The sequence below is a fragment of the Cryptomeria japonica genome, chromosome 7 (genome assembly GCF_030272615.1).
Source record: "Cryptomeria japonica chromosome 7, Sugi_1.0, whole genome shotgun sequence".
Lineage (NCBI taxonomy): Eukaryota > Viridiplantae > Streptophyta > Pinopsida > Cupressales > Cupressaceae > Cryptomeria > Cryptomeria japonica.
The window spans coordinates 153,697,840-153,769,928 of record NC_081411.1 but is presented as its reverse complement, the minus strand read 5'-3'; the positions used below and the strand labels follow the sequence as shown (position 1 = coordinate 153,769,928).

General features: G+C 37.3%; 2 protein-coding genes across 2 annotated transcripts; one reads left to right on the top strand and one right to left on the bottom strand.

Moving 5' to 3' along the window:
• The first annotated feature begins 5,951 nt into the window (after positions 1 to 5,951).
• On the top strand, positions 5,952 to 8,141 carry LOC131078236 (leucine-rich repeat extensin-like protein 3). The gene is made up of 4 exons (XM_058015895.2): positions 5,952 to 7,173; positions 7,365 to 7,446; positions 7,719 to 7,781; positions 7,979 to 8,141. The coding sequence occupies exons 1-4, from the start codon at positions 5,952 to 5,954 to the stop codon at positions 8,139 to 8,141; spliced, it is 1,530 nt and encodes a 509-aa protein (XP_057871878.2).
• Positions 8,142 to 28,826: 20,685 nt separating this feature from the next.
• LOC131078267 (leucine-rich repeat extensin-like protein 4) lies at positions 28,827 to 31,923 on the bottom strand. Its single transcript, XM_058015932.2, has one exon. It carries the CDS (start codon positions 31,555 to 31,557, stop codon positions 29,392 to 29,394), a length of 2,166 nt encoding a protein of 721 aa, XP_057871915.1. The 5' UTR covers positions 31,558 to 31,923; the 3' UTR covers positions 28,827 to 29,391.
• Between the last annotated feature and the right edge of the window lie 40,166 nt (positions 31,924 to 72,089).

Sequence of the window (72,089 nt, the reverse complement as noted above, 5' to 3'; positions counted from 1 at the left end):
CGACCTAGATCAGAAATAACAATCCTAGCTAATCGAGAAGCTATTCCATCTTCAGCATATGTGGATCCAGAATCATTGAAAGCTTCTACATCAAAACAAACAGAGCTCAAAGAAAAATTCAAGGTTAAAGACCTACGATGTGTTGAGTATATATTTCATGTTGACCAACTCCCACTATCTCCTAAGACATTCAGTCGACAAGAACAATCTATAAACAATTTACAAGGAATTGGGTGTGAACCACCTAGTGTTGTGGCTACTGAGTCTGAATGCAAATCTCCTCCAGTGGTGCAAGCAACTCTTGATATCAATAGTCCTAAGAGTGGTTCCAGCGAAGAATCTATTGAGCATATCGCTAGCCCTCTTGATAACTCACATAGCCTTACCATATCATCTACTCATTCCATTTCCACTCCACTTCCAGACTTGGATCAACAAGAATTAGAAAAGCCCTTACTCATTGGGGATCAAAAATCAAGCTTTGAAAAGAAAAATCTAATAGTCAATAATAAAGAAAAGTCCTTTAGTCCAAATCAAAATCAAAAGCTATTGGACTCTACAAAAATCAAGGTCAAGGATAAAAATCCAATGAAAGAAAAAGAGCAAGAGTTGATCTCCCCTAATATCAAAATAACTGGGGGCAAAAATTCTACAATTGCAAGTCAAAAAGATTACTTGTTGATCCTAAGTCTCCATCATGCTATCCTACTTTCACTTCTTTTCGCAATCATAAGCCTTCATCACTCATCTACTTGTTCCACACATCCTCTCCCTTCTGGTGATACATCATGGACCTTTAATAGAGCTTCCTTGAAGGACTTTGTTATCAGGGATGCCCAAACTTCTTCAGGTGACATGCATACGGGCCTGTGTAGTCCACACACTAGTAATTCTATCTTAGTTCCTTCATCGAGGAAGACATTCAATCAAGCTACACATCATTCAGTCAAGGAACAATGCAACTACAATCACAAGGTAAAGCCTCACACATTTGAGGTAGGTGACTTGGTTCTCAAAGAAAATCCCAAAAATCAGCAAGACAGAGAGAAGAAGGGCAAGTTCAAACCAAATTGGCTTGGTCCTTACATCATTATAGCAGCATATGGATCTGGGGCATATCAGCTCTCAACTACATAAGGTGAACCTTTGGAGGATCCTATCAACAACATGCATCTTCGCAGGTTTTACACATAGCCCTTCAGAGTATCCTAATTCAAAAAATACAAAAAAATTCAAAAATTTAAAAAATACAACAAAAAAATTATAAAACAAAAAAAATCGTTACTTGGTGAAAACCTGGCAAACAGGCGCCTTGTGACACAAAAAACATTGAAAAATCAAAAAAGTAAAGAGAAATAATTTCGTCCAATGGTGAAAACCACTTCGGTGGCTCCCTGGGCAAGTACCATGGTGAAAACTGGGTCACCAACGCCATGCGTAGAGACATTGCTCCTCCCTCCTTCAGGATTCTCTTTCACTTCACTTTGCACACACTCACAACCTATCCATCCATAATAAACTTACCCATTCCCATCATGGCTTGTTATTGATCTACCCAAGATTGGTTAGCCATTCATAATAAACCTCCCTTTTCATCCCTTTCCATCCATAATAAATCAGATCTTATCTGTGGCTAAGGCAAATCCTACATCTAGTGATGGGTGTGGAACTAAGAACATCACATGTTTCGAGGAGTACAGTTTCTTCCAGCTTCCTTTAGTCTATCCGCGCATGATCCGCAATAAAGCAACATTTGCATCACAGATCCGCAATAAAGTTTCATCTTCTCCGCAATAAAGTATCAGTTTCATGGATTCAGTCAGTTTCAGATGAGACACAGCAGCAACAATGGGCTTCAACAAATCAAATCTTTCAACAGACTCAGGCAACATTATGGTTCAATGCTATCTATCCATTTTGTGAAAGTAAACATTGTGACCACAATCAAATAAAACTTATACAAGTGACAAGAGACACTAAACTTGAGGGCTACAGTGGATGTTGGTGTCGAGTCTTGGTTTTCTTTTGATTTCATCTTTTTTGGTGACATGTCTTTTAGCTTTTCCAAGATGTCTCTGACTAGAGATTCTATCTCCAGGATGTCTTTGACTAGAAAGGTGAGGATGGGGTATCATCGCCTATTTGTATTTGCTGTCTGTGGATTGTCTCTTAGTAATGCTATGAATTGTCCAAGGATATGAGGACACTGAGAGTCTAGTGTGAACTGGGGCATTCCTTGTTTGTGACTGTCTTATCTCCATGCAAACAGGTACAATGACTTTTTGGGTCGAACATATGCCTCGATTGTCATAACCTACTTGTCATAATAAAGCTCGATGATGATAACGCACAAGAAGCTCTTTCACTTCCATATCTTCTATCTTCCATCCTCCTTTCTTGATTGACTTCCATCGTCCTTCTCGAGTCCGCGTAGCCTGCTATCACATGACTGAGTATAATGACACACCAAAAACATTTGCATTTCATATAGTTGCACCTGCATTACCGCATATAAGCATTTCATACATACATATAGATATCACAACTACATCACATCCTGCACACAACACCTGTTAGCACAATTTACATTTGCATTATCATATTCATCTGCATTACATACATTCACATTTGCATCATGCATACACATATAAAACATAAAAGAACAAAAAAAAAAAATATTGCATTGCATCATATACATATTTGCATCCATATCATAAGCATCACATAAGCACATCTCATCACATAGGTACACATGCATATAGCTGCCGCAAAGATGAATCATCTCATATATATATATATATAAAGTGTCATGATGCAATGATGTCAAAATACATATGGCTACAAAATCACCCGCAGGTGTCTACATCATCATACAAAATGGTACAAAATTGATACAGAGGAACCCACTGATCACTCCTACCAATACTACTGGTAGTGCTAATCCTATCTGTGTCATCGTGTCCCATGCCACGTGTCCAGCCCTCATCTCCAGTCCTGGATCCTGAAACACTCGTCTCAATGCCTCCCTGTCTCCATCTTGATCATAGGGTATTAGCTCCCCATCAATCGGTATCCGCATAATCCTGTATACATCCTCCAGGGTGACTATCATCTCCCCCACCGACAAATGAAAAGTGCAAGTCTCAGAGTGCCACCTCTCCGCCAGTGCAGTTAGCAGTCCCATGTTCGCCCGAAACTCAGGCACATACATAATATGTCTCAATCCCATAGCCTCAATCGCAGCTCAGTCCTCGGCTGTCAACTCAGGTCGTAACCTCTGAGTCGATGGGAATCTCTCCCGTGACTCTAGCATAGGCAAATACTCTTGCAGTCACACAAATCAATCATCTCAGTCGTAGTGACACTCACTGTTCATCACAAAGTGTTGCTTCTATCCTAGTGTTACTGTCTGTTCATCACAAAGTACTACGTGTTTGGCACTCCCTGTTCATCACAAAGTGCTGCTCACATTTGCACTCACTGTTCATCACAAAGTGCTGCTCTTTTTTTTAGTACTCCCTGTTCATCACAAAGTATTTTGTCTTGGTACTCCCTATTCATCACAAAGTGCCTTGATCTATCCTATCCTAGGGCCTTTGCTTGAGTGTATCCTCTTGAGTAGTTTCCTAATTGGCACCGTATGTTCTATCACAGAATTGTCAATCCTAGCCCTATCTGCTATTCTAGTCTTCCCTAGAGGACCTACTTGAGTGTATCCTCTCAATAGCTTATCCAATCGACAACATATGTTCATCACAGAACTGCTGATTCAGCCTAGAAGACATAAACACGTATTTATTGCACTACCTAAGATGCATTAATGACAACAATAAATGCATCAAAGTACAAGGAGGTTTTGTGGTACTTACTGGCTCTCCTGCCTCTGCTGGCCTCTTGAATCGGCGAACGCGGTCGAATCTATGAGCCATTGCCATCGCTGCTAACTGCTGCTGCTCTATCTCGCTCTGCACTTTGATCTCTTGGATGTGTAGATGACAATGAGGATGTATTTCCCTTGTGGTCTATCTTATAGACTGCCCTAGCCCTCGTTTCCCAAGTCAGTCTTCATTATCCCGTGACTCTGTCACTTTATCCGGTCAGTCCATTCTAGCCTCTCTTTCTTATCGAGAGATTGTCTGCAATCTTTTCAGACATTTTCATCCAATCTCTCGAGGGGGTATATCATTCCTATCTTGGGGCAACTTTGTATCAGTTCATCTTATCTTCTTTGAAACAACGCGACAAGCCGCATTGTCTCAAAGAGGGGCAAAATGTAGACACCCAAAATTGTCCAGTCTAATTAAATAAATATTTTATTTATTTAATTATCTAAGCTTAATTCTTCTATTAATTAAATAAATCTTTATTTAATTAATTAATTCATTTATCCTCTTTTAGCCTTATTTCTCATTTAAATAAATACATTTATTTATTTAAATTATCATTTTCCTTAATTAAATAAATATTTTATTTATTTAATTATCCCACTTCCTCTATTAATTAAATAAATCTTTATTTATTTAATTAATTTATTAGCCTTTTCTACCCATGACACATGTCATTCATCTCTTAATTCCTATCCTACCTACCCCTTCCATTATTTTATTATTTCTTTTACCTACCCTCTAATCATAGCCGACCTCCTTTTACACCTCTCAATCTTATCTCTCCATTTCATATAGTGTCTTCTATATAAGGAGATGATTCCTTCATTATCAAACCCTAATCGTTCTATGCATTCTAATCATCTTTTATGCACTTGACTACACTACGATCCTACTAGCAACCACATTCCGTTCTTTGTTGAGCTCTTGTGCACATAAAATCTGAGAGCAAATATATCAAGCAAGATCAATGGAGATAAGAAGAATGGAGATCCAAACCCTATTGGACATGTGATGGTATAATCTTTGTGATTTCATTTGATTTGCATTGTCTTAGGTAATCTTCATATGTTATGGTGGATCTTTGTTGTTGTTAGGCTAGGGTTTTGTGGTTGAATTCATTTAGCCTTTCAATATCGTTATTATTGTTATCCATTTTCACCATATACAAGAGTCACTTATTTTTATGTAGTTATATTAAGACATTCTATAAGAATAAGTATATATGTAGTAACATTATAATATTTATATAGAGATGTTAAATTTTCCTAAAAAATGGAGATTTTTTTACATTTTTATTCGCATAAAATAAAAAAAGAAGTCGAACACTTATTATCTATCCAGCATTCAAGATGCACATTTAATCATATTTATTACTTAATTGTAATCCAGAGTATAACATAATTTTAAATATCAATTAATCAATAAGCAAATCAAACTAAGTAACGTTATGCAGAGTTTTGTTTTGGGGGGTTGGGTAAAAGCAATAAAGTTGTAAGCTCAAAATACAGACTATGGCTCAAATTTTGATGTTGCAAGGTGATTGCAACCAGTACAACATTATCTGTCATTCGTATCAACTCAAAATCTTCTTACTCTCTCACAGATTCGCTAACTTGTTTGCTTCTAAGTGATAGAATTTTATTACCAATTCGTTCTTCACATGCATTCAGTTTGTTTATCTTGAAACCATTTTTTTCGCAACTTTTGGTTTTTCTTTTCAATGTTGTTAAAAACTGATTCAGGTTCCAATTTGTCTCAGATATTTTGATGCTTTTTTTGTTTATTTTCTGTATCTAAACAAATAACGGCAATTTTCTTTCAGTTACACATTCAATCTTACCGTTTGTTCCATTGTTGCACATGTCAAGGAAAGCTTCTAGAGATACCTGTTGGCATTCATTTTTTGGATCAGAATGGAAACAAAACATTTGTAGAGGTCGATTCCTAACTTGTTCATTTTGAGATAGTCCTAGTCGGCTCTGTATCTCTATAAGTTTTAGGCTTGCGCAATTACTCATACCCACTTAGGTTTTTAGGTCCTTTCTTCCCAAAGTGATAATTAACATGAGCAGCAACAGAGGAAATTATGCAGATCTTAGAATGCAGGAAGTGGGTTTCACTATCCTGCTTGGATTTTTTATTGCACTTTCAGCACAATGTGATTTTGCAGAGTCTAGGAAATGGCTGTCCGATGCAGATGTCAAGTACATTAGTCACAGGCAGTCGATGAACTACGAGAATGGATATGGGGACAGAGGAGAAAAAGTGGTTGTTGATCCCTACTTGAATTTCTCAAATCCAAGGCTTAAAAATGCCTACATTGCTCTTCAGGCATGGAAAAAGGCAATCAATTCAGACCCACTGAACATAACGGGCAACTGGTTTGGTGCTGATGTCTGTAATTACACTCGTGTGTTTTGTTCCCCTGCATTGGATGATCCAAACATTATTGTTGTGGCAGGCATTGATCTGAACCATGCACAGATTGCAGGGTATCTACCAGTGGAGCTTGGGCTTCTCACAGATATTGCATTATTCCATATCAATTCCAACTTTTTCTGTGGATTTGTGCCTTATAGCTTCATTAATATGACTGAAATGTTTGAATTTGATATCAGCAATAACAGGTTTGCTGGATCATTCCCAATGGTTGTGCTCTCAATGCCCAAATTGAAGTATTTGGACGTCAGGTTCAATGAGTTTGAGGGGTGCCTTCCGGAGAAGCTGTTTGAGAAGAATCTGGATGCCATCTTTATCAATAACAACAAATTCACTTTGGAAATTCCTTCTAACCTTGGAAATTCGCCTGTTTCTGTTATTGTTTTGGCCAACAATAATCTTCAGGGATGCCTGCCTGATGGTTTAGGTCAAATGGCTCCTACTCTCAATGAGATCGTTCTATCCAACAACAGTTTGACATCCTTTAATCCATCTGATATTGGGAAGCTGAGAAACTTGACTGTATTCGACATGAGCTTCAATAACCTCGCTGGCTTTCTGCCAGACAGCATTGGAGGGATGATCAGCTTGGAAATTATGGATATCAGTCACAATAAGCTATCTGGAATGATTCCAGAGAGCATATGTGCTCTTCCCAATTTGAAGAATTTTACAGTTTCCTACAATTTCTTTAGTGGAGAGGCAAATAATTGTATGGCCCTACCATCCAGAGGGGACATCTTGGATGACAAATATAACTGTTTCCCTGACAGGCCTTCACAGAGATCATTCTTGAAATATGGTCCAGCACTTTCTCCATCTATGGGTCGTTCTGCATCTGATTTATGTAAGCCTATCAAGATTTCTACATCATCTCTAATCAAAATCCCACCTTCTCCTTCATCACTCCCTCCATCTCAACCCCCGCCTGTCTAATATGTTCATCCTACACCATCTCTATCTCCACCTCCACCTTCACCTATCTACCATGTTCATTCAATTCCGCACGCAGCTCCACAGATGCACTCTTTTCCACAGCTAAAACTAGTATACTACCGTCCACCATCTCATTCACCTCTGCCTCCACCACATTCTCTTCTTCTTCCCCAACCTTCTCCAGGTCATTATCATTCACGTCTACCTCCACCACATCCTCCATATTACTCATCACCTCCACCGCATTCCCCACCTCGTCCCCCTCAATGAAATGAGTTCTCATCATCACTGTGACCACCTCCACTTCCATCTCTACCATCCCCTCATCATCCATCACACTCCTCACTTCTACTCCTTCCATCCATTGATTCTGCTTCTCCATTCCCTACACCTCCACCTCCTCCTCATTATCCATCATCCCCCCCACCTCTCCCCACTTCATCCATTGATTCTAAGAACTCCATTTCCACCACCTCCTTGCATTTATCCTCCACTTCCATCACATTCTCCTCCTCTGCTGTCCATTATCATATGCTTCCACCTTGACCTCCAGCTCCACCACACTTCCATATTATACATCCCCTTGGCCTTACTCCCATTCCTTCCCCTCTCATGCATTGAGTATCCATCCTCACCTCCACCACCACTTTGCATTGAATCTCCACCTCTAGCTTACTCACATCCTCCACCCTGGATAACTATTATAAATAACTTCAACCACCTCCCCTTTCTCCTCTGCCTCCTGTTTCGCACTCTCCACCATCACCCCCTCCATCGTTTCTTTGCAAGAAAGAAATTCCTCTTCCAGCACTATCATTTGAGGGATCTTCTCTCAACTTTCCTCTTTTCTGTGAGGAGATTAGCATAAATCTAGCCTAATAATGCTAGTAGGGAGGAAGATTGACCCTCATTTATAATTTATCATGATTTAAGTTATTGTAATCTACATAGTCAAATTTATGGTAATTGAGCATGATTTAAGTTATTGTATTCTACATAGTCAAATTTATGGTTTGGTTTACAGTATAGTATTAATGTATGATACATCATTATAGTTATATTAAAAAAAATTGTAATCCTTAACATTTCAATGAACAAAGAAAATTACTGGTAAAAATATATTCTATTTGTGTATCAATCCAAAACAATATATTCACCTGAAATGCCCTATTCGACCTTATAATTCTAATTTGGAGGAAAACCTGCTATCACTTCTTCAGTTCAGCTTCGATTTTCAATTTCTATGAAAAAATAGGGTTGTTTCCCGTCAATTCGGCTGTGCAGTAAACTTACGGCCGTTCTGGCTAAATTGAGCCGCCCGTCTCTAGCTTTACCATAATCTGCGAAAGTTTTTATGTAAATTTAGCAGTCTATTTCAATTTGCAGGACTATCTACGGTTGTTTCATACAAATTCAGCCTATATTTCAATTTTTAGAACCATCTACGGTCGTTTCAAGTAAAATTTACCTTGTATTTAAATTTTCAGTAAAAGTTCGGCCATTTTCTGTAAATTGATCCGTTTTCTGAAAGATAGGAAGGCATACATTAAACAAGGGCACATTAAACAAGGGCTACATTAAACTAAGGCTACATTAAACAAGGGCTGACATTTGCAGTTTAGAAGGTTTTGGTTTAAATAGCACATATTAAGTTTTGATTTGTTTAGGGGTTTCATCTGAAATTGCACTAAGTAATATGTGGGTTTTATCGGAGAAGCTAGTGTGATTTTGAATGGGTCAAGTAAATAAGTCAAAGCTTAGAGTGTGTTGTTTATGCTTGCCCATTTGAAAAAGGTTAGATATGTGTATGGTTGAATGCTTCTCTAGCTAGAATTGTTTTAACAGTGCCAACACAATTTTTGATAGCAATGCTAGATTTTATTTAGTAAAGACATTGGTGGCTTGCTTAATATCCGCTATGTCAAATTTTTATTGGAGGATATGCGGATTATTAATTAGATTGAACTCCTACTCATATAATGAGCAATCATTTTATGAGTTTTTTATCTAGATGTTGATGAATTGGGTCTCTAGTTAATCATAGCTTGACATTTTCCTATAACTCAACTTGTCTTAAATTCTATAGTTTATTACTTTTGTCAAGGGGATCAGTAACACAAAGTCATCTAACAAATAGCTTACATGTTGTAACATTCACCAAATATGAATGAAGGTATAGTTTTGTGAGGTGTCATCTATTTGGTAATACATTAGCTCTCAATATGCATATCTTGTAGAGAAATACATATGGAAAAACAAACTAGGGAATCAAATTGCAAACTCAATTACTATTTATCTAGACCTAGTCGTGAGAACATGTGATAGAAGTTCACATGTCAAAAACACACTATGTTGCACAACAAATTGAGTTTTGAAACTTTTGACACTTTAGTAGAGTGTTTTCCATATCAAAAATATTAACCTAGTAAGTTTTCAATTGGCATTGTAGCAACCATTGCAATTTGTGGTTTCTTGAATTCATTGATTACATTTAATCATAGCAATACTGGCACTAAAAGGACATGAACATTATTTATAGCTTTATACCAAACTCCTCCTATAATGTCAATGCAATATTTGATATTAGCAAAAAAAATTTTAAAAATTGGTATATGCATGAAATTGAGTGGATGTAAAGGTCATTGAAAGAGAAATAACAATGTCCATGGCTTGTTAGTGGCAAGTTGGTTTAGTAGGATATGATAATCATTTATAGCATTATAGCAAGCTTCAAACGCTACTTTTGTAACTTCAATGTTGTTTGATATTATAAGTTTCAATTATTATTTTTTTGTAGAAAGCTATTTTTGGGTATTTGCATGTGAGATGATGATTTGAGAATACTATTTTTATGTTTTAACAAAACATTTCAATGAAATAGAACTTGGATCTATTCTTGTTTTGAATACAATCTACAACTATAATGTCTTTTTTTATGAGAAATACATAAAGGTTGTTACTATCTCTCAATGTGCAATGCTTGTTGAGCAATCAATAGAAGAAGTAAATGGAAAAATGAATGTGCTACTGTAGAGGGGGGAAATGTGAACCACTCTGATAGTTGGATAACAACCTCTTAGGGACTCACTATTCTACCTCTCCACTCAGAATGAGTACAAAGCCTAAGGTTGTCAAGTACCTCATAGATAACACATAATGGGTCACAGAGGCTTCCTAACACCCTTTGCCCACTCTTTGCCCAAGGACGCATGCATGGGTCGTGGACGACAGTGCGACACGTTAGGATCATGTATGGACAAAGTACAGAGTTTCATAGAAAGAGCTCAAAGTGGCAAGTATGTTTTCAAATAGTTCTAAACTTAAATAAATGCATAACAAAAGATGAAAATGACTACAAATGCTAAATAAAAGAGTAAAGTAGGGAAAGAAAGGAGCTCACAAAGGGTCCACAATTCAAGCCTCCAACAAAGCAACTCTTCTCCAACAAAACCTACACACAAACTAGAAAGGAAAAATTTTGCGGTCATGTTTAATGGTCTACCATCGTCAGACCCCCATTTTGGTGTTTCCACCTCCATGGACAATCAGATAGATAGATTTGGATAAACCAATAATGGAATGAAAAGTAAATATGATAACACGTATGCTAATAAAGATAAGAAAGGAAAAGAAGAGAACTCCTCCTCCACACCCAAAGCAAGCAACTTTTCAGATGAAGAAGATGAAGTGTGAAGTCCTCCTCAAAGCGTGACAATGGTATTCAGAATGTGAGAGAGAAAAAAATGTTGAGAGTGCTAGAGATATTACTAGAGAGCTTCAATGGAGTGAATAGTGAGATTAGTTAGAAATCATAGAGTGAATAGCCTACTAGAATGAGTTCCTAGCCCCTCAAAATGAAGCTTCCAAGGCCAAATATGCATGTTGGGAATGAAACTGACGTCAGTGATCGCAGGAAGAGATGTTACAAACTTTGTCATTTGTAGGAATAATGCTCAAATGGCCACCTAAGGAATGTAGATTTGTGGGATGCTAGTGTGCTACATGGTTGTCCATGAGTCATATAGTCAATGAGGTTGGGAAAAAGGGAAAAATAGCAAGTGACGGAGCAAGCCATGCAAAAAAAATGGCAAAAGATGAAGAGGGTCTCCATTCAGCATAAAGAAAAGACACTTGTGTAGCTTGGAATTGCACAAGGTTCAATTTACAACGTTACATTTTGCCCCTACTTTAGCAAGCATATCATTATTATGAGATGCCAAGATAAAGTAGAGATAAAAATTTAAAATAATTTTATCAAGATGCAAAAGGAAAGTAGAATCCTCTAACCATGTGGAGTTGCCCCTAGGGAGGAGACCTGGACCTTTGTCAAATATTACTAAGTTGTTTCATCACAAACATGTTAGACGGAAAAACATTTTTTTTGATAAAATGATACGATCAAACACTAAGATAACAAGATAGTGATCACTCAGATAAAAAGTATAGCATTGTAAATAGTGCACCTTTATTAGTGTGTCCAATTTTACACTCTCCTAGCACTCATTTTAGTATTTTTATTTTCTCTATGCATTATAGGACCTTTATTGTAATTAATTAATATTTAGTTCAATATTATAGGTCTTATTCCACATTATAATATTATCACTCTTATTTGAGCCCTTAATTCTAGGTGTGCCCTTTATTAGTTTATCCTAATTTATCCCTGAAGAAAAGGTATCAATCACAAATTGGTACAACATGGTGATTAAGATAAAGGGAAAAATTCTTCCTGTGGTTGCGAGTTGTCTATACAAATAAGTTGTAGAACATGAGGCAAAGGGATGTCAATTGAAGAGTAAGATTAGGCTAAGGAATTCTAAGATTTTATTATCAAATCTACTTATGTTGAAGTTGACCCCGAGAAGGTGGAAGAAGGCTTTGGAGATGTCTTTTACAATTCGGAGCCCAAGGGAGAACTTAAAAATCATTGATTGGAGTTAGTGTTAGCAAAGGGATATGTCTCCTATTTTTCATGTGAATAATATCTTATATTTGAAATCTGGTCTTGTATGAATTTTTGGGGTTTCAAATGACTGAAAAATCAATTTTCTTAAGGGAGATGTCCAAATTTACCCAAGAAACTCTAATGTAATGTTGCAATTGTATTGCTAATAAATCAACAAGTTTCCCATACATTAATGTGTTTATATTGTATCCAATTTAAGAGAATAGATGAACTCTGACATTTTGTTGTTGAAAACTAGTCATATGATGTACCATATCATATCATCCCTACATCGAAGCAATTTAGCATTCTTCTTGGATGTTGTAGGTTGAACAAGCTCAAACCATATTATCCATATTACAACAATGTTTCAAGTTTCATATTAATGATGATATTGTGAGTATGATATATCATGAATATCAACCTCTTTCCTAAATGGGTAGAGTACCTCCATATGAGCAACACAATACATTTTTTTTTCTACAAATGTTTCAAAGAACAAGAAGCAAGAATTAACAAAGCAAAACCTATATTTAAAAAAATACCTATTGGTATCAACTATCATACAAGGGTGTGTGGTTGTAGAAAGGTCATACAAATTATTTAGGCCTCCTTCCTTACCTAGATCAAATACATTCAAGTGAGGAATCAAACTAAGCATGTGGATAAGAAAGAACAAAAATATGTAACAACACATTTTGAAAAGAAATAAAAAATGTATATAAACAAGCACGGTGAAAAGAACAAAATTATATTACCAAACATGTTGAAAATAAAGAAGAGCATTGTGTAGCAAAGAAAGATTTAAGAAAAAATAAAAGACAGAGCAATAGTCAAAAAGAATATTTTTGTATGCAATATCAAACAAGGCAATGCTAAAGGAAAACAAAATTATTTAAATAGGTTTGGGTACCTAAATCTAACTGTGATATTTTTTCTTACTCAACTTTTTTAAATAGGCCAACTTCACATGGTAATTTAAGTTCATCTCGATACCATGCATAATTACTTATGGATATATTTTGTTGATGATTGTGATGAAGATGATCTTCTAGTGAGCTAAGAAAATCGTGATCTTATTGCATTAAATTTATCTCCTTGAAAGGAAGTTAAGGTAGCTAAAACACTTCCTACAATAATCTTGAGAGGATGGTAATGCAATTTTTTTAAAGATCTTTACAACAATTACAAAAACTAAATAGAAATAACAGAAATAGCATCCATACCATAACACTGGTTTACATGGGGAAAACCCTTTTGGGGGGAAAATCCCACACTCCAAAAGTCACCCAAAATATTATTCAAAAATCAACAATAGAATACAATATACTTGCAGAGGAAGCTTCTCATTGGAGTATCACCAACTAAATATCCATAGGTAACTCAATAGCTTTAAGACTCTTACAAACAACCTCCATCTCATGTAGCTAATATAGGAGATACAATACATGAAATTGTCAAACAGTGCTACAAAATCATGAGCTAAAACCACCCAAAACATGGTGACCAACTTCTATCCAATCTTAGATTCCCTATAATGTGTCATAAAACACATTGACATGTGTAACCCCTTTTACAACTCATTATTGTGTCCAACACGTTTTTACATTTCTTGTTTCAAGAGACCCAACTTCTTAAGGCCATAACTTTTGATTTGATTGATGAACCATTTGAAGTATCAAAAAGCCTTGTGAAATGCTTTATCAGCTATAACTTGCTATGTCAGTTACAACCACTTTCAAGCCCAAAAAACACCTCTAAGACCTTCAAAATTAACTTTGAAACTTTAAAAAATTAAAATTTTAATATCTTTAGATCCGGACATGATTTTGCAACAAAAATTTATTGCCATTGCTTATGTAGCCAATTTGTGGCTTTGGGAAAAAATTTAGACCAATCTATGCTCAAATGTAAACTTACTATAAATAGTAACTTATGTAATTGCAAGGTTGAGACACCATTATCCTAAAAATATCCATTTCAAAAAATTCCATGTTCTTTATTTTTCTTTTGATTACATTTTATGATGATTTTCATATTCTTGGCTAAGATAAAGACACCTTTGATGATGCATGCTAAAACAAGTGGCTACAAACATTTTCTTCTAGGTTCATGCCATTTTTCACTTCACTTTCCATTTTTCTTTTTTATATTTTTCCCATGGATTTGAGATGATAGAAAGTTATGTAGTGCCTTAAAAACATTCTTATATGTTGATCAAAGCATAGCTCCTTTCTGTTTTTTGGTTTATGCCTTTACCATTTTTGTTGGGGCCACAACTATTGTGTTTCTCCTTTATCATACATTTTGTTGGCCTTTTGTTGAATCCTTATTTATTATGCTTATCCTTTGGTAGTTATTTTTTGTTCCATGCTACATTTTATCCTTTTGTGTCATGCTCCTCTTGTTCTCCTTTCACAACTCACTTTCTACATTTTTTACTTCACATTTGTGGTGCTTGTCATTTCTTCTATATTCGAGGGAGAATTTATTCTACGATATTTTCTCTCAAATAAATCCCATTGGTTTCAATTCTAACATTGTGCATATGTTTCTCATGATGACATTTTTATGCCATTATATTATGATATTTACATGATGTTGCTATATTACATTAGTACATTTATGCCTTGGTTTCATGCTTACATCACACATTGAATGTTATACTCTTATGCATCATTTTACTTACATAGCTTATCCTTTGTATGATTTTGCATCATATGTGGGGTAAAATTGGGGCAATTCGTGCCCAATTATCCATCTATTTTCATGCCTTATATTTTTCAAAAACTATGGCCAACACATTGTTATATGTGCCCATTTTACACTCTTCTCTCAAATTGTATACATACAATTTGAAAGGGGGATAAGAGGTGGTTGAGATTATGGCATATTACATCATAATATGCTTTCACTAGTTCTTTCATGCATATATTGAGGGAACCACATTGATTCTGACTCTTCAATAACCTTTTGTGTGGATAAATCATTTTTAAATTTTTCTTTACTTTAGGTTGTGTAGATTAAGAGGGTCAATATGCTTCTACTTAACTCCACAATTATATACAACTGTCAGTATCTCCTTTTGGCTCAAGCTATATAGATTGAGAATGTGACACTAGTTTAAACACCTTTAATAATGATACATATTTGAACATGTGTCAACTACAAAATAGTTTAAAGGCATGCATATGAATAGCTTTGCTATATATTTGAACAATGAAAAGAAAAAGAGTTAGCCACTAGCATGCAATTTTGTTCATCTTTAATAATCATAAAATATTGATGTGACTGTATCTGAACCTTTAAGGGATATAATCTTGTCCTTTTGTGTAAGGTTTACAATATTTGCACTACATTCAAGTACTAATTCACTAAATTTATTGCAATTGTTGGCATTGTGTTGTCATTGATGTCATTGGAGTCATCGATACACAAGTTAGTGTTTGACTTGTGTAGAAGACATGGACAAGAGACCGGAATGATATAACAACCGGTAAATGATGACATCTGTGAGTAGGCAAGATGTTGAGTTGTTGATTGTGATGAAGAGGTGGAGTGTTATCTAAATCACATCAACACAAGAGGAGAAGGATGTACAGGTCGTCGATACACTGTGTGGATGTAGAATAGCAGGACTCCCACCGGATAGAGATGCAGTCACCATATGAAGAGAAGACTGACAGTGAATGTGCCGAACTGGATCACATGTGCATGTTTGAAGATATGTTGCACAAACAGGGAAGCCACATGAGTGCATTGCAAGATGCAGATGACAAGGATCCACTCCCACTGGTAAGTGGAGCTTATCTCGTATTATGCAAAGTATGCATCTTAGTTCTATGAGATAAGACATAAGTAGAAGGTAGGTGATTGAAGGCTCACATTGGATCTACCAGTGAAACAAAAGGATGCCTTAGGTTCATGTAATCAGAGATGTGCACCGGATCAGAAAGGGTTGGCATATTGTGCCACTAGGATAGAAAAGGAAGAGTAAAGAAGTGATGGGTTTGTCACCTTGACAAACTGGATGAGATGATGTTTGGTCTGATGATGAAGAAGGCAAAGTGGAGCAGTTGCAATTAGAGAGTGCAACCGGCATGCAGATGCCTTAGATGGAAACAACTGAAGGTTGATGACATGGTGTCGTCAAGGTGCCTACCGATACGTATGAGAACCGGTAAGAGAGCAAAGAGGCTAAGAGATGTGATCCTACCTGTGAGAATGAGTATGTCATGGATAGGCATGTCTGGCGACCAGTTAAGGTGTTCCACTGATAGTTCAACAAAGTGCATACATGATGGTTAACCGGTAAAGTGTGAGATACCGGCAGGGTTAGAGAACCGATAGAAAAGAAGGACCAGTTGTTTGTTGATTGTCGGTGACTGAGTCTTGCCGACACATAGATATTTGTTGAGGTGGATATCGACAAGGATGCCACGTGGAGTTGAAGTGGCAAGCTCGCAGAGGTCGGTGAGGTGTCGTGTCGGGGAGGTAGCTGGCAGTTGGTCGACATTAAATGTTGATTGCGACAATCACGGAGGAGTTGCAGAGGTTTTGTGGCTCGATGCAAACCGAAGATCTGGGTGATGCCATGATCGATGAAAGACATTCAACTGCAAATCGGATTTGGTAAAAGCAACTGTGAGATCACTAAATGTGATTGATAGAAGTAGGTCGAGGAACAGTGTCATGTTTGCTAAACAGAGAAAATGTGTATTGGAAGCCGCGAGATTGACGGTGTTTGATTGATCTGTTGCAGGTGGTCGATCTCTGGAAGGAGATCTTATTGGATTCGATGTGCCTCATGATTAGTGGAAGAAACCCTAAGGCGCCAAGTTTGAATGTTGCTTTTGGCAGGAATGTAGATAATCATAAATATGCAGGCCGAAGACAAAATTATGATGATGCCTCAAAGAGAGATGTTGCCAAGTAATGCTAGATGAAGAGTGATATCTGTAGAGGATCATATAGATCGAGCAGAAGGAAGACAACCAGTAATAGGTTTTAGCAAAGGTTTAACTAGTAAGGTTAAAGTAACCGGCAAGTTGCAAGAGAGTATCAGTGAAGCCAACTGGAAATGCTATAACCGGTTGGAAGACAGTAGAGATTGTTGAAGTGTAGAGCAAGTGAAGAGGAGATTCGACAAAGCAAAAGCAGAAGAAAGGTAACTAGTAGAATTGATCTGGTAAGGCAGCAATAGAAGAGTATAGCAGAGAGTAGAAGATAGTGATCCAGCAAAAAGCTGAAGAGAGGCAGAGTGACAGGAAGAGTAGAGAATCGGTGAGGTAGAGAAGGGGTGATACTGGTAGAGAGATTATATGCAGTGGTTGCAAGATTCACTTGTAACAGGTTATTACTTTTGTAATTGATGATATATTTTGTAGATCACTGAGTTGTAGCTCAGTGCAGAGGTTGGTGCTCCTTGGGTTTGTGCCCTAAATTAGGGCTTGGTGCTCCTTGGGTTGGTGCCCTAAACTTTGTAATCAGTTTTCATTGTGAGGCTAGATTGGAGCAGTAGACTCCAACAACATTTCTCACCGAGGTTTTTCCCATCTTGGGTTTTCCTCGTATACGATGGTGCTATGTGATGTCTCCTTTGTGTGTGATTGCATTTGTGTTGGTCTCCCCTCTAACCGGTAAGTCTGCATTGAGTTAGATCTGATAACCACTATACTCACATAGGATAGTTAAAGTGAAAATATTGAGAACCACTGATTCACCCCCCTCTCAGTGGTGCATTGTGTCTAACAACAACAACAACCTCTCTAGAGAATTAATTACTCTCATGAATCACTTTTGTACACTCAAATAGATCATATTCCCTCATAGATAAAGAGTTTCTTAGGAATTTTTATGCAAAGTGACTACAAGAACTTAATTTTATAGGTTTTTGGGATTTAGTTATGGCTAGAAGGTTGCTCGTCTATAAGTACTTGGTTCCTTTATTAATTTGTGCAAATGAAATGGGTTTTCTAATCTTGGTTTACCTCATTAACTACCTCCTACATAAATATCATGACTCACAATTAGATTTGCCTCTACATTTCATGATTACACTACAACAATGCCCCTACACAATGGTCTCACCCTCTCAATCTAATATGTAATATAATTGTTCCTTCAACAAATTTCACATACTATCTTATTTTATTTTGAAGGCTGAGATATTACTTAGTTGACAAGTTTGAACTTTGGCCTTCAATCAATAGCCCATGTGAGTAAACCATGTGCTCACCTCTCAACCAATGAATATAAGACACATTAAACCAAATGTACCATGAAAAGCTTCTTACTAACATTTTGGACTTGCAAATTGACTGCTTAAAATGTAACAAAATCCCATGACCCATGTCAATCAACACAAGATCTACAACCAAGGGCAAAACAACATAACTCAAAGTTTTGTGCAACTATGTTTTCCATTTTCCCTAAGTAAAGAGGAACATGACAAGTGGCATTGAAGCTACAATGAAAAAATGTTTTGAACAACTGATGAATTTTCTCTCACACACACATATATCCTACCCTCTATAAGGAGATCACCATACCCATGACATTAGATTATACTTAGCAATATTTGATTGGTTTCAAATGATATGGACCCACGTGAATGCCTATGTGTTCACTTACTCTAGCACAATCTATCACAAACTGCCACTTGTCTTGCTTTCATTAAAAACCTTCAACTTAAATATCCACTTACTCTAGCTCAATCTATCACAAGCTACCATTTGTCTTGCTCCCATTAAAAACTTCCAACTCAAATATCAACTATCTTAATGACCTATACGCCTAAATAGATAAGTTGATGGATATATAATCACATCAAAATCCACTAATAAAATATGCTATTGATTCATCACCACACACACACAACAAAATTACTTAAGTGATAAGTAATCTCCTAGTATATCTCAACATGCAAATAGATGAACAACTGAACATTTACATAAACTAAGTTATTGGAGTCAACCATCCCCATGCTACAAAATGTACATTTATATAAGATATCTAACATTTCAAATCAATCAAACTATAACATTACCAAGACCTAAGCACTTCTTAACTATCCACTTAATTTGTTATTTATTTGACATCACAGTTATACTTATTCCATTCAATTATATTTAAGTGAAAATTAAAATCTCGAAATAGCGAAACTTCATAAAATATAAATCTTTGTGTTATTTTTACAGATTAATATAAACTCAGAAATCAGAATTTAGTTTGATTAGCTGAAAGATTTAGAGATTTCTAGATTTAGGCATGACATAGAAATGAACAAAGAAATAAGAACAACACATGGTTACCTTGGGAAAATCTCCTAGGAGGAAAAACCCAACCAAAAAAGATCCTCAGATCTGATTATGGATTATATTCATATAACAGTTACAACACTTATCTTAGGTCCTTGAAGATGTCTGAAGTGTTTGCTCTTAGGGCTAATGGAATCAACCACAGGTCTGCACTTTCATGTATATCAGGTTTGCTCCTTCAATACACCAATCAACACTCAGACTCAAGCCCTAGATCTGCATTCTTGATGTGTCTTAGATCTGCACTGATTCAGTAACCCTGGTACCTTAATTCTAGAACAGCTCAGCCTTATTTATGACAGCAAGAACTTGATGTTTGCTTCTTTAATTGGCAGGGATGATTCATATAAATTCCTTCACCAACTTTTGCATTAATCAGATTGTATACTTTGCATCATTAGGCATGTGTGAACTCAAATGTATACTTCGCATCCTTAGGCATGTGTGAACTTCGCATCATTAGCAGATATGTATTTCGCTTGAAGGATGTGTATTAATTGTATTTTGAATGAGGCAGATATGTCTTATATATATATATATGATGCAAAATCCTTTGTATGTCGGCCTAATATAAATTAAATTACTTTTAATTTAATTTGAATCTCTTTAATCCGAAATGCCTTGATAGATAGGGTCGGCTCTATTTAAGCAAGCATGTTATTATGCATGTAGCGTGGGGTTTCATTATGTAGCGTGGAGTGAAGTGAGGTATAAGGTCGAGCCCTACACGTTGGAGAAAGGGGCTAGCCCCCTTGGGCAGATTCCAATGTTGCCCAAGGCAATTGGAATCCGCCATTCCCTAATTATAATCAACACTCCCTCTTAATTAGGGAGAAAGATAATCTTACAACCAGGTTAGAAGATTAGGGCCCAGCCCTAAGCAATACATACAATGTTTAAATTGTAATCTGAACTTAGTTGTCAACTTCAAATATTCCTGAGAGAGGATTACAACAAGTGTCCCATAGTATCCATCTTGTACTGCCTGTGGAGGGTGACTTCAAACTTTAACATGCACACTTGCAAGTCATGAATACATACACAATTATTCATGCACATCATGGAGTCTTTCCATGCCATCGATCATACATATCCATCATTCATTGTCTTTACCTCAATCTTCTCCCAAAGAAGAATGTAACATCATAATCTTCCATCTTGCACCCAAGCATAGAGTGGAGATACATAATCATTGCTCTCCATAAGCATAAAATGAAAACATGGTCCTCCATCTTGCACACAAGCAAGAAATGGAATAGACATAATCAGAATATTGTAGTCTTCTATCTTGCACACAAGCATAGAATGGAACTACATAACATAGTCTTCCAGCTCGCACACAAGCATAGATTGGATCCACCTTACATTGCCTGTAAAGGGTGGAGAGAATCTTTTCTACCATCTTACATTGCCCGCAGAGGATACAATTACTCTTCTCCCTGAGAAGATTACACTACCACCTTACATTGCCCACAGAGGGTGGTTGATACAATACAATGTATCACAAAGATTGAAACTCCCTTTCAACCAAGGCGGTGTTCTCCACAGCTCCAAGTCTATCTCAAGCTTTAAGAGACTTGGTGAGAACATTTGCAACATAGGATTGTCCTACCATAAAACACTGAATTGTCAGGTATCTCTATACAACCCTGATAATAAATCAAAACAACATAACAAGAATTTTGAGAAACCACTATGCTTCTCTTGATGCAACACTTGCAACAATGTATTTAGCTACAATAATACTTAATGCAACTGAGGATTGTCCCTATAGGTCGAAGAGATCGCAGCGGGTGAATGCTTGAAGTGTTTTCCTTGTCTGTAACACTTCTTGACCAATCTGAACCTAAGCAGCTTCAGCCCATAATCAATTTTGTCTTGCAAATATCAAAATATGCCGGTCTGCAACAATATGCTTAGTTGAAGCACTCGCCAATCAACCTGCCTCTATTCAAATGAATCTGCAAGATCATAGTTGGTTGCAGACATACTCAACTTCTTCAAGTTAGTTTCCATATAAGTTTATAATCCATAATTCTAACATAACAATAGAAAACTTGATTTAGAAAAATTTCATTAGATCCTTGCCACACTTCTAACCTAGAAGTAATGCATTTTAGGTTTAGATCTTCCATCTCAATTCTAAGCTAATTCTTTCTTATATTAAATCATGAGACTATCTTTATCAGTTAGAGTTTGATCATCAGAATTAGCATTTCAAATACTTTTGAGGAACATGTTAGAATCTTTACAAAAACCCTAGGCTTATCAAATACTCTTTCATACCAAGAGTTTTATTGAAGGTCATAGGGATCCCTCTTAATCCTCAATATCATACTGATAGCCAAGCATCATAGATCATAAGTATTCATAAACAAGGATGAGAAATGCCAACTTCACCTTTTATGAATTGGACCCGTGGTGCAATTATGATCAGGACATATCCTCAAACTTCTTCTAATTGAGTGAGAAGATCCTTATGCCTTATTTCAAAGCTCTCTCTGAAGCCACATCAATCCAAGCTTATGGATTTCTGATGTCAGTAAGGCCTTGGCCCTTGACATACATCACCTACTATATGAGGTTATATAAAAATGACCTTGGGTGAGGATCACAACATTCATGATAAGTTAGATGCGTTCTTTTAACAATATAATCAATGATCCATAGAATGTTGAGACAATACTTATGTGACACAAATTAAAAGAGCCAGCTTGTAACACATAACCTTGAAAACTTGTACATCACCATACTTCACACTTCATGATAGTAAATACTCGACTGAAAAGTCAATTTTATGTAACTATTATAGAATCATTCAATTGATAGTCAAAACTCAATTAGATCATAGGAGTACTGATAGAATGTTTACAAGGAGTGTGAAGTATACTTACCAATGAAGATACTAACCAAGCAATGATAGTGAGAGCCTATACTTCCATGAATCAATAGCAATTAGTAAGCTATAGTATATAATAAAATAATTCTGATAAAGGATTTCAGATCAACCTCTAGATATCCAACAATAAACACAAGCATTGTGAACAATTAATTCCTAACTCACTTATTTATGACATTAATGAATACTTCATTTACTCAATTAGCAGTGATACTTATGTAACTGGCTTATTTTCCCTTACGCAAATAGATAAAGGCACACACAAATTAAATGAAGTTCAAAACAGAGAGGAAATATTCAAGTTCGCAATGTCTTTACAAATATATTTAGTTCAACTTTTCTTCTTTGTTTTGATCTCACTCATTGGAACAATTAAGCTCTAGATATTTAATGTGGGCATACATTCCATATTTAATTTTAGTATTTAATTGGTCAGGTCACAGACAGGCATGTACACAAAATTTCCCCTACTAGGTTTAGGCCTGTTTTAACCATAATTAATCTATTTCAAAATACTTATGACTTCAACTAAATTGATTAGAAGACAAAATCTATCTTAACATGAATCAATTTGTTATATTCCAAAGTTCAATTAATTTATCAATTATTAATAAGTAAATTGTTCATTTACCATACTAGAGAACTAATTATATCATACTAGATAATTAATTTTATCATCCATAATTCTTAATGCAAGTGTCAACCTACGTTACTACTTCAATTCTAAGGAAGAAGAGGATGGCTATGTTACCAAAGCGCTCAGAGACCAAGATACAATAGGCTCCCTCAAGGTTTACGGTTCCAAGCCCTTACCCTATCTTGGGACCATACCCTCAAAGTTTACGGGACGCCGATCCTTACCCTATCTTGGGAATCATCCTATTGATTGGATTTAGACTGCTCTTCTTTGGAAACAACTCCACTCTCAACTTTCTTAAATACTGACAATAGTAACAAGCATTAAGCTATAAGTATACTAACTTGTCATGTATTATGAATATATATGAAATTAAGTATAACTGTCATACATATTGCAGTCCATATTAATATTATTATTAAATTCTGCATAAGAACATTATCAAGTATCATATATTAAGCATACATTAAGCACATCCCCATGCATACCACCTAGAACAAAGATGTTACTGCTTGTAACTTAATAACAGTTCTGATCTGATCCGATCTGAGGTGATATCACTGGATGCTTTGATTTCTTTCCTTTATGTCTCTCAATATGAGGGAGAGGTCACACCTCCTCATCATGTATGTTCTTTGGCAAGAGACACACCCTTTCACAATCAAATTTGCAACTCTTATTTAAATCAGATCTTAACCACTACATAAAGTTGCAACCCAAAAATAATAAGCCCTTAACAACAACCTTAATTAACCAAGCATCCTCTTATAATATTCGGTTTAACAAGGACTAAAATAGAAGATTTGTTCATTTAACTTTTAATGTTTTCATTGTTATCATAGTCGTCTTATTGAGAGATCCTTATATTTACTAACCTGTCACCAAAGAAGGAAAGGACAAGAGACTGAAATTACATGATTAAATCTTATTATTGGTTAGTACGAACCTATCTCTGATATTTCCATCAAGCCTATCTTCAACTTTCAGCCCCATTAACCTGACCTATGAATGAGACAATAATCTGGACATAATGGAGTACTAAATTCTGAAAACTAAAAGTTGATCTAGCCTATAGCTCTGATACCATGTTATTTTTACTACTTTCAGATTAATATAAACTCAGAAATCATAATTTAGTTTGATTAGCTGAAAGATTTAGAGATTTCTAGATTTAGGCATGACATAGAAATGAACAAAGAAATAAGAACAACACATGGTTACTCTGGGAAAACCTCCTAGAAGGAAAAACCCAACCAGAAAAGATCCTCGGATCTGATTATGGATTATATGCATATAACAGTTACAACACTTATCTTAAGTCCTTGAAGATGTCTGAAGTGTTTTCTCTTAGGGCTGATGGAATCAACTACAGGTCTGCACTTTCATGTATATCAGGTATGCTCCTTCAACACACCAATTAGCACTCAGACTCAAGCCCTAGATCTGCATTCTTGATGTGTCTTAGATCTACACTGATTCAATAACCCTAGCACTTTCTGGAACAGCTCAACCTTCTTTATGACAGCAAGAACTTGATGTTTGCTTCTTTAATTGGCAAGGATGATTCACATAAATTCCTTCACCAGCCTTTGCATTAATCAGATTGTATACTTCGCATCATTAGGCATGTGTGAACTCAGATGTATACTTCGCATCCTTAGGCATGTGTGAACTTCGCATCATTAGTAGATATGTATTTCGCTTGAAGGATGTGTATTAATTGTATTTTGAATGAGACAAATATGTCTTATATATATGTGATGCAAAATCCTTTTTATGTCGGCCTAATATAAATTAAATTACTTTTAATTTAATTTGAATCTCTTTAATCCGAAATGCCTTGATCGATAGGGTCGGCCCTATTTAAGCAAGCACGTTATCATGCATGTAGCATGGGGTTTCATTATGTAGCGTGGAGTGAAGTGAGGTATAAGGCCCAACCCTACACGTTGGAGAAAGGGGTTGGCCCCCTTGGGCGGATTCCAATGTTGCCAAAGGCAATTGGAATCCGCCATTCCCTAATTATAATCAATACTTTGTAAGTATTTTTGTTTACATTTTATAAAAATGTAAGTTTATCTGGATATTATTTTTCAAATTAGAAATATTTTAATATTGAACAACAATACTATATTTTTAAGACTTCGTACGATATTTTATATTTGATCAATCTTTAAAATCTCATTTTCTAAAAAAGCAACGATTTTGAATGGCCACATTTTTATCCTTCAACGCATCTTTCATTAAGTATATTTTCTTACAATTATCTTTTACTTACACAAACTTAATAAAATATTTTTAAAGTTATGCTTCCAAAAACAATTATTATTATTTACACAAATAAAAGTAGCACGAATGTTATTTATGTGTAATTTAACACCAAATCTTAGGTCCTATAAGCATTTTTCAACCAAAAGTTACTTAAAATTAGAATAGCCCATATAAATTTATTTAAAAGCATATATTAGAATTTTTCTTATGAATAAATCTTATTTAACTCAATCACTAACTAGAAATATAATATATATTAGTGCAATATTTTTTAAAAAAACACCGTGGTAGAAAGGCAAACATACAAAGTAAAGAGGCACATCTTCAAAGTCTTTTCTCAATGTTGATGGTAGATAAGCATACCCTCAAAGCCTTTTCACAATGAGGGTGGTAGAAAGGCACACCCTCTGTGCTACTTGTGGTGGAAAGGCACACACTAGAAGTCAGTCTATTTGTGATGTTGGTGGTGGAAAGGCACACACTTGAAATCTATTCACAATGTTAGTGGTAGAAAGACACCTTCAAAAGTCTGTTTGCAATGTTGGTGATAGAAAAGCAACCCCTCAATCTATTTGAAGTGTTGTTAGTAGAAAGGCACACCCTCAAAGTCTATTTGTAATGTTGTTGGTAGAAAGGCACGCTCTCAATATCTTTCTGAAAATGTTGGAAGTAAAACACACCCAAAAAAAAAATCACGATGTCGATAGAAATGCACACTTTCTTTTTACAATGTTGCTGGTAGAAAGGTACACCCTCAAAGTCTATTTGTAATGTACGTTGTGAAAAGAAAGGTACACCCTCACTATTTGTAATGTTGGTGATAAAATATAACATCCTCAAAGACTACTGTTGTGATGTTTGTTGTGATGTTGGTAGTAGAAAAGCACATCCTCAAAGTCTATTTGCGATGTTGGCGGTAGAAAGGCACACCCCCAAAGCTATTCACAATGTTGGTAGTAGAAAGGCACACCCCCAAAGCTATTCACAATGTAGGTAGTAGAAAGGCACAACCTCAAAGTCTATTCGCAATGTTGGTGGTAAAAAGACTTCCCCACAAAAGTCTATTTGAGAGGGGATGTTTTCTTCTATGCACGTATTTACTATTAACAAATCCCAATCTTACGAGTCAAAGTATCTGGGTATGGCTAACCTTAATCTAATGGGAAAGCCCCTGGTTAGTCTTTCTTTACATTCATAAAACTACATGAGTACATAAGTTTTAGCCTCAGCATTAAAAGCAGACAACAATGTAAAAGAGACCATTTTAACACGGCTTACATCTGGAAACAAGTTATCCAATGAAATTGAAGTTGCCTCCAGTCTAATCCGATAAGGAAAAAATTGGTCGGTCAACACTGGTGAAAGTTCTTTGGCCCATATAGACAATGCCGAGGTTCCATTGAGTGGATAGCATTATAACCCCAACTTGTAATGAATCTGAAGTGCATATTAAAGAACACCTTTTAAAAAATCTCCTTACAAAAAGATAAAAAGTTCTATGGTCTGAAAGCACCCAAACCCTCTTCCAAGCAGATGTTGATGAAGCTTAACCACTTATGGATATAAGTTAATAACCATGCTTATTGTTCCATGTTATGCCAAACAATATGTGATAGAATTTAAAACTAAAGGCATCAAATAGAGAATAGATACCACTCGGACATCTTTATGAAGCTTTGAGCACTTATTTTTCACTTTTTCTTTTGTGCACTGTCACTGTCAACCTCTTTTTCAATCTTAAGTACTTCCCGTGGTCTTTTTCTTTTTCTCATGCAAAGCCTGCTAAAAGAGGGTTAGGTGAAAGATGACAACAAAATGAGCATGTTATGACAAAGATATGATAACTTTCTGTATTCATGGGCAAAGCTATGAAGCTTCATTCTAATCCACAATTTTGTGGACATCTGAAGGTTCTTGTGGTTTGTTGCAGAGATTAAGGATTCTTTCCCACCCCTACCTGGGTACACACATCTGCATATCGGATGTGGGATACAGTTACAATGCCTTGAGATACGACATAGATACTGTATCCGTATTCATTTTTGGGCCATATTTCATATGCCTTCAATCTTGTGGATATGGCATCACGCTGTCTGTTGCTGTATCCAGTTTACAGTTTATGAAAACACTCGAAATCAAAATATACATTGTTGCATTGTGCTTCTGGATTCAACTGCATCGAATTATATATTTTTATAGCTGTGTAAAATCAAAACATTCTTTTTTTTTTTTTTGATAAAAACATTCAAATTTTTTAATATAAATGTATAAATAAATGAATATAGGTACATTTTGTAACTGCCATATCTGACTGTATCTGTACCAGGGATCTTAAACATTCACCATATCCATCTCCATTTCCACACAATGCTAGTTGGCTGCTAATGCCAAATTAGGCCATTAATGCTCCATTCTATAAAACCATTTAAACACTATTGGTTTAAACAGGTTTTCCTGCCTGTTGACAAAACTTGTGCATTTTTATTGTATACACTTACCTCTCTGAAAATGAAGATGGCAGTATATAGCATTGCATTTGTAAACAAACCATCATAATATCTATAATGAAGCAAAAATGCAGCAAGAACACCATACCAAAACAATTTATGCCTCGTTTTTTGCAGTTGACTACCAAAATTATTTCTAGCTCTCAACGGGAAATACTAGAGATGATACCAACTCAAGCAATGAGAAAAGAATGCAGCGAGAAAACCAAGTTGATTCAAAACTTTAAGTGAACCTCGCTTCTTTCTGACATTAAATGATAAATCTATGTTTAAAGTCGGATCAGTTGTACAATAAAACCCAACAAACAAGAAGGATAGTCCCATGTAAAAAGTTGAGAATACTTAATAAATGATATGAAAAATTAAGTACTACAAACATATCAAAAAAATTAAGTACTCGAACCTTATACAGATTGTCAAAAACTAAGAAGGGCTTCATGCACAAGAAACTTCAAAGAAAATTCGGTTTGTGTCATTTCCAGAAGATGTTAGGTCAGTTAAATGCAATTAGTTTATGTTCTATTGGTTTTCAATGGAATTTTTAAGTCAATGCATCATTGGCAATCCTGTATTTCCACCAGCACATTGATGAGGCTTGGTTCAGGCACTTCTTTTGGTGCTTGACCATAACCAATGCAGGTAATTCGCAGCAAATTCTATATCAGAGTTCAACTTTGGCACTTTAATACCATCTTCTTCATGAAGGATTATCAAAAGTTGTCCTTAAAAAGCTAACATCAATTGTTATTTAATGTAGTAATCAATTCCAGCAAAGCTGAGCAGCAAGATCAAATATTTCAAGCCAAACACACATTTAAATTTAATGCCCATTCACCATTTCATTTGAAAGCAATGAAAGCAATGAATGAAAATCTACTATTCCTTCAAAACATTTAGGTGCTGAAACAATCCATCTAGTAATATTCAACTGATATCATAGCTTCCAGCCCACAAAATATTTCTAAATAGGCATCACATAATTCAAATGAAAGAAAAATGTCTCTTTTACATTAAAGAATTTAATAGTTGAATTTCCATCATTGGGCACAAATACTGAAAGAATGAAATCTGATTTTGCAATCCACAATATCTAAAATGTAAATTAACCTGCTAACTAAAAAAATACCAAAGAGAATGTGGGGCATCCATCATCATGTATCACACAACTCTATACACCTGAAGCTGACTCTTATGCTTGGTGTCTACAGTCGTGCAGACTGGACCATCAATTATGAGAAATCATGTAATAACATCTCTTCTTGAATTGGCTTATTCACATTCTCAATAGCTTCTTTCCAATAAATGTGACTTTATCTGAATCAATACCTTGATCATGGAATACAAATGAAGGTCCCCCTTCCTGCAGGACCATCAGACTAATTGTACTCATACTCGTGGAAAAGAGGCCTCTTGTTACTCAAGTCACAGGTAAGAGATTTCAGCAATTGAAATCTTAAAAGAAAGCTATGGCCATTCAAGGAACCGGAAAGGATACCTTAATACCTGAAAAAATAGTATGTGCACTGAGAGAAATGGAAGTTCTCAAAACAATCAGTAGGCTGATGGGGGAGGGGGAGGAGACTTGTAAGAGAAACCAAGGGTTGGTGGCAGTGCTACAGGTGGTGGAACATATCCCTGAGATGGTGGTGGCATTTCATCGCAAGGAGGCGGTGGTGGTGGAGAAAGAGATGGAGGTGGCGGTGGAGGATGGTAAACAGGAGGTGGTGGTGGAGAGGTGTAAACAGGAGGTGGGGGTGGTGGGGATGGGGAAGGTGGTGGAGGGGGGTTGTAATAGTTATCAGGTGGTGGGGGAGGCTCAATGCAGGGAGGTGGTGGTGGGGGAGGTTCAATGCAGGGAGGTGGTGGTGGGGGTGGGGGTGGGGGTTCAATGCAAGGAGGGGGAGGAGGTGGGGAGTTTGGTGGAGGAGGAGATGGGTAGTACGGAGGAGGGGGTGGAGATGGGGATGGTGGTGGAGGAGAATAATAATGGACTGGGGGAGGAGGGGGAGAATGTGGTGGAGGAGGAGGGGAATGGGGTGGAGGAGGAGGAGAATGGGGTGGAGGAGGAGGTGGGTGAGATGGTGGTGGTGGAGGATAAGATGGTGGCGGCGGGTATGGAGATGGAGGAGGATAGTATACAGGTGGTGGAGGGGATGGTGGGGGAGGAGATGGTGGAGGAGGTGGAGGTGGGCGTACACAGTAAACAGGTGGTGGTGGGGAGGGAGATGGGGGAGGAGGAGATGGTGGAGGAGGAGATGGTGGTGGAGGTGGAGGAGGAGATGGTGGAGGAGGAGATGGTGGTGGAGGTGGAGGAGGTGATGGGGGTGGAGGTGGAGGAGGGGATGGAGGCGGTGGTGAGGGTGAGGGAGGAGGAGGGGACGGGGGAGGAGGAGAGGGGGGAGGTGGCGAAGGGGAAGGTGGAGGCGGGGATGGAGGTGGGGGCGATGGTGGGGGTGGTGATGGTGGTGGAGGGAAAATCCTGACTGGATTGCAGGATGCTCCGGCAAAGCAATCCACGGGGTGAGAAGCAACTGCAGCACATTGCACGAACGATCTCTGAGAAGGCCTGTCAGGGAGACAGTTCTTTTTGTCATCAATGGTGACTCCTCTCGAAGGAAGGGCCAAACAATTGGGTGCCTCTCCAGTGAAGAAATTGTAGGAATATGTGAAGTTATCCAAATTTGGCAATGCACAAATGCTCTCGGGGATCTTCCCAGAGAGCTTATTGTGAGCAACATCCAATTGCTCCAAGCTGACCATGTCACCAATGCTTTCTGGCAGAGACCCAACTAGCTTATTGAAGCTCACATCCAAGACAGTCAAATTTTTCAGCTCCCCAATATCAGATGGCAAGCAAGCTGACAAATTATTATTCAACAATATGATCTCATGGAGAGTAGCAGCCATTTTAGTAAGACTAGGAGGCACGCATCCTTTGAGATTATTGTTGGCAAATACAATAACAGAAACAGGTGAATTTCCTAGGTTAGGAGGGATTTCAAAATGGAACCTGTTGTTATTGATGAAGATGGCATCCAGATCCTTGTCGAACAGCTCCTTCGGCATGGTCCCTTCAAACTCATTGAATCTAATGTCCATATACTTCAATTTGGGCATGGAGAGCACCACAGTTGGAAAAGGCCCAGCAAACCTGTTATTACTAATATCAAACTCATACAACAAAGTCATATTCTTGAAACTCTTCGGCACAATCCCACAGAACCTATTGCTATTGATATGAAACAATGCCAGATCTGTGAGCAGCCCAAGCTCCTCTGGCAGATACCCTGCAATGTCTGCATGGTTCAGATCAATACCTGCCACGACCTTAATGTGAGGATCATCCAATGCATTGTAACAAAACACACCAGTGTAGTTACACACACTAGCACCAACCCAGTTCCCTGTTATGTTCATTGGGTCTGAAAAGATAGCGTGCTTCCATGCCTGTAAGGCAATGTAGGCATCTCTCAGCCTTGGATTAGGGAACCTCAAGCTAGGATCAACAGTCACTTTCTCTCCTCTGTCTCCAAACCCATCCTTGTAGTACAACAGCTGTCTGTGTGTGATAATCCTCGCTTCATCATCCGACAACCTCCTCCTAGACTCAACAAAACCAGATTGTGCCGAAGCAACAAAACCCAAAAGAATCAAAACAACAATACTCATTTCCTGCATTGCAGGAAACCTGAAACTGCTCCTCATGTTAATCCACATTGGCACATTCTAGCTTCAAAAGAGACCCCCCTTCAACACCAACTGGGTTCTCTCAGAAAAAGCAGCTCAAACCTCAGGTGGGTCTAAGCAATTGCTTGGGCCCAAAACTTATAGGCAATGCCTGAACCCTTAGAATCCCCAATGCACCCTCACCCGCCTGAACTTAAGCTCTTGGGAACCGATTTCTTCCCTTCCGTTAGTGCTACAATGCCTTTTATGCCTCTCCCTATATGTAATGTATTCTGTGTCACCACTTGTGAACGGTTACTCATTCTTTGACAAACCCATTCCTTTCCAAGATTGAATTTTTTCCTTTCCACACTGTTGCGTGCGCTATCTTCCCACACACACATCGGTACAGCTAAAACCCAGCTCAAACCCCACTTTTATCCCCGTACAACTGCCCTCCATTCCCCATACCACCTTCAACGAAACCGCCCTCTTTTGGATTCTTCTTTGAAAACGTCTTCGCCTACTCCGCTGCCACCTCTCCTTAACGCGGCTAGCTGGCCCCCTCCATCCCCACTATTCCCCAAGGACCCGCTCCATTACCCACTTTCCCTTACACAGCTGGTTTCTCGGAAAACCGCTTTTAAACAACTTCTCTTAACTGCAGTCAATTAATCAACGACACCTTAAACCCCGGTTATCGCCGTCGGCCGAAAGGAATAATCCATGCTTATTTATAATGCCCATATATATCATATCACATACATCCATGACATACATAATGTAAGTGGGTCCCACCGCTGACGGAACGGCGACGCGGTCCAGCGCCGATTAACGCGCCTGCCTGCTTCCCGTGACTTTTCCGCCGGCCAACACATGGCCAATAATTCCCGGCGAGATTTCTCATTTTTTTAATATTTTTTTAAATTTTGTTTTTTCAAAAGGGAAAGAAGAAAAAATGGAAATTTAAAAAATCAATGATGAGGAATAGGTGTATGATTTGTTTTTTTGTGTGGTCAGTTTGATTGTTAGGAATTTGGAGTCCACACTACATTTCACACAGGTATTGATGCTTTTATGACACATATATAGAGGAGGAATATGAATATATGGGTGTAGATATATAATGAGTATATATACAAACAATAAGTTTGAATGGTATATTTGTTGCTTTGGAAGGATTTATGTTGTCTCCAATAAGAACCCAAAAGAAAAATTGTTTGTTTTTAGTGGGTTTTTTTAAATTAAAGGTATTGAGTGGCCTATTATTGCACATTTTATGAGAAGGGTGCAGATAATATGAAATCTTATGGGAAGTAGTTTTTATTAATGTTCGTAATTAAATAAAAGTTGTTTAACAAGAGGTGGTGTTATAATGGGGGAAAAGTTTAAAAAAAAAAAAGAATATAGGTTATAGGAGAATAGCAAGATATTCTTTATATTTTCAATTGATGTAATTATCATTTTATATTAATAATATAATGAACAAATTATTTGTAGGTAATATTAAGTAAAAGTGCATATAAAGTTTATTATTGATGTCTTAAAGTTTATAATTTTGTAAGTAAATTAATTATTATTGATATTTGCTTTTAGTAATGAGATTTTTATTTTCAATGTTAAAAAATTCAATAAGTTGTATCTTAAAAGTGGAATTAAACTATTCCTCAAAATCATATGAATGAATATCTGACAAAACTTTGGAAAAGGACTTATTTTGTTATGCGGAATGAATATTTGACAAAACTTTGGAAAAGGCCTTATTTTGTTATGTAGAATGAATACCTAACAAAACTTTGGAAAATGCCTTATTTTGTATGCCACATCTATAGTCAATGTAATTCAAAAGGAATAACATGATCCAAGTTGTCCAACTCCTAAAACATAAAATTCATCTAGGTGCTATCATAAGCCGTAAAGAAAAACTCAATGAAGCAAAGATAAAAAAGAAATACAAGGAAGCAATGATGTGGAATACACTTCTTATGGGAAACTTTGATGAAAGGTATGTGCAAAAATAAAAGATTTTATAGTTACCAAAAAAAAATGCACAAAGAGATTGTATCATAACATGTGATTTACATGGGGAAGACCTTTTGGGAGATTCTTATACTAAAATTTGATGAAAGGAATGTGCAACAAGAAAATATTTTATAGTTACAAAAAAAAGGCACAAAGAGATTATACCATAACATGTGATTTACATGGCAAAAACCCTTTTGGGAGAAAGATATCACACTACAAAATAGTATTAGTTGTATTATTCAACAACTATGAGATTAAAATATAAATCTTAGGTTGTCTTTATAAGACTATCACCAACAATTATTCTAGAGAAATTCTACTTACAAATCAATTATATAACTCATACTTAACTCTAATCTAAAATCCAATACAAAGAAACTATAAGTGGAACCATGGACCAAACCATGAACCAAATATGGCATCCAAATCTAGAGCCCAAATTCCACTGGTCACCTCCATTATGAGTCACCATGCTAATGATAGTAGATGCTCTTACATTGTCATAATGCTTAATAAATCCATCACAATTTACCCACCAAGTTAGGAGCTCCATTTTAGCTCCATGATCTCCCTTAAAATGCTCTATGGTGTGTCATAACAATCATCATAAAGATTTTCAAGGTTCCTAGTCAATAATGTAATGCCCCACCATTTTGTTCATGCATATTTTAATATTTTTAACACCAATATCTCTGTCAAAAGTGAATTTATTGCACATCCTTCATGACAAGATATTAAACTTGTACACACCATTATTCATGTCATAATAATGCATACATATGGCATAATAGAAATATGAAATACAACAAATAGAGAATGAAACAACAAAAATGAATTGTAGAATAGTGAAATACAAAAGATAAAGAACCTATAAAATTCTTTGGACAACAATATGGCACAAATGCTAGCACACTCAAATTTTCATCTTATATGTGCATTCCTTTCCTAGTTTCATATTGTCATCTAGAAAAGTCAAAAAACAAAATTCTCATATAGAATATATATAATCTACACAGTGGGAGACAATAACAATAAAAAGAAAATACCAAAAATTGTTAAGAAGAATAGAATAGTAATAAGCTAATCTAATGCTATGTAAATCAAATGGAATAATGCAATAATCAAGTGATTAAAATGAAATGCAAACCTTGAAGTGTTTGAAGATCTATAAGTACTTGTGTTGGGATAAAGAAAATGGTTGTGATTGCAAAGGAGCCTACCAAAGAGGTTAGGCCCCTAATTTAGACTCCTAACCTCCATAGGAATTCAATTTAACAAGGTAAAATGGGAGGTTGTGTGTACTTAAACTTATGTGTATCTAAATTTAAGAATATAATTATAAATATAAATTTATGTATTTAAATTCTAGGTCTACAATGATGAATACCTTGAAAGAAAGGTGGCATCTCCAAACTATCAAAGAATAGAATGAAGCACAAAATGATAAAGAAGAGAGAAATATAAAATAAAAGAATATTATCCTTCAAAAGACAATAGACCTTCACAATAATAATGGAGGATTCTCAAAAGGTCAAGGAGGTAGAATAAAATCTTGGACTATCACAAATTTTTGTAGAGTGCTATAAAAAAATTGTCAAAAGCTAATAAGAGTCTTGTAAATTGTCTTTGAGAGCTCAATCTTGCATGAGATGCTTCACTGGAGTCTGCAATCTGCTGACTGTCATCGATATCATCTGCAACAATAACAAGTTCAGTTGTTTGTTCATCTGGTTTTGCAATTTTCGGTTCATCTCTTAAGGATGGCATCCCAAGGACTTCCGAAACAGACTTTTGAACACTTTCTTGAGATCTCTCAGGAACTAAGTCATGCTCATACTTTTTAAGTATTTCCCTCAAAATTTACCAAGCCTCCTTATGAACATCCTCATTTTTTCCAGTCATTATTTTGTTCACCCTGGTTTTTCTTCTGAATCTTTCTTTATTCTCTTTAAGAATTCTATCAATTTTTGTCTTGGCAATTACCAGAGAGAGTTGCACTAGCTCATATTCCCTAATTCTCTCCTATTCTATCCGAGTAGTTTCCTTTCTCATATCCAAAATATCATACAAACTTTTAGGAATTTCAGAAGCTATTTCTATAAGCGCCTTGCTATACTTATTTAAATATACAATTGTAACTTCTTCTAATGATCTCTTCCCTTTCTCATCCAATCGATCATAAATTTGAGAAAGTAATTTAAGATTACCTTGTTCTGTTATTGCTTCCTTCACTTGCTTAAGAGTTATGTCGAATTGTTTAGCTTCAACTCTGGGCTTTGTGCTAGGATGACCTTATCGAGAGAATTGCATCATGATAACCCTAGCAATAGTAGCACTCTTATTTACCTATATCACTACCTCATCGGATTCAGTCTCTTCTTCTGCAGTGGCTGCCACATAGACTCTTCCTGGTTTCCCTTTCTTCCTCTTCTTAGCTCCATTGGATGGTTTGGATTGAGGCTTTGGTGGAGGGACAGGCTTTTGAGTGCTGGAGGAAGGTGTTGATTTCCTTGTTTGCCTTGGCTTTGGTGAAGGAGTTTTCGGCTTGGTCTTCTTGGGTTTGACCATGTCTTCTTCTTTCAAGATGTTCCTCTCTTGGGCTCTTTGAACTACCTCCTTTTTAATTCCCATATCCTTTACTAGCTGCTCCACTTCCTTCCTCACTCTTCTCTGCATTCCAGGTTTGGTGAATTGGGAGTGCAGGCTCAAGCTTTTCTCCTTATAAGTCCCAAATCTTCCCTTTGTTTTATCTACCGGTTTTCTCAAAAGGAGTTGAGCATATGCATTAAGAGTATCACCATCAACCTCATACCTCTTGGGCATGATCCATGTTGTCCTAGGTTCAACATCCTCCATCAAACATTGATCGATGTCCACCATGAAGCATATGGAGTCTTCATACTTTTCAACAAATTCCTTTGGGATCCTTTCCCTGCTCTATATCATGCTTTGTGAAGTATCCCCATAGAATATCTCTCCTCCTAAACCATCTAGAGTTTCCTTTATTTGCATCACCACTGGCCTGTCATAGGCCCATTGAACTTTTCCTACATCGGGGACCTCATTCATGAAATAGAAATATAAGTAGATAATCAGGGTACCAAACTTAAATACATGCTTTTTGTCCTGCTTTATCTTCTTCATGTTGTTCAAGAGCTCACTCTGGAGCACCCCACACAGATCATACAACTTGTCTTCTTTTAAGAATTTGATAGGCAACATAAATGGTCGTACTGGATACTGAGTTATCTATGTTGGATTGATAGACCTTGTAGCCCATCACCATGGATGCAAACCTAGCATCATATTCAATAATTTCATCAATTGTCATTGTTCTCCCATCATGTTTCGAATCGGTTGCCTCCGTCATGGTCTGGTTCTTTACATTCCTTAGGCCAAGAACTTCATTGGTTGCATTCAAGCATGTTATGGCTTTGATTGCTTGCTTTGTGATCTTGTGTAGCTTGTCAAGCCATATAAATTTGCCATGAATTCTGCTCAAAATGTATCAACCCATTCGAGTTCGTCAAAAATTGGAAAATTTACAAATTGAATGAAACCCTTATCCTAGAAAGATTTGAATTCGGGTTTTAGGTTTACCATACCTTATATCATGTGCTTTGTATAAAGTTTTATCATTTCAACATTCCCAAGCTCTTCAGAATTGCAATGGATGTAAGCCCTAATATCCTCAACATGCAAAACACCATACAGAACGAACGAAAATGTTCCTTTCAGATCATCTTCCATCAATTTATATGGGTGTTTCTTAAACTTTGGCCTTGCCCTATTATTTATTTTAGCAACCAACGAAGTTGCCACACCAGATGATGCCATTGCCAAATTTTAGGTTATGAATAGAGAAGGTTATCAAACTCTGAAAATACCTTTTAATCTTCAACCGAATGCAAGAAATCTTCGTTGAATCTCTTCAAAGCTCAGGGTTCACAACACAATCTTCTGCACCAAACTCTCCTTCTCTTTCGCTTCAAACACAATGTGAGAAATAAGAGTTAAATCACCTTTTTATCTATCACATACCTAACTTTTAGGTATAATAAATTCTCAACCCTAACTATTCAGGATGCTCTATATCTCATGAATATTATTCTGGAGTCTCAAATCAACATTAAGTCTTTCGGAGATCATTCAGTATCGACTGTACAATCATTTACAATCATCTGCAACCTGTCACGACTAGTTACATATCTCAAATAGGGGGTTTTTATAATCTACATGAAAATCTTCCCCCTAAGACCTAGTGCCTTAGTTACCGGATGAGGTTCCAACACTGAAATTAGGTGCGAACTCATTCACTGCGTTTGAATCACCCTTTTTGACCCATTTCTATTTGTACTTCTCTCTGATCTCTTCAACCTTCACTTCTCCCTTATCATCTGATTTATTCTTGTTTGTCGGAGTATTCTTGTTCATATTCTTGCTTCTATAGAATTTTGCAATGTGACCAGATTTGTTGCAAGCATAGCAAACAATGTTGTTTCTCTGATTAGGCCTAGAATTACCTTGATTTCCCCTTGATCTACATTGATTAGAAATATGTCCAAATCTTCCACAATCATAGCATCTCATATTGTTGGCATATGTGTTGAGTATGTTGACATGATGATATTGTATGTTTTCATTGATGTCAATATGATGAAGAGTGAACTGGTATATTGAAGTAAGCACTTGCAAGAGAACCAATATATGTGAAGAAGTGAAGCGGTATGTTTGTCCAAGTGAACTGGTATGTTGAAATGTTAACCGGTTTATGTGAAAATGTGAACCAGACAAGTGAAGCGGTATGTTTGTCCAAGTGAACCGGTATGTTGGAATGTGAACCGGTATATGGAATGTCTTGTATCAAGGTTTCATATGGTATGACTACCGGTTGGTAGTCTTAGCTTCAGGGTTTCCGGTTGAAGTGCTCTATGACTATGTGATTCAACCAATGACATTGTGTGTTGTGCTAGCATTGTAATGAAGAATAGATTGTGTTGCCATGTCAGCTCTGTGCGCGTGAAGGATATTGCATGAAGGAGATTGATCCTATTTACCTCGAGAATATGCGAAGTCTCTACAAACGGTGGAGAACGCGTGATGGGTTATTGCCTCCAAGATGCGGTGAAGAACGAACGATGGAGAATGTCTTGAGATCTGTTCAAGACTGTTGTATTCAAATCAAAGTGTTCAATGGCCAGGATTGAACCGACTGAATTGCTTAAACTAAATGTTTAGGGTTTAGGGTTTATGCTACTGACCTATCTATTTCCTATAAGGTTGATGTTGTTTTTCATGTTGAGATTGTTGGAAAATGTTGTGTGTATCTAAGTGCAAAGATACGTGATTCTTGCCAGACCAAATATGAGAATAGATACCTGCAGAGTGTGAGTGCAGAAGGAAGGAACTGAAGCGGGTCTGCATTGGCATTGAGTGCTATTACCAGATCATTGTAATATCTGTTGACCTCTAACCACTTCAACAGTTGGAAAACCCCTTAACAGGGTAGCTTTATCTGGCTTGTTGTAAATCCTTTAACAGGGTGACTCAAAATCATTGAGTTCTAAAATTCTCTAACAAGGTAACCTTTAACCGAGTATGTTAGCCATCCCTTAACCAGGTGATCCCTAGTAGGATCAGTTCCTAACATAACCTATTGTAAAGTCTTTAACCAGACTAGGCTCCTAACAGAGTGGACTTCAAAAGGGTTCAAAGAACAACTTGTGGGTATTCATCCCCACCATGGTTTTTCCCAGTTGGGTTTCCACGTGAAAAATATGTGTGTTATGTGTGATGCTTTTCATATGATGCTTTGTTATTCTCTCTTAAGCGGTAAAGCATGTTGAACCTGTAAGTCTTTACATTTCTGTTAAAGTATTACTAGTGTATGCATATGGGTGAAGTGGAAATAAGATGTTAGATTGTGTGGAAAGTTGAGTTATCAGTTTATGTCTTTCATTGTGCTTAACCGGTAGTAATCTGGTTTAGACAAGTGTTATTGCTTGCCAGTCAAAGGGTAGAGTTCTCAGTCTAACCGGTTCAAGGAAAATTATTTTTCTCAGTATTGATTCACCCCCCCCCCCTCTCAGTACCAGTTTGGTACTAATTGTTCATCACTGATTCATCAATTGGTATCATAGCATCCTCCAAGTCCTCTGTGTTGTAAGCTTAACCGCTTGAGGTAAAGATCCTACTCTAATGATGAAGAGGGAAGGTCCAAAGTTCAACAGGGACAACTTTAAAATATGGAAGGACAGAATGAAGATATACATCAGAAGCATGGGTGCTCAACATTGGAGCTATGTTGAAAATGCTTATGTTATTCCTACCGGTACTCACCGATGATCAAAAGAGAGAGATTCAGGAGAATGGGCAAGTCATGGAAGCCCTAATTAGCAGTTTTCCTGACATTGAGTTTATTGATGTTTAGGACAAAGAGAATCCCAAAGAAGTATGGGATGCTCTTGAGAATATCTATGGCAGTGATGAGCATGTGAAACAAGCTAAGGAAGAAAGCCTTAGGGGAAAGTTTGAAGACATGCGGATGGTTGAAGGAGAGACCATTCAACAATATGGAATAAGAATCAAAATTGTTGTTGGAGATATCAAGAGTGCAGGTGGTAAAATGGAAGATTCCACTGTTGTTAGCAAATTTTTGTAATCCTTATTACTAGTCTATGCAATAAGGGTTGTTGCTATTCAGGAGTTGAGGTTTGTAGACAAGACAAATTTATCCCTGGACTCCATCATTGCAAAGTTAACAGCTTATGAGCTAAATAATTATGATGGTAGTATTCAGAAGACTGAATCAGCCTTCTGAGCATCTATTGCACCATCCAGAAAAGGCAAAGAAGCTAGTGCCAGTGGTGAACCAAGACAAAGTAGAGAAATGGATGATGAGGAGATCCTGATGGAATTTGAAGCTCTTCTTGCCAAGAGACTTCCCAAGGGAACCAGTAAATATAAAGGTAAGCTTCCTTTGAAATGCTTTTCTTGTAACCGGATAGGACATATATTGTAAACTGCCCTAATGGTGACAACAAGGATAAAACAGAGAGGTTCAAGAAGTTCAAAGGAGGAAACTCGAGAAATTGTTTTGTAGAAGTTGATGAAGGTGTCACTGATGAGGAATCAGAAGATGAAGAAAATGAAGATATTGTGTTTGTAGCAGTCAATGAAGATGTGTCAGACAAGAAGGCTCTTGTCTCCCGCTTTGATAATTCCAATGAGTCGATTATTGACAGTGGTTGTTCTCACCATATGACTGGTGATCAGAGTAAGTTTCTATCTCTAGAAGAGTATGATGGTGGTGTGGTTCATTTTGGTAATGATGCACCATATATGGTAAAAGGCAGAGGGTCCATCTCTCTAAATGGAAGAAGCAGTGCTGACAATGTGTATTAGGTAGAAGGTCTAAGGCACAACCTTTTGAGTGTTGCTCAACTGAATGATAATGGACTCACTCTAGAATTCAAAAATGGAGTGTGCAAAATCAAAGGAAAGAGTGGTGAACTGATGGCTACCGGTATGCAGACCAAAGGTAACCTATTTCAGCAAAATGCTAATGTCAGTACATGTCTTATGGCTAAGTTTGAGGATAGCTGGATATGGCATAGGAGACTCTGCCATGTAAAATTTGACAATATTGCGAAGGCCAGTAAGATCAAGGCAGTTAGAGGATTGCCTATGCTAAGCAAACCGGAAGACCCTTTGTGCAGAGAGTGTCAACTGGGGAAAATGTCTTTCTCAACCTTCGAAGGTAAACCTTTCACTGCAGACAATTTACTTGATCTTGTGCATACTGATTTGTGTGGTACTATGAAAACTAGGAGTGTGCAGGGAGATAGGTATTTTATGATTCTTATTGATGATTGCTTTAGAATGACATGGGTCACATTCTTGAAGGATAAATTTGAAGCTTTTAGGATGTTCAAAGCCTTCAGAGCACTTGTAGAAAAAGAAAGCGGTAAGAGGATTAAGTGCTTAAGAACTAATCAAGGAGGAGAATTCACTTCTGGTGAATTCAACCAATACTATGAAGAGAATGCCATCAAGAGGCAACTGTTTGCCCCCTGGACTCCACAACAGAATGGCCTAGCAGAGAGAAATAATCAGACTGTGGTTGAAGCAGCTAGAACTATGTTGATCCAAGGAAAGGTTGCTCACACCTTTTGGAGAGAAGCGGTGAGCACTGCAGTCTACACAATGAACCGGGTACTCATCAAAAAGGGTAAGGACAAAACACCTTATGAGTATTGGATTGGTAAGACACTAGTGGTAAGCTACTTTAGAGTGTTTGGTAGTAGATGCTATATCAAGAGGAGTGAACATCAGAGCAAGTTTGATGCTAAATGTGATGAGGGAGTATTCCCGGGGTATTCCACAAAGAGCAAAGCTCTCAAATGTTTCAACAATAGGACTTAGAGAATTGTTGAAAGAATCAATGTTAGAGTTGATGAAACCTCTGAGAGATCTCAGGAAACCAATAGTGAGCAAGTAGGAGATGAACCAGTAGTAACCTTCTGGGAACTGGTTGCAAAACAGCCAAGCACCAGTAACATTGCTCCTACACCGGTGGATGCTGATGCTGATGAAGATGAGGATGAAGAAGAAAAGCAAGAGGAAACAACTAAGATCATTCCTAGGTATGTAAAGCCGAATCATGACCCAAAGCAGATCATAGGAGACAAGGATGCAGGAATTCTTACAAGAAGAAAGATCAGAGAAAACTCTTGCATGATCTCTGAATTTGAGCCTAAAACATTCAGAGAGGCACACAAAGATGAAGACTGGATCAAGGCAATGGAAGAGGAACTTGACCAGATAGAAAAGAATGGTACATGGTCTTTGGTACCTAGACTGGAGCATAAAAATGTCATTAGCACCAAATGGGTTTTTAGAAATAAGTTGAGTGAAGATGGCTCAGTGGTTAGAAACAAAGCCATATTTGTGTGTAAAGGATATGCCCAAGAAGAAGGAGAAGACTATGGAGAAACCTTTGCTCCAGTAGCCAGATTGGAAGGAGTTCGTATGCTTCTTGCATATGCAACATTCAAGAGATTCAAGGTATATCAAACGGATGTAAAGTCTGCATTCCTGAATGGAATACTAGAAGAGGATGTGTATATAGAGAAACTAGATGGGTTTTCCCTATCAGAAGACAGTGACATGGCGTGTAGGCTACATAAGGCCTTGTATGGACTAAAGCAGGCACCTAGAGCATGGTATGAATGCTTCCACTCCCATCTTGTGAAGATTGGATTTGAGAGAACAAGTGAGGATAGTAATATCTACTTGAAGTCAGAAGGAGATCAGATTTCGATCTGTGAAGTATTTGTTGATGACATAATCTTTGGAGGAGATGACAAGATGAGTCATGATTTTGCAGATGAGATGAAAAAGGAGTTTGAGATGGCACTTATAGGGGAGATTAAGTTCTTCATTGGACTACAGATTCAACAAATGAAAGATGGAATCTTTATCACTCAGTCCAAATATGTTAAAGAGGTGTTGAAGACCTTTGGCATGGAAGATAGCAAACCGGTTGGTACACCGATGGTGACCGGTTGTAAATTATCCAAAGAGGATGACTCAGGGTTAGTAAATGAGAAGGAATACTGATCAATGATTGGTAAATTGCACTATGTAGTACATAGCAGATCGGACATTGCACATGCAGTGGCCATTGTTGCACGGTTCCATAAAAGCCCAAGAGAGCCCCACTTGGTAGAAGTCAAGCGGATTCTAAGATATCTGAAGGGAACTATTGACTATGGATTATGGTATCCATACAGTAATGATTTCAACCTAAAAGTGTTTACAGATGCTGACTGGGCTGGTAATGTGGATGACTAGAAGAGCACAACCGGTGGTGCATTCTTTCTTGGTGGAAGACTAGTCTCATGGATGAGTAAGAAACAGAGTTGTATCTCTCAGTCTACAACAGAAGCGGAGTATGTTGTAGCATTTATGAACTGCACCCAGACAATTTGGATGAAGCATGTATTAAATGGCTTCAAAGTTCCTGTATCTGAACTGGTAAGTATATTTTGTGACAACACAAGTGCGATTAACATCTCCAAGAATCTGGTTTTACATTCTAGAACCAAGCACTTTGTGCTTAAATATCATTTCTTAAGAGAAAAGGTTCAGAACAAAGAAGTTGTACTGGAACATGTTTCCAGTAAGGAGCAGTTAGCAGACATATTCACCAAGCCTCTACCGAAGGCTACCTTTACCTATTTGAGAGGTGAATTAGGGGTGCTGCCCCTTCAAGAGGTGAACTAAAGGTGTGTGCTCCACATCAGTTAGGACTTACATTGATATATTTTTCTTAGGATTGGTGTGTTGAAGGATGCTACTCCTTAGGGGGAGCAACATAGTAGAACATAGATGGTTATGCCTTCACTTTGGCATTGTTGTCAAAGGGGGAGAAGATGTGAAGTAGAGAAGATACCTGCAGTATTGGGGGAGAAGATGTAAAACTTAGATATATCTTTGTATATTGCCATCAATGCCAAAGGGGGAGATTGTTGGCACATGTGCAGAGTATGTTGACACGATGATATTGTATGTTGTCATTGATGTCAATATGATGAAGAGTGAACCGATATATTGAAGTAAGCACTTGCAAGAGAACCGGTATAGGTGAAGAAGTGAAGCGGTATGTTTGTCCAAGTGAACCGGTATGTTGAAATGTGAACCGGTATATGTGAAAATGTGAATAAGTGAAGCGATATGTTTGTCCAAGTGAATCGATATGTTGGAATGTGAATCGGTATATGGAATGTCTTGTATCAAGGTTTCATATGGTATGACTATCGGTTGGTAGTCTTAGCTTCAGGGTTTCCGGTTGAAGTGTTCTATGACTATGTGATTCAATCGATGACATTGTGTGTTGTGCTAGCATTGTAATGAAGAATAGATTATGTTGCCACGTCAGCTCTGTGCACATGAAGGATCTTGCATGAAGGAGATTGATCCTATCTACCTCAGGAATATGCGAAGTCTATGCAAATAGTGGAGAACGTGTGATGGGTTATTGCCTCCAAGATGCGGTGAAGAACGAACGATGGAGAACGTCTTGAGATCTATTCAAGACCATTGTATTCAAAGCAAAGTGTTCAATGGTCAGGATTGAACCAATCGAATTGCTTAACCTAAATGTTTAGGGTTTAGGGTTTATGTTACCATCCTATATGTTTCCTATAAGGTCGATGTTGTTTTTCATGTTGAGGTTGTTGGCAAATGTTGTGTGTGTATCTAAGTGCAAAGATACATGATTCTTGCCAGACCAGATATGAGAATAGATGCCTGTCGAGTGTGAGTGCAGAAGGAAGGAACTGAAGCGGATCTGCATTGGCATTGATTGTTGTTACCAGATCATTGTAATACCTATTGACCTCTAACCACTTCAATAGTTGGAAAACCCCTTAACAGGGTAGCTTTAACCAACTTGCTGTAAATCCTTTAACAAGGTGACTCAAAATTATTGAGTTCTAAAAATCCTCTAACAAGGTAACCTTTAACCGGGTATGTTAGCCATCCCTTAACCGGGTGATCCCTAGCAAGATCGGTTCCTAACATAACCTATTGTAAAGTCTTTAATCGGACTAGGCTCCTAACAAACTGGACTTCAAAAGGGTTCAAAGAACAACTTGTGGGTATTCATCCCCATCGTGGTTTTTCCCAGTTGGGTTTCCACGTGAAAAATATGTGTGTTACGCATGATGCTTTGTTCTTCTCTGTTAAGCGGTAAAGCATGTTGAACCTGTAAGTCTTTACATTTTTGTTAAAGTATTACTAGTGTATTCATATGGGTGAAGTGGAAATAAGATGTTAGATTGTGTGGAAAGCTAAGTTATCAGTTTATGTCTTTCACTGTGCTTAACTGGTAGTAATCTGGTTTAGACTAGTGTTATTGCTTGCCAGTCAAAGGGCAGGGTTCTTAGCCTAACCGGTTCAAGGAAAACTATTTTTCTCAGTACTGACTCACCCCCCCCCTCCTAGTACCAGTTTGGTACTAATTGTTCATCATTGATTCATCACATATTTCTCCTATTTACCATACTTTTGCATTTATTTGACTTATGACCATAGTTATTGCAATTGAAACATTGTCCAGAGAATGATGAACTATTTTGATTTGCCCTATTTCTGCATTGACTTTCCATATGACCAAATCTATTGCAAACAAACCATTTACCATTGAATTTATAAGCATTAGGTTGTCTTACCAGAGATCTCTTATTCTTTTGATGATGAGGTTTAGTATTACTTTGACCAAATCCGGAGCTTTCTACTTTCTCATATCCAAGTCCTCCCATATCACCTTTATTCTTCTGACTTTGCAACATCTCATCTAGATTAGTTGAGCTAGCATTGAATTTTTCCTTGTACTCAATAACAATGGTAAGTTCGTCTCTTAGAATTATGATCTACTTTTCAAGCTCTTGATCATTATCCTTGGAATATATCAATTCAAGCTTTAGCTAGTCATTTTCATAATTTAGTCTGCAACATTCATAAGATCTATAATGACTGAGTCAAACTTTCCTTATTCTTCTTCTTGTCTTCAATCTCCTTTGTCAGCTTCATCGCAATGGATTGCATTTCATTCTTCAAGACTACATTTTCTTTAGCAAGCTTTTCACATTCATTTGTCTTGTCTTACGGCTTGGTTATTAATTATTTGTTCTTCTTTCTCCTTGAGTTTGTCCATAAGCTCCTTTCTCTTTTCTCTGGATGTGGTCACTTTTTCCTTCAATGATTCAATGAAGTCTTTAGCATTGCCCAGATTCCTTCTTAGGCTATTTTATTCTTTTCTTGTTGTATCTAGATCTTCAAGCACCATAGTGAGTAATTTTTTTAAACCAGAGTCCATTGATTCACTTTCCTGGATCTTCCTCAAGCTATTAGGCTTCCTTCGAGGAACTAGGCTCTAATACCAATTGTTGGAATCAATGAACACTAAGAGGGGGTGGTGGGGGTGAATCAATGTTTTGTAATTTATAACTTTCTTAAAGTGATTCTTAAACCACCAAATGCAAAATGAATAAAAGTAAAGTGCAGAAACTCAATACACACAAGCATAAAACCATAACACCAAAAGTTTTACGTGGAAACTTGGAAAGGGAAAAACCACAGTGGGATTGAGACCCACAATATTATAATATTGTGATCAGGAGTATAATAATATTACAATAGGAATGCACATACATTCAAGCACATTGCCTAGAGCTCACTCCTCAAATACAAAAGAGGGCTACAACCCCCAGAGGACTCACTATCCTAAAAATGATTACAATTGACAGCTTGAATGTCTAAACTAATGAATAGCATCTACAAATGCCAAAGTGCAGTTCCGTTTAAGTACAAAGTGTCTTCTTTCACTGTTTTGGCACATTGCTCTGTCATACACCGAAGCATAAATCCAAAGATAGTGCATGTGAAACTGCACTCAAACGGTCATACAATCTTTGCACACTAACATGGATCACCAAAATTCTCCTATAGATCAGTCCTATATATCCACATCACTTGATTTAAGTCACCAACATGTCGGCTCCAAAAAACTTTACAAAACATGAAATGTGTAACAAGAAGTTGACTCAATCCAATTACAAATACAAATGCAGACCAAAACAAATTGATTAAATATGTTGGCTTAATCACCTTGAAAATGGAACCAATCAACAAAATCATCCTAAAGATTCCACATAACAGGCTACACCACTAATTACACAAGTAACCATGTTCTTCCTGAAATATCGGATACTTGATCATCAATCTCGCATGAGAATCCATACCGAAGGCTAGGATTGTGGACTGAGCTAATCCAAACAACCAATCAACTACCTTTTCCACTGCAAACAAAAATGTGTACCCATAATTGAGTTCTACTCAATGTACTCATATTCTACCGAACATTATGTTCCACCTTTTAGACTTAAGAAAAGTAGACTTCGAGCTTCCGGGGGAATGATTCTGCATATTTTGAATGAACCTTTTGATCCGAGTTGCCATCAATGACAACCCCTAAAAAATCCTTAAGCACTTATCTCTACTGGAACGGTGTCTCTTGCCAACACTAGTCACGCTATCATTTAAATCAATAATGATTTAAATATGCATTACTCCTTCAACAAGCATTGATTTATGTCATTGGGTCACAATTGTAGTCAAGTCCCTGGTGGGCCTGACTAAAAAAAATTCATTTCCAGGCAATTGACCCATGAAGATACTCTTAAACACCAATTGGATAAATCCTAGATTTGAAAATTTGAACAAGTTGTCATTTGAGTTTGTCGTTTCACACTTTGGATTCGTAACCAAAACCACCTGAGTAGCTCCCGAAATTGTCCTCAAAAACTTACCAAATAATGTCCTTAGGCCCTGTGAGCTGGCACACTTGAAGAATGTTATATGAGGAATCTGGAATGCCAAACCATAGCTCATGATGATACCTGAGGCAAAATATTTTAACCCTTGAAGTTGCTTACTCAATTGTTTTGTAAAACTACACCTTTCAAGTCACACTGAGACACATACAATCCTTGAATTAAAAAATATCAAATATTCATTTCAAAACCTGCCACTTGGCAAATTGATACATCTGGATACCATGAGCAAGTGCACAATGTTGTTATATGGAGCTTAATTAGATTCAAAGGTTAAATTTTCCCCACTTCTATCGGTGTAGTTTCCCCCTAAATTATTTAATGGGGTTTTGGGGGTTAGTGCCTCCAAGGTGGGGTTAAGCGGCAACACCCCTTGCAAGGTCTAGGGACAATCGTCCTAGTGCACTCCCTATCGTGGTACAGGGCAGGGTTGAGGGGCAACACCCCGTGGGCCCCCAAATGACTTATTATTTTATAAAGGCGTCGGGAGTTATTTTTCTATTGGTTGGCATATTCTAACCCTATTTTTGTAACCGACATAAGTCTTGATAAAATGGCAAAGGGTTAGGGTTTTTGGTATAGAGAATTTTTTATAGCATTTGTAGTGGTATTGAGTTGTAAGAGATTGTTGGTTGTAATTTGTTCAATTTGTTGGATAATAATATTGGACTCTTTGTTTGGTGGATGTAGCTCGAGTTTAAGTGAAACACGTTAAAAATTGTCTCCACACTATTATTATTTTTATGTTTTTTATTCCTCTATTAATCATTATTTGCATATAATTGATATTTTCTGCATGCAATTCCTAACACACAATAGGGTTTGACTTGATTTGACCACATGTGCAAAATATTAGCTTCCAAACTTGCACTCTCTAAGAATTCTAGAAAAAGTTGATTGTTAAACCTTGAAAAAGTCCATTTGGAATGGGCTTCAAAAAATATTAGATGAGGAGCTCAAGGGCTATAAACTAGCCAAGTGGTAGATAATCATATAGGGAATCATGGGGAACTTTCACTTTTTTATGCAAATTAATAGATTGCGAGATAAAATTTCAAATGTGGGGCCACTTTGTGTAGATTTACACAGCCCAGTTCGCAAATCTGGACAATTTGCAAACATAATTAAACTGGAAAACTTAACAAATGGATTTATGGGGCTATATCAACTAACATGGGGCTTCATCCAGATGTAAAGAATCACTAAAAAATATTAGTTGGGCTTGATATTCAATTGTCACAAAGATACAACATCTCAAAGATGGCTTACTAAAAAAGGTGCAAAATGTGCAAACAACAAACCAACTTCTGGACCTTGAAACCAAGACTTCAAAAACTCATCAAAAATGGCCCAAGGAAGCTGCAAATGGTCACATTCCATCTCTGATAAGTGCTCAACTCTTACCCAAAGTGATTTTTCATGATACTCAATGGGTGCCAAAATATAAGCCCTCAAGTTGGGCTACTTGGATTGATTCTGTAGGGGTATTTTGAGTATCATAAGAATTTTTTTACATGGGCCCTCAAAATTTAGCCAAATTTTGGAGGTCCCAACATAACCCTCGCACAACAGATATCATGATTATAAGCCTACACTTTAATGTAGACAATGTAGTAATATAGTAATAATCAATGTGGATGGAAATGTTGTTAGATCTAGGGGTCATTGTGATAATAATGTTTCCACTAATATAGTTAGCTCATGAAGGTAGCATGATTATGTTTTATGGATGATAGATGGAAAGGGATGCCATCACATCATCTTAATAGATGAGAATTCATGTGATGTTAGAATCCCCTTCCAATGAATTTAATATTATGGTTGTTTTCATGCATATGGATATGCCTAGTTTTAATTTGAAAATGTCTTGATTGTACTAATTAGGAAGTGGTTATTTAATGTTACTTTGTTATTAATGGAATTTATTATTGACAAGTGTATATCTCTAACCATGTTTCTTATATGATCTCCTTTGGGAAATGAATTATGATCTAGGGTAATGACCTCTATGTCTATTTTCCTGATAATGTTTACGTTTAATGAATATATGTTCTAGGATATGTCTATGGGGTGATGATTTATATTTTCAAGGATCTATTGGCAATATTAGGATTTAATGCTTAGGGTTACTTGATGTTCTTATGTTTATGGTGTTACATGTTATGATTCTTTATGATGATATTAGGGTTTCATTTTTATAGTTCTTGATGGTTATATGTTAGATGATGTATTGTGTTTATGATGTACTAGTGTATGTTCAAATAATTTTAGATAAGGAATGTTTATAGTTACTAATTCTATTTGTTAGATGTATATATGGATGTATATGTGGCACAAGTTTTTTGTGCTTTGTTTTGATGCAGGTACTAGGCATAAACTCCACCTGGCTTCATAGGTCTAAGCATGCCTAACAATCCGTGATGGTGGTAATAGAGATAGCATAAAGACCCAAGTTGACTTAGCTTTAGCTAGTTGTCCCAAATTAGGACAGTAGCCTTTGTCTTGAGTCACTTGTTCGGATTTCCATTAAGGCAACATCTGCATCCTTGAGTTAGTTTGCTTTGGTCTTGTGGCATATTATGTTTATGTCTTAGCTATGTCCTTGTTCATTCATGTGTTGTTTTATATTTATGATTGTTATTATTGTTATAAATGTTATTATTGATATCAATATTATATTATTATATGATATAAATTTTCTTATATTAGTATTATAATATTTGTCTTTTATGAGCCTATTATTGTGTGAGACTAATGTCATGATGGAATAATAATAAATATTTTTTAGTGGTGAAAATATATTGGAATGGAGAACGATTTATGTTTGGTTAATGATAATTCATGTTTTATTTGGTTGATGGGAGTTGGTTGCTCATTTTGTGAGTTAATATTTGTTTATGAGTTATTTTATTATGTTTAATTTTGGGGTTGGTTGTGAATTCCCATATATGTTTTTCTGAGGGAAATTTTATGGTTTTTTTTTTATTTTGGTTTTTAGAGAGGAGAGAGTGGTTATTTCTAGAAAAATATGCTGCAACTTTATGGAGAATGATTTGGGATTTTGATGTGAGAATCTGGGAGGGTTTTGGAAGGCATTTTCCCTAATTCTTGTGAAAACTTGGAGATAAATTTTTGGAGATTGTTGCTTTGCTGATTTGAAGATTGGGTTGGAGTTTTGTTGTGGAAATTTTACTTTCTTGATGGTTGGAGATTCTCTTATGTTCTTGTGAGAGGATTCACGCTTCCATTTCTCTTTGTCTTCGCAAGATCTAAGGTAGGGTTTGAATCCCTCTTGAAAGTTATTTATTTTTATTGTTTTTGCAATGGAAAAATGGTGATTTAAGTGTCTTTGTATGACATCTGAAAAGTGTTTAAAATTTTGAATATGTACGTTAAGTTTTTCTTTGAAATTCTATGCTTTTCCTTGAGTTTTTAATGGTTGTTTATTTAAGAAATCTTTGTGTTGTTTTTAGCGATCTTCAAGTATAGTTGTATGGATTTCTTGATATGAAGGGTCTTGCTATTATGCTTCATAATTATGTTTATCTTACTATGGTTGTCATATTATTTATATGTGGTTATTTTTTTTGTAATTCAAACAAAATCAATTTGTGGTGTTTTGGGTGAATCGGACATTGTAGATTTATCACAGTTTTGTGGGTTCGGTGGAGATTTTGGAAATTAAATATATATGATTTTATGTTGTATTAAATTAGATTTCAGACCTTATATTTTATTTTTAAATATCATAAAATACATTTTTTTTTATCGGTAATTTTGGATATATTGATTTTCAAGAAAATAGCTACAATCTACAAGGGCCAAACAGATTTCAACATCGGCCCAAATTCAATTCAAAACTACTATGTAGAGTTCCAACTAAAACAGAAAAAGAAGTAACATAGTACTGTGCATTCATGCATGAAATATTACAGTAATCCATAAAAGTTTTTGTTTTAAAAACCAACAAAGGCAGAAAGCAAAAAAAATAGATTTTTGCACCATGACCGCTCAATCTGAGTCGCTCTAGTTCGGCATCTTCCTCTCCTCATCATCGATATCCGCCAAAGCTTTCCCTTTGGCTGCTTCAGACTTCATCTTTGGAATACAGTCCAAGTTCCCAAACTCTAGGTCACCTTCCAGGCTAGCTAGGAACTGTACTGCTCTCCCCTCCTCAAATCGGTCCTAGAGCTCTCTTCCCACCTCCATGCGCGCCACCACCTTAAGTGCCTTAAGAACCTCATCTGTTTGTATCAACTTGACACAGAGCTTCATGGCTTCCCAGCCAATGTGAGCTTGTTCCCTACATTGCTCCTTTAAATGACTCTCTGGTTCCCTGACAAACGGTAATATCTCCTCCTCTGCTTCTCCTTCCTGGATGCGAATTCCTGTCTGGGGGATCACCCATTCTAGGATGGAATCAAGATTAATTAACTAATCCCCATCAATAAGCTTTTTCATTGTTAGCTTGACTTTCTCCACTTCGAGCTTGAATTCACACACCCAGGCCATTATCAAAGAGTAGACCTCCATATTTGTTCTATACTGGAAATGGATATGCACCAATTCCTCCCCCAACATTAACTGAGCAACACTCCACAACTCATTTTCCTTGTATTTAAAAAGACCTTGCAAATGCTTGTCCGAAACCATTCCCAAGAAAGGGACCAATTTCTTCTTTGTTCAGAGTGTGAAATTAGCCTCCATTGAACCTGCTCGCAACCTGTTAAACCAGAAAAACTAAACTGCAAAGACACTAACAACCTTCATTAATTCGGTTTTTGGCGAATACATTGCACAAATTTCAAATTAGTTATACATTCGCCATCGTTTGCGGCGGGGTATAAATGCATGATCTGTGAAATAAATGGAAAGAGATTTCACGACAGATTTCTTGCCCACCGCCATTGTCTTGAACCAAGACTTTGTGCTTTTGAACTACCACATTAATTATAATGCCAGTGATAGTGATTACTCGTCCTTGTGAGCTGTCTAGCGTGCTTACTAGTTAGGAGCTTCACGAACTACATTAATACCACTTCCATACACTACCATTACCCTTCCACCACTTGGCCACTTGGCATGTCATATCACATCCAACATTTGAGAGGAGGTCCGCCACTGTGTTAGCACTTCTCCTGACATGGGAGACCCAAAAAGCCTCAAAAGAGGTGAGTTTTTCGCGTATTATCTCCACCCAATGAGATAGTTTCCATGAAGGGGTGTTACCTTTCGCTATTGCATTGATAACCACTTGGGAATCCCCTTCCAAATGTAATTTTGACACTTTCATGTTTATGGCCAATTCCGTAGCCATTAGTGCCGCCTGTGCTTCCGCTTTGTTATTTGTCCCATTCTGTAGTCATTGAGCCCCCTTGAATAGGATAACCCCTTTATCATCTCTTGCAACTACTCCCACTCCTGAGATACCCGGATTCCTGCTAGAGGCCCCATCAAAATTAATTTTAATCCACTCCTTTGTTGGCGGTTCCCATTTAATCTCATCTTTTGTTGGTTCCGAAAGGGGACTAACCCTCCAGGACACATTAACAGTTTGGCAGTTCACAAGCGGCCAGTTTGCTTGGATAAAATTGTCTTCACTAGAATAGGGATATTTTGTTAAGTTATGATTTCTAGTTGCTACTGACACTGATTCTGAGATTGCTCTTTCAACCCTTGATAACAAACTCGCCGTTGATTCCTCTTTCTCTTGGAATATCCTTATGTTCCTTTCCTTCCAAATCTCCCATACTACAAGGGACGATGCCACTAACTAGACACTGGAGAAGACTGATCTACGACTCGGTATATTCTAGCTAGAGAGAAGTTCAAAGACTGAATTAGGAAGGGGAGTTTGCCAGCCTAACTTCCCTAACAGGAAATTCCATACCATTTGTGCTTCCTCACATTGTAAGAGCAAGTGGTCCAGGGATTCCTCTGCCTTCTTACACATTACACATCTAAAAGGGCCCAAGAACCCTAACTTGCTCAATCTTTCACCTGTTAGGATGCGCTTTTTTAGAGCAAGTCAGGTAAAGACTCCTGCTTTTGGAAGAACTGGGGAACTCCACATCAGCTTTAGAGGCCACTCCTTTTTTCCTCCATTTTGACAAGGATATTGTATCCAATCTTTACCGAGTACTGTCCCGATTTTGAGCCACACCATCTCATAGTGTCCTCCTTTGCAGATAGCATGGGGGTGTACTCCTGCAAGATTCTCTTTAGAATCTCCTTCTGATTTGCTGGTATAGGGAGATTTTCTACCTCTTTCCATTCACACACATCCACCCCTTGCAATCTCTTCTTCAAGAGAAAATCTCCTACCTTCTCTCCCCATTGATAGTTGGTCACCTATCTAATGTTCTCAATATCTTGCCTATTTGAAAGAGCCGGTCTCCCTTCCCATGAATCTGTCCAGAAATTGGCCTTTAACCCATTACCTATTTCCCATGTGAGATGTTCAGTGATAATATGTCTGCATGAGGAAATAAAATTCTAGATGGCTGAGCCTTTTGGTAAAACTGAACTTGTGAAAATTTGTTCCCTGCTCATCTGGTCTAGATATTTATGCTTTAGGATTTGAACCCATTTCTGGTTTGGCTTAGCATAGATCTGCCAAAGCACTTTTGCCCCAATAGCTTCATTTAACAGTTTCCAGTTTCTCAGTCCTACTCCCCCTGCCCGTTTGTCTTGACAGACTTTGTCCCAAGCTACTAAAGGAATTTTGTCATTTGCCTCTTTGCCATTCCACATAAATTTTCTCATTCCCTTGTTAATAAAATTAATCACTTTCTCTGGAATCTTGAGGGCTGTCATGGAGAAAATGGGAAGAGTAGAAAGAACCGCTTTAAGCAGCAAGATCCGCCCAGATAGCGAAAGCCATTTGCTCTTCCAACCTTCTAATCGGTTTGCACAAGCGTCAATGAGATTGTTCCCAGGCTCGGATTGTTCCTACCACCAAACAGGGGGGTGCCCAAAAATTTTCCCGGAAGGGTCCCCATACTAACCCCTAAGATGTTTGAGATTGCTTGCTATCTGCCTATTTCTGTATTAAAGAATATAGCTTCTGATTTGGACCAATTAACTTGTTGTCCACTTGCTCTGCAGAAAATATCTAGTGTCTTTCTCATCACTTAGGCCTCTTGAAGTAAGGACTGTCCACAAAGTAGAGTATCATCCGCAAATTGCTGATGAGTCACTGGGTACATCCCTTCCACAATTTTGATGCCTTTCCATCTCCCTCGCCATTGCTGTGATCGAATTAATCTTCCCAATACTTCTGCTAGAATAATGAATAGGAAGGGCAATAATGGATCCCCTTGCCTAAGTCCTCGTGAGGTTTGAAAGAATCCTTGAGGGCTACCATTGACCAAAATAGAAGTCCACACCCCCCTATGCAAGCCCTTATCCAACTAATCCATTCTTTGGAGAAGCTGAACCTCTGCAATACCTGGATAAGAAATTCCCTATCCACCATGTCATAAGCTTTTCTAATATCTAATTTAATCATCATTCGATCCACCTTCACTTGGTGGACTGTGTGAATTACCTCATGCAAAATGATTATCCCTTCCATAATCGATTTGCCCAGAACAAAGCCACTCTGTTCTTCTAAGATAATCAAACTTAATAAAGGTTTTAATCTATTTGCCATCACTTTAGAAATGACTTTATAGATGGTGTTACATAAAGAAATTGGTCGAAATTCACTGAAACTGGTAGGGTGCTCTACCTTAGGAATAAGGGCAATGAGTGTGTAGTTAAACTCCTTTGCCACACTCGCCCTATTCTGAGATTCCTCCATTACTTCCCAAACCTCAAAACCCACAACCTCCCAGAAAGTTTGATAGAAAAAGGCTAGGAAACCATCCGGCCCTGGCGCTTTATCCCATTCCATACTGAAAACTACCTTTCTCACCTCCTCAAATTGAATTGGTTTCATCAGTGTCTAATTTTGTGCATCTATTATCAACTCCGGGATAACATTCAGACCTTCTTGCTGCTGCTCCAACTCGGGATCATTATCCTTAGATAATAAAGTTAGAAAGAACTCCATCGCCTCTTTATTGATATCATCCACTTTGTCTAATACTACATTCTCTCTATTGAGGATGGTCGTGATTTTGTTCCTAGATCTTTTCGCCTTAACCGAATTGTGAAAGAATTTTGTATTTCTATCTCCTTCCTTAAGCCAACACTCTTCGATTTTTGCCTCCAAAAAACCTCCTCTCGAGCTAGCACTTCGCTATATTGTCCTTTGAGTTCTCGTTCCTGCAAAAATTTCTCTGATGTTATCCCCATTTGAATGATGTCTTCTTGCAAGCTTGCTAATCTGTCCTCCAGATCCCTTTTGTTAGCAAAAATATTGCCAAACTTCACTCAGTTCCACTCTTTAATTTGCTACTTGATGAACTGCAACTTCTTAACAAAAACAAATGTCTTAGTTCCACTCACCTCTAGAGCCCCTGACCACCATCCATTGATTAAATCCCTCAAACTTTGATCCCTCAACCATATTTTTTCAAATTTAAAGGGGCATCTGATGGGGGGACCTTCGAAGGTTATAGATAGCTCAACGGTTAAGTGGTCAGAAGCAGCCATTGGATGGATATTTAAGGCAAAAAGAAGATTAGTTTCCGCCTAGGGCCCACCTAAGAAGAACCTATCCAGCTTCTTTGCAAAATGTTGTCTAGAGATCCTTCAATTTGACCATGTAAACTGGCCTTCCTTGGACTTGATTTCCCTGAGGCCATTTTCTATCACAAAATTTTGAAAGTGTGCAAGGTTCGCGGGAATTTCACCCTTGCCCCCCAATTTCTCACTTAGTTCCAAAATAGCATTGAAGTCCCCCCCGATGATCAAGAGACCCCCCTCCAAATCCTGAATGAGGGAGGACAAGGATCTCCAAAAACCTTTTTGCAACCCAGATTTACACGGTCCATAGACATTGATTATTGTGAAGTCAACATTTAGAGGGTAAGAGTGTAACTTACATACCTACCACATATTGGAGGCCAAACCTTCCTCCACCTTATGAATATTTGCATTCCAGAGGATACCTAGTCCTCCCAAGGTTCCTTCTGAATCCACAAAGACCCCAAAAGAGACTTCTCTTCCCCATTGTCCATCTTTGTTTCTTGAAGAAAAACAACGTCTGGCCTTAATTGATCCAACCCTCGCTTGATCAATCGACATTTATCAAGGGCATTACAGCCCCTGACATTCTAGGATATGATTTTCATTGTCCTTCAGGAAGGGTGACTCCCTTCCCTACTATCAATTTACTTTGTCCTTTCGCACTACCAGCCATAGCAATTTTGAATTGGTTTGAATTTCTGCCCCTCAATCTCTTTTCTCTGATTCATATCTTAGTACAAGTCGGTTCTGATTGCTCTATGGTTCTTATTTCCACAATGTCCTCCTTGTCCATCCAGCCCCAATCATCATCCTCCTCGGCTCCCTTTAGCTCTCTGTTATCTTTGACTTCCTCACAATCCAACCTCGAGCCCATTTCCTTCTCCAAAGGCTGATTCGGCTCCACATTGGTACCTGCATCCGTAGGAGAGGCGGCCCTGGCATTAACCTCATCCAGAATATTCACTACTTTCTCAACTCTTGTAATGGCCTCTTCCACCCATCCTGCAGCCTCCCTATGCTTGTTGAGTATATCATCTTTTGTAACATTCTCTTCTGCTTCCAGGGTGGTGATGATGGGAGCCTTCAAAACCTCCCCCTACAATACAGGGTTCTAATTGGCTTGGATCTCATCCTCAAAGGGTCTCATTCCCTTGCTTGTGTTGACCTTACTTGCAAAAAAGTTCACCTCATCTTCTATCGTTGTCTCCACCGCTTTCCCTTTTGGGCCTATAAGGCATGTCTCCTCCAAATGTCCTTCTTTTTTACAAAGCTGACAGATTTCGTTAGACTCCATCTCTATTTTTTGAAGCCACTGTCCTACGTTTGTAATGATATCCACTTGTTCAAGAAGTGGGTAGTGGGGTTTCCATCCAATACATATTCATGCATACATGCTAAAGTCTTTGGTCTCAATAGCCTCATCGGCTCGGATGAAGAACCCCAGTTTATTACCCAATGCTTGAAAAAACTCCTCATTCTAGTATTCTCTGGGTAGATTATATAATCTGAGCCAGACAGGTACCATTTCAATCAGGGCTAGCACTGGGTTGAAATTTGGCTCCCAATCCCTAATGTACAAACCCCTTCCACCCATGAAAAAAGGTCTATTATTCAATATTTCATGCTCATCCTTATTATCCTCTATTATTACCAAGAAAAAAACCATTTGGAATGTTTTTAAGCTCGATATTGCATTTCCAGGTTTTAGTGCACCAACTCTTCATCTTTCCCACCGCCGGCCAATCCCCAAAGCATTTGACAAAAAAACCCCTCCCAGAAAAAGGAAACCAAGTCATTCCAGCTTTTGTTATCTATCATCAAAGATATTTTTTCCGTTTTCCTACTTTCATTTCTATCTAGAGACTTTCTCTTCTTCTAAGCATTCCTTTTAAGACGCCATTCTTTCTCTTGACAGTGTTGCCAAATTGTTTTCGGTCCATACTCTATTCTGCAATGTCCTTGGTTTCTGAGTCCCCCATTTCTCAAATATTTAGGACTTCTGTCTACAACTTCATCCCCCCCTTTCGCGTGAGAGTGATAAAACCTATCCTAATCCTCCCAAACCTTTTTTGGGTTTTGCCAATGTCGCTTTCCAGGCCATGACTGCGTGGAATTCTGTAGTGGTCCCCGGTCTGCAAATCTTCAATTCAAAAAACCATCTTCCTGAGATCGAAACCCCTGGAAACCCTGAAAATTTTGAAACTCCCTCGAGCGAAGCCCTAGCCTCCTCTTCCTCCGCTCCATCTTCTTCTTCAGAAAAAAATACATTTTCATTGTGTCCTACAAGATTACATTCAATTTGGTGTTCCTTTGTGCAAGTCTAGCCGATCAATTTGGTTATTTTTGATTGATTTGGCAAGATAGATTATGAATCCATTTTCAGATCTGAAATGAATCATTAATATATTGTTGAGGGAATAATAGGGTCTTAAATAAATCATTGATACTTTCGGTGATATTTTAGTTTGATTCCCATACTTGTTGTTTGACTTTGTTCATTAGTTTGAGTGTTCGGGTGGATTTCAAAGGCTTGCCATGAGGTGGTCCTCTATTGTATCAATGTATGGGTGTCAGTAAGACCTGATTTGATATTGATTCTATCTAATTTTTTTTCCCTATGGTTGGATGTGATAATATATTGTGGTTATGGTATTTGAAAGTAAACTCATTGATGTATCTTATTAGTAAGGACTAGAGAGGCCTTGTGTATGATCAATGATTCTGATTCTTGATTATGACTTCATGTATGATTAATTTGATATATCTATGCTATTTATTATTATCATACCTTGAGATGGAACCCTAGGTTAGAGGTGTGTAGGTGCAAGTTAGGGGGAGTGGCTGTCAAGTGGGTGTTGGGGCCCTAAAGTGGTTGTCAGGATCTCTCATTGAGAGTTGGATTAATCAAGTGATAATATTAAATTAAATGAATTAAGGGGTGGGTTGAACACACTTTAATATAATAATTGTTGGTGCCCCACTCATGTATTGTAGTGCTCATTTAGACTCAAGATGAGATTGGGAAGGCATGTATGGAAGATCGAACTTCCTTGCCTCCATGGAAGGTTTGTTCGGTTCCACATGTGTAGTCAAATGGGTGGTAGGGTCTAGAGTTTGGAGAGGGTTAGACCACTAGGATCACCCATGTTGATTCCATGTGATGAAACTCTTCCCTAGTTGTAGCCTAGTACCCTATCCTATGTGGTGTTGTAGATGCCTCTGGTGAAACCTAGTGATAAGTCATGTTTGCTCATATGTATCCTTGTGTCCTTGTGTATTCTTTGGTGTTGTCTTGTCAACCTAGTTTTCTTGTGTTGTGTGGGGCCTCATGTTTATCTCCTAAGCATGATTACTCAAATCTACCAAACCATGAGAGAAATCATCTTCATCATCTGCAATCTGCTTTCCTTTGTCAAGAATAGTGGCTTTGGTCATGGTCACCGAAGCCTCATGAGTTTTCTCTTCACCCGTCTCCTTCACATCTTCTTTTGAATTTGCATCTTTTTCTTCTTTCTCACTATTACCTTCACCCTTTCCTACATCACCCATCTCCTCATCTATCATCTCAACAATTATTTTTATCTCTAGAGGATACTGCATAGCTTCACCGGAGTTCTCAACTTCTTGATTATCAGTGTTGTCATCTGCAATTTCCTGTTCAATTAGATCAATCTCTATAGATGGCTATTCTATTTTAACATGAACCACTAGAGGAGAAGTGTCTTTACTTGATTGTACTTTCTCTTGGGAGTCATCCTTCTCAGGATTGACCTGATAGTTATTTTATTTCAAAATTTTCCTCAAAATACCTTCTGTATCTTTTACTACTTCATCTACTCTTCCAAAGATTATTTTGTTTACTCTGTGCTTGCTCTAGAAGTTTTCTTTAGCAAGTCCCAAAATTATTGGAATTTCATCTCTTGTTATATTAGGACACAACTTTACTAAGGTAAGTTCTTTTAACCTCTCATCTTCTAGACTAGTTGTGTGTCTTTGAGCATCCAAAATGTCATATAACTCTTTTGGGATCATGGATGATAGTGTTGGCATATGATGAACCGACATGTTGATATGATGATAATGTATGTTTTCATTGATGTCAATAAGTGTAAGTGAACTTGTATGCAAATTGGAAGAAGTTGGTGAACCGGTTTGAAGAAATGCAGTGAACCAGTGTCGGGGTTTCACTGAGTGTGATTACCGATTGGTAGTCTCAGCTCTAGGGTTTTCGGTTTGGCAATCTCGCTTGTGCGATACAACCGATGACATTCTATGTTAAGTTAGCTAAGAGATGAAGATGAGATCATGATGCCACGTCAGGTTTGTGCACGTGAAGGATTTCCTTGAGGATCTTGCATGAGAAGATCGACTGCATTAAATGTCTACCTTAGGATTGAACATTCTTCTTAGCAGTATGAGAAGAAAGCATGATGAGTTACTGATTTCTATGTGCGGTGAAGAATGGACGATGCAAATTGTCTTGTGATCTATTTCAAATTGTATTTCTCTATGCAAAGTGTTTGGACGATCAAGATTGGACCACTTGTAATGTAAACCTAAAATGCTTAGGGTTTAGGGTTTATGCTACCGACCTAATTGCTGTCTATAAGGTCCATGATGTTTGTTATTGTAAGTTGTTGGAAAATGTTGTGAGTGTATCCGAGTGATGAGATACTTTCCAGACTAGTAAGAGAAAAACCGTAGAGTGTGATTGTAGAAGTAGAGGAACTGAAAAGGATTTGCCTTAGCATATAGTGTTGTTATCAGATCAAAGCTTTACCTGTTGTCTTCTAACCATTTCAACAGAAGGAAAATCCCTTTTCCAGGTAGCTTTAACAAGCTTACTGTTAATCCTCTAACCAGGTGACTCAAGTTCATTGAGTTCTTCAAATCCTCTAGCAAGGTAACCTTTAACAGGGTATATAGCCATCCCTTAACCGGGTGATCTTTAACAGGATCAGTTCCTAGCAGAACCTTATTATAAAGTCTTTAACCGGACCAGGCTCCTAACAGAGCGAGCTTCAAAAGAGTTAAAAAACAAGCTTGTGGGTATTCATCCCCACCATGGTTTTTCCCATTTGGGTTTCCACGTGAAAAATCTCTGTGTCATGTGTTGTGCATTTTTCATGTGATGATTAAGTGTTCTTTGTTTAAGTGATTATGCATGCAAAGCTAATGGTTATGGTATTGGTGACACACCACATGCATATGTTTATGGGTAAAGTAGCTATCAAACAATAAATGTATTTGAAGTGTTCAGACTTACCGGTCTATGCTATTTGAAGTCTTACTGTGTTTAATAGATATTGCCATGGTTAAGTTCAGTAATGAAGACAATCGGTTAGTGTTGTTTTAGCTTGAAAAGATTGTCAGAAAGTCTTTGACTGTACTGATTCACCCCCCCTCTCAATACTAGTTAGGGTATCTGCTATTCACCATTATTCATCAATTGGTATTAGAGAAACTCTAGGTCCTCGATGATATAAGCTTAACCGCTTGAGGTAAAAGATCATGCCTTAATGATGAAGAGGGAAGGTCCTAAGTTCAATAGAGATAAATTAAAAATATGGAAGGACAGAATGAAGATCTATATCAAGAGTTTGGGTGCTCAATACTGGAGCTATGTTGAAAATGTCTATGTAATTCCCATTGACACTTTAACTGATGATCAGAAAAGAGAGATTCAAGAAAATGGGCAAGTCATGGAAGCCCTTATTAGCAGTTTGTCTGATATTGAGTTCATTGATGTACAAGATAAGGACACTCCTAAAGATGTATGGGACACATTGGAAACTATTTATGGTGGTGATGAACATGTAAAGCAAGCTAAGGAAGAGAGCCTTAGAGGAAAATTTGAAGACATGAGGATGGTTGAAGGTGAGATAATTTAGCAATATGGCATAAGAATCAAGACTGTTGTTGGAGATATCAAGAGCACTGGTGGAACAATTGATGAGGCCACCGATGTTAGTAAAGTCTTGAGATCATTGTTACCGGTCTATGCAATCAGAGTTACTACTATTCAAGAACTAAGGTCTATTGACAAAACCAAGGTATCCTTAGACTCTATCATTGCAAAGTTAATTGCATATGAGTTGAATAGCTATGATGGTAGTGTTCAAAAGACTGAGTTAGCTTTTAGAGCATCTATTGCACCAACCAAAAAAGGAAAAGAAGCAAGTACCAATTATGAATCCATGAAAAGTAGAGGTATGGATGATGAAGAAATTCTGATGGAGTTTGAAGCTCTTGTTGCCAAGAGACTTCCAAAAGGTACTGGAAAATACAGAGGTAATCTTCCTTTAAAATGTTTTTCCTGCAATAAGATAGGACATATAGTTGTTAACTGTCTTAAAAATGAGAATAAGGATAAACCGGAGGTTTAGAAAGTATAAAGGAGGAAATAGAAGAAATTGTCTTGTTGCAGTGGATGAAGGTGTTACTGATGAAGAATATGAGGATGAAGAAAATGAAGACATAGTATTTGTAGCTGTAAAGGAAGAAGTATCTGACAAGAAAGCACTTGTCTCTCGCATTAACAACTCTAATGAATGGATAATTGATAGTGGTTGTTCCCCCCACATGACTACTGATAGGAGAAAGTTTTTGTCTCTAGAATAATATGATGGAGGTGTTGTCAGATTTGGCAATGATGCACCATGTTTGGTGAAAGGTAAAGGATCCATCTCACTGAATTGAAAGAGCAGTGCAGATGATGTCTACTGGGTAGAAGGTCTTAAGCATAACCTGTTGAGTGTTGCTTAGCTAAATGATAAAGGACTCATTCTGGAGTTCAAAGGTGGAGTCTGCAGTATAAATGGTAAAAGTGGTTAACTTATTGCCACCGGTAAGCAGACTAGAGGTAACCTGTTTTAGTTGAATGCCAAGATAAGTCGGTGTCTGATGGCAAAGTTTGATGATAGTTGGATATGGCATAGGAGACTTTGTCATATGAACTTTGATAATATTGTAAAGGCTATTAAGATCAAGGCAGTAAGAGGATTGCCTTTGCTAAACAAACCAGAGAATTCTTTGTGCAGAGAATGTCAACTTGGGAAGATGTCTTCCTCAACTTTCAAAGGTAAGTCTTTTTCAGTAGAAAACTTACTTGATCTTGTAGATACTGATTTGTGTGGTCCTATGAAAACTATAAGTATTCAGGGAGATAGGTATTTCATGATTCTTACTGATGACCGCTCAAGAATGATGTGGGTGACATTCTTGAAAGACAAGTATGAGGCATTTGGAAAGTTCAAAGCCTTTAGAGCATTAGTAGAGATGGAAAGTGGTCAAAAGATAAAATGCCTAAGAACTAATCAAGGAGGTGAATTCAACAAGTACTATGAAGATAGCGGTATCAAGAGGCAGTTGTCTGCCCCAAGGACACTACAACAGAATGGTATAGAAGAAAGGAATAACAAGACTGTAGTTGAAGCAGCTAGAACAATGTTGATCCAAGGAAAGGCTGCTCACACTTTTTGGAGAGAAGCAGTGAGCACTGCAGTCTATACTATGAACTGGGTACTCATCAAGAAAGGTAGAGTTAAAACCCCTTATGAGTATTGGACCGAGAAAACTCCCACTGTGAGTTATTTTAAAGTGTTTGGTAGTAAGTGTTATATCAAGAGAGGTGAGCATCTGAGCAAGTTTGATGCTAAAAGTGATGAAGGAATATTTCTGGGATATTCCACTAAGAGCAAAGCTCTCAAGTGCTACAATAATATAACACATAAAATTGTTGAGAGTATCAATATCAAGGTTGATGAATCCCCTGAGGAACCTGAGGAAATCTGCAGCGAAGAAGTGGAAGATGAACCGCGTATAGCCTTCTAGGAACTGGTTAAGAAAGAAACAAGTAAAGATCTCGGTGTTCCTATACCGATAGAAGCTGCAGTAGGTGAAGAAGAAGAGAAAAAACTAGCAAAACAAGCTAGAGTCATTCCTAGGTATGTGAAACTACATCATGATCTGAAGCAAATCATAGGAGATAAAGATTTAGGGATACTCACAAGAAGAAAGGTGAAAGAAAACTCTTGCATGATTTCTGAATTAGAGCCCAAGACTTCCAGAGAAGCACTTACAGATGAAGACTGGATTAAAGCAATGGAAGAGGAGCTAGACCAAATAGAAAAGAATGCAACATGGTCCTTGGTACCTGGACCAGAACACAAGAATGTCATAGGTACCAAATGGGTCTTCAGGAATAAGCTAAATGAAAAAGGCACAGTTGTGAGGAACAAGGAAAGACTTGTATGCAAAAGATATGCTCAGGAAGAGGGAGAAGACTATGGAGAAACCTTTGCTCCTATGGCTAGAATAGAAGGTGTCCGAATGCTACTTGCATTTGCAGCATTTAAGGGATTTAAGGTTTATTAGATGGATGTGAACTCTGCGTTTTTGAATGGAATCCTAGAAGAGGAAGTGTATATTGAGCAACCAGAAGGGTTTGCCTTATCAAAAGATAGTAACATGGTGTGTAGATTACACAAAGCCCTGTATGGATTAAAACAAGCACCTAGGGCATGGTATGAATGGTTACACTCTCATCTTGTGAAGATTGGATTTCAGAGAACAAGTGAGGATAGCAACATCTATCTAAAATCTGAAGGTGATCAAATTCTGATCTGTGAAGTATTTGTAGATGACATAATCTTTGGAGGAGATGATAAAATGAGTTATGATATTGTAGATGAAATGAAGAAAGAGTTTGAGATGTCTCTGATTGGAGAGATAAAGTTCTTCATTGGTTTACAGATTCAACAAATGAAAGAGCGTATCTTTATTACCCAATCCAAGTATGTCAAAGAGATATTGAAGACCTTTGGCATGGAGGAGATCAAACCAGTTGGTATGTTGGCAAATGCACACTCCAATGAGAAATTGTAGGTGATTGAAGGTTTTTTCATTGATGGCAACCTTGCAATCATATGATATCGACAAGATAGGATACCAACACCGACAATGACAAACTCTACACCAGCACACAGGATACCAGCACATAGGACACCGACAGTGAAAGGAAGGACACCGGTACCTTGGCCGACCTCAATTTTGTTTGAAATGTATTTTGTAATTAGTTGTAAAATCATTGTAAGCCAACATGGCGAGTTGTAATATGACTCATATATGTATGAGATCATTTTGTAATAGGAAATATATGTGATAGGATGCGAGATAAGAAGACCTAATATGCGAATTATAGGTTAAGGGTTTATGTATGTAGCAGAGCTTAAACTGGTACTGGATCAGGCATAGCAAATGGTAATCTGAAGCAGTACAAGACATTGGATTAATATAATCCATTTTTGTAAGTCAGTGTGACTTCTTTTGTAATTGAGCAGTGAGCTCTAGGCACTTGGCCTTCCTGCATTTGCAGGCCCCTATTGTAAGAGTAATATTCCCTTATTGGCCAGTAAGCAAATATTGTGGGTCACAAATCCCACTGAGGTTTTTCCCACACCGGGTTTCCTCATTAAAATACCGTGTTATGGTGTGCTTCTCATGTGGTTGTTGTTATTCTTGTTTACTGCATTATTTCTAGTTTACCGGTACATAATTTTAATATGTTTTTCATGTTTTAAGTCAAGTAAATTCTTAAACCGGTTAGATACTGATTCACCCCCTCCTCTCAGTATCTTTGGGAATCCTAACAATTGGTATCAGAGCCTGGTCCTCTATTTTCAGAAGCCTGACAGCTTGAGGAAGATCTTGTCACCAGTAGAGATGGAAAACTTGAGAGAACAATTGAAAACAACTCTTTCAGACTATGATGCAGAAAAGGTGAAGAATATCAAACTTGAAGATGATCTAAAGGCTGCTCAGGATATCATTCAAGCACTTTAAGAAAATCTTACCATTGCAAGAAATAAGAGAAGAGAACTTTGTGAAAAGATGCAGAATAAGAATGATGAAAAGGAAACTCTTAATGATTTGGTAAACAAGCTAAGATAAGAGATCGGTACAACAAAGAATGAGATGCAAGATATGACTATGAGATTTTGTAAATAAATTGAAGATAGAAAGAAGAATGAAGAAGACTTGGTTAGAAGACTAAATGATGCTAGAAATGAAAACACAAGACTCAGTCATGAAAATGATATGTTGAAGACAGATCTAATGCACACACAAAATGACAGAACTGAACTCATAAGACAAAAAGGAATCTTGGAAAGTGAACTAATTGCTGCAAATCATCACAAGGAAAAATTCAAGAAAAGTTCAGAAGAACTTGGTGACATGCTGAAGAATCAGATACCTAATGGTGATACAAATGGCCTTGGCTTTGAAGTTGGTAAAAGCTCCGGTACTACAAACAATCATGATCATAACAAACCGGTAAGACAACCTACTGCTAACAAGTTTAATGGAAAATGCTTTAACTGTAACAAGTATGGTCATAGAGCAAATCAGTGTAGATCTAGAAATTATCAGAACACTAATACACCCACCTATCAATATTCTAAATGCAACAAAGTTGGTCATAATTCAGAAAATTGCAGAATGAATGTGAGATGTTATGTTTGTGGGAGATTTGGGTACTTATCTAATCAATGCAGAACACATACCGACATAGGATATGAGAAATCTATTTAGAAGAACAATGTGACTTGTTATGCCTGTAACAAAATTGGACATATTGCAAAATTTTGTAGAAGTAAGGCATCACCGACAAATAACAAAGGTCCTAGTTTGAAAGGTAAAGAAAAAGTTGAAGAGGTAAAGCAAGAATTCTTAAAACAATGGATCAAAAAGTTAGATCAGAATGTTGATGTGATTACTCCTCCACCGACAGAACAAAGTAACACTCCACTGGTAGGAGACTCTTCATCTAACTGAAGAAAATTCTTTTGGGGGTTTAGCAACAAAATGAAAAACATGCTATTATTCCCTCGGTTGATGGCGAGAAGTTGAAATTACTTCTATATCGGTAGATGACTTAAGTTGTGACTTAACCAGCAAGCATTAAATGTGGTAGTTGGAAAAAATAACATTATAAAGAAAGTTTTTTGGCTCCTTTTTCATTCACAGAGCATTTAAATCTTCGAGAGTGCGAAAATTCCCGAGCGAAGGTACTCCAAGAAAAGAAGTGAAGCAATCCATCAAAGCATTCATCTTTAAGGCAGATTGAGGTATTTATAGCTATGGCATCTTCATCCACTCCTAAATTTATTGCAAACCCTACTGTTGTTGAAGTTGTTAAGTGACCTAAACCCATTTTTTAGCTAGTTCTCGAAATTGCTAAGAAGGATGATAGCATAGGTGCATTCTCTCAAATCCCTAAAGGAGTAGTATATGCTGAAGACCCTAAAATGTATATACATTGTCATATTGATGAACTAGGTGATGATGAACTTAAAAATATGTATAAGACTGTAATCTATGGTGAATCTGGAAACATCAAACTTGAACATAAGATAGTAGAAACACTAGGTTTCATTGAAATACTTAGTATCCCAGATTTCCCCAAGGATATCATAAGGATTGTGTTGAGCAGAGTACATGGTGAATTCTTCTAGTTAGACTCTATTCATAAAATCACAAAAGAAGTAGTAAAAGCTATAACAGGGTTACCCTCCACCGGCAACAGACTTGGCAAAACTAAGAAGGTCTCAAATGACTTAGTGACAAACCTAACCAGTGCAACATTTGATAAGAGATCTCTAAGGGTAAATGATGTGAAGGATACAAATATCAGATTTATCAGTATGATCTTAGACTATAAGGCTACACATGCAAATAGGTTAAACTCAGTTTCTAGCCTATGTATTAAGAGTGCCTATGATATGGTAAATGATAATGCAAGAATAGACATATGTGAATGGCTCAAAGATGAGTTGATAGACAATTTCAGTAAGATCAAAAGAGACAAAAAGGGGACATTCAGATTTGGAAACTTACTTGTTTGTCTGATGCTATACATAACCAAACAAGTACCCGGTATTGGTGCTAGAGATTTTGGATTTGATATACCGGTAGGAAAACAACTATTAGAACTATTGAATAATATGGGAGAGAACATGGAGAAAAACATAAATGAGCATTTTCAAGCATTGAAGGCTCAAATGAAGACCAAAGTAAGACTATCACAAGCTATTGTGGATAAGTATCAAAAGGAAATCTATTTTGTGATCAAGAAAGATGAAATTTGGATGGAGGCAGTTATCCCTAGAACCATTTGGGTAACTGAAATGGGTTATGAGACAAATGATAACATCATAGAAACTTATGCAAAATCCCTCCTTGAAGCTCCTAAGCAACCAGAAGAGAAAGTATTTGGTAGTGTAGAAACAATTGATGTTGGCAATATTGCATTATAACAAGACAATGAAAGATTGTTGGCATTTCAATAAGGGTATTGAGAAGGTTGTTGATGATTATGGATATAATTGATTAAAGATGTTTACTGTCTTGATATTATTATTTTGTCATTGATGTCAAGAAATTGATTTTCTAATTCAGTATGATATTGCCATATCTTGAGAAGTATGATTTGAAGAATAGAAAGATGTCGGTAAAAGACACATGAAAGAATATGATCAATAAGGGGATGAATAAGATATTCAATGGGCAACTATTACTGAGTCAGACAATGATGAGATCATGATGTTTAGATTGTTTTAATATCATACATATGTTGTAAATTGTAAAGGTTAATGCTATACTATGTTATCAAGCAAAGAACCTAGTCAGTAAACCCTAAAGGAACCTAGTCGGTAAACCCTAAGGTTATCGCTATCGGTTAATGAAGGTGGAATGTCTACTGAGTGAAGTTTAGTATTTACCGAGTTGTTACCGAGTTGTAACCGAGCTATAACAAAATGCATTAAATGGTTACATGTGTTATTTAATGAAGGAAGCTGATGGGTTGGAATTGATTGAATGATTGGTATGTCGTTAATATAGTTTGTTGATGAATTTATGGCAAAGGAAAGTTGGCATGAAGATCTACAGCACAGATTGAACCACAATACCCTGGCACAAGTTCCAAGAAATATATGCAAGTTCCAAGGCGGGGTAAAACATTTTCAGATTGAAAGATGCATAGAACCTCGACAAGATCGAAGATCTGATGGCTATGATTGATCATGGGAAATGTGATCAAGGAGATTAAGCAGTTACCTAATTGTTTATAAATAGGAAACTGTTGATAAACAATGTATGCAGGCAAGTGTATGCACAGGGATGCTACATAGTGATTACCGAGCACAGAAGCTTGAAGACCTGTTTGAATAATAGAGTATAGAAGCCCAGCAGATAGACACAATTAGTTCGATCTCTAGATTGTATTGAACAAATAAAAATCTGCTTTAGCATTTTAGATGTGAAGTTGCAGATAGATTTTATTACTGTTATTTTGTGAAAGTGATAGAAAATCTCTTAACCAAGTGGACTTAATAGTCTTATTTGTAAAACCCTCTAGCAAGGTGACATTCTGATTGAGTGTTTGAAATCCTTTAAAAAGGTCACTTCTAACAAGGTGAAGATCCTAACAGATTTGAGGGAAATCCCTTAACCGGGTCACATCTAGCAATGTGTTTGTAATCTTTAACAAGATTTGCTTTTAACCAAGCATACTCTAGAAGAGTATATTTCTTAGTGGGCCCGAAATCCCACAGTGGTTTTTCCCTATTTGGGTTTCCACATTAAATCTGGTGTTATGAGGTTTATGATGTTTATATGCTTTTGAGTTTGCATGTTTAACAATTTTGGTTATATTACTGAAATATATGTTACCGAGGTTGAATCTGATGTTTTTTATGGAAGATTAAGATTGTATGATTCACCCCCCTCTCTTCTTATTGGCTATTGGATCTGTACTTATATTAAGTATCAGAACTATCAATTGGTATTAGAGTAAGACCAGAGTAAGACTATCATAAGCTATTGTGGATAAGTATCAAAAGGAAATCTATTTTATGATCAAGAAGATGAAATTTGGATGGAGACAGTTATCCCTAGAACCATCTGGGTAACTGAAATGGGCTATGAGGCAGATGATAACATCATAGAAACTTATGCAAAATCCCTCCTTGAAGCTCCTAAGGAACCATAAGAGAAAGTATTTGGTAGTGTAGAAATAATTGAGAGCACTATACAATCAAGGAAAAGAGTTAACAAGGTAGAAGCAACCGTTAGAAAAGGAACCCGACAGGCAAAGGCAATCAAGGAAGATGTGCTAAAACAAACTGGTATAACTGAAAGTGAGTTGGAAGCACTTCAACCGGAAACTCACCTTTCATCGGTTGGAACTTATTCAAAAAGTGACATACCTGCTGTATTCAAGAGAGTTGAGAGGAAAAGAAAACCTTCACTGACACCTTCTCCTACACCAAAAAGGACAAGACAGAAGCAACAGGTAGTAAGGCCTTCGACAAAGAAGATGACTCCTAAGAAGAAGGTGAAACAAACTATTGCCCCCATTGACAAACTTCTTGGCGAAATTACAAAGGATGGTAAGCTGAAGAATATCAATAAAATATACAATACACTATCAGCTGATGATAAGGAAAGTATAGAGAATAGTGTAATTCTACACTTAGATATATACAATAAATTTTTGATGCAAATTGTTGATGAAATTCCAAATGACTTGTATAGGAGATTGGAAGCTAGAAGATTATCTATTGTTGAACTAGATAAAAAGATTAAAATTGAAAAATTACTGGCAGTGCATCCAGTTAACTCACCTGATGAAATAGACAAATTAGTCAGTGAGGCTAACCAGACAGTATTCTCTACTGCTCACCGACATGTAGCATTAATGGCTGGCAGAGTAACTGAAGTATCTGAGGAAACAACTGATGGATGGGATATTTTCTTTGTGGAAAAAGAAAAAGAGGAAGAGTTACTCAGACCTAAAACTATCAAAGTATATCAAAAGGACAGAGACAAGGGTAAAGGCAAGGTAGGTGGACCACCGAGTTTAAAAATAACTGACAATATGACTCCACCTCCTTCAGATAGTCCACCGGTAGACACTACTGCAAATCAACCAGACACTGAGAGTATGGAGACTCTGGTAGAAGATACAAACCCTAAATCAGAAATTTTGTATACAGTAAATGTAGATACTCAGGAAGTTAATGTCGTGGTTGACAGAGAGACCACTGAGGATAAGGAGAAAGATGTGACTACTGAGTCACTGGCTATAGAAGTTGAGATAAACATAGAAAAACCTTCACAGGTAGAGCAACTGGCAGAGGATACCACTGAGAAACCAGTAGATATAACAAACAAACCATCTGAAGAACCAGCTAAGGAAAGTTCAGAGGAACAAACTGAGGAACCAACAACTGAAAGCTCAGAGAAACCGTCTGGGACACAATTGGAGAAACCCAAATAGGTACAGGTTGAAGCATAGGTACAGACATAGATAGTACCACCCAACCAAACTGAAAAGCCTAAACCTTTGTTTGTGGAAACGCAAACACAGACAGACCTACCAGAGGTTGAACAAAGCAAGGAAATAACCACCACTGGTAGCATGGCTATTGTAAAAACTGTTGGACAAACATCTGGTAC

Excerpts from the sequence above, each read along its gene's own strand:
- LOC131078236 (XM_058015895.2), top strand. The coding sequence starts at position 5,952 with ATGAGCAGCAACAGAGGAAATTATGCAGATCTTAGAATGCAGGAAGTG. Across the intron at positions 7,447-7,718 it reads TCTTCCCCAACCTTCTCCAG|AACTCCATTTCCACCACCTC; the intron begins GTCATTATCATT and ends ATTGATTCTAAG. Across the intron at positions 7,782-7,978 it reads TCACATTCTCCTCCTCTGCT|ACCACCTCCCCTTTCTCCTC; the intron begins GTCCATTATCAT and ends TAAATAACTTCA.
- LOC131078267 (XM_058015932.2), bottom strand. The coding sequence starts at position 31,557 with ATGTGGATTAACATGAGGAGCAGTTTCAGGTTTCCTGCAATGCAGGAA.